The sequence below is a fragment of the Mustela nivalis genome (assembly GCF_964662115.1).
Source record: "Mustela nivalis genome assembly, chromosome: 14".
Classification (NCBI taxonomy): Eukaryota; Metazoa; Chordata; class Mammalia; order Carnivora; family Mustelidae; genus Mustela; species Mustela nivalis.
The window spans coordinates 31,154,111-31,226,199 of NC_139033.1; the positions used below are offsets into that span (position 1 = coordinate 31,154,111).

The 72,089-nt window shown below is 35.7% G+C and overlaps 1 long non-coding RNA gene across 1 annotated transcript; it reads right to left on the reverse strand.

Annotated features, from left to right (window-relative positions):
• Positions 1-14,425: 14,425 nt before the first annotated feature.
• LOC309847987 lies at positions 14,426-42,612 on the reverse strand. Its single transcript, XR_014302768.1, has 3 exons — positions 42,525-42,612; positions 14,712-14,758; positions 14,426-14,511 (listed from the first exon to the last, which is right to left on the reverse strand). It is a non-coding gene; the product is annotated as an uncharacterized lncRNA (long non-coding RNA).
• Positions 42,613-72,089: the final 29,477 nt, after the last annotated feature.

A 72,089-nucleotide genomic window follows, 5' to 3' on the forward strand; every position in this document is an offset into this window, starting at 1 on the left:
TCTCAAAAACATATGATGCACTACACTCACATATTTTAGTTTTTTAATTACTTGCCTCCAATTGTCCCATTAGAATAAAGCCTGTTACTAAATTTGAAGGATTCCCTAATTTTTCCATGAATCCCAAGGGCTTTATTAATTCAAAACGTGACACAATCCAAATACTGAGGAAATGAGGGGTATAGATTCTAATCAATCCTGTTTCCCTCTGCCACACAGTGTCACCAATGAAGACCAGAGCTGCAAGGACAAATAAACACTCTCCTACTATCTGTCGATGTTCTTATAGACAGAACCTTTGATGGTTCCATATTATTCTCAAGACCATGTTTCCCAAACCTACCTTTGCAAGTGGCAGGGGTCAAAGCAAATTCTAGGGCATGTGCTTTCTGAGTTTCCCCTATGTGGGCCCATGCATCAAGCCTGAGTCACCAGTCCAGCTTACCAGGTTCTGTAAGACACTTAGACCAATACAGCAGATCATCTGTCTTTGAGTCTTAAAAACTAGTCATTAGATTTCATTCTCCAGTGACCAGTGTTGCATAAAGAGATCAAAACAGATTCATGGACTTTCTCTTTGATCTTCAACATCAAAATCACTTGGAAGTCATCACCTCCATTCTCACACCAAGAAAAAGTTACAGAAACTAAAAACAGTGTCTTTCCCTGGACATAGTAGAGAGCTAAGATCACAGGGCAAACTACCCTTGTTAAAGAGAGAGGCAAATCCAGAGTCACAGCAAAGATCTGTTTACCAGTAATTTATAAATTACTGGAGGCTGTGTGAAGACTAGCCTAAAACTGAAAAAGTCCTGGGGATGTGGACCCACACTTTCATGGAGTTGACCCTCCTGTAGCCATACAGGTTCTCACAGTGAAGAGCCAAAAAGATCCACGCAACTCTGGAAAGTGTAATTGAAGAGCAATCATGAAAAATACGCCTATAGAATTCTCCACAGTGAAAAATCTATTTTGCAAGGAAAAAGACTATACTAGTTTTAGCCATATGAAGCATGGGCATTCCTCCCTCTTTTCCTTCCTATTAATACAAAGAGGGGAGAAAGAGTGGGAGAAGGAGCAGGAGGAGGGGGAGGAGAGGAAAAAGAGGAAGAAGAAATGATTCTAATGGGGAAACACATGGAAGTTCATAGCCCAGAAAACAGACTCACTGAAAGTCTGTTAAAATCATAAGACTACAGAATGGTTCTCCCCTCCTATACCTTGCTATAACACCGAGACCCCAGTTGCAAGTTGCTGCTAAAAGACTTGTATGATGCAGAATAAATTGAAGAGGGAGTCCTTAGGGAAACCCAAGGTCAAGAAGAGAGACAGAAAAAGAAAAAGGGAAAAAAAAAAAAGTGAGATAGAAGATACGCAAGGAATTTAAGGCCTCTGACACATAAAATTTAAAAAAAATTGCAATTCCCTGCCAGATTAATATAAATTCTCATGTTAAAAAAGCATAAGAATGAAAACTAGAATCACTTCAAATACAGATGTTGGAATTATCAAGCAGGAAAATGGTGTGAAAAGACACCTCACTGAAGAAAATATACAAATGGAAAATTGACATGTGAAAATATGTTCATCATTTTAAATTATGTAATAGCAAAATAAAACAATAAGGTACTCCTACACAGCTAAAATTAAAAGAAACAACTGACTACCATTTAGAAAGCTGGTGAATACCAGGAAAGAATGCAGTCTTTGACAAGAGAATCGAACCATATTAAAATGTATTAAACAAATTCAGTTAAGGAAGCATGGGCAGGAAAATGCTAACCAAACAACTTCAAAAACTGAAGACTGTAAAATTGAAAGCAAAAAGAATGGTTTGTAAGTGCTGAATTCTAGTTGATAAACTCATTTCTCACGGGGTACTGGTTAACAATTTCGATAACACTATAAATCTGTATATTGGAACAAATCAATTAAAATAAAAGGATGGTGGATGATGGGAGCCAAATTTCTCTCTCTTGACATGGTAAAATACAGATAAGCCAGAGGAGGCCTGAGAAGAATCCATGTAGTTATGGATTAGAGTTGGACACCTTAGTATGCATTCATGATTTGTTTAATATAGATACAGATACTTATAAAAAGATATATATAGATAGATAGATAGATAGATAGATAAATTAGTATGTATGGATAAATATGCACACACAAACACACACGTATGTATCCACATTCTGCCAGCTAAGAAGGCTAGAAGCTATGACAGCTTAGTAAAATAAACAAAACTAGTGCATGAAACTTGGTTTCTGACTTCATTCTATAATAACATAAATGAATGTTTCATGGAGAAATAGCTGAATCTTGGACTGAGGCAGGAAATGTTCAAGCTGAGCCCAGAGCATCTTACCACAAAATAGAAAGCATTCAACAGTCCCCCCACTCCATAATATGGCCCACATTGATGGGGCTGTATTGATGGGACACAGGATCTAACTATGTTAATGTTCACAGTGATTAAAGCTGGAATAATATGAGCAACAAAATTAATGAAATGTCATTGGATTAAACCTCAAAAGTATTAAATAAATACCAAAGAAATGGGATAGTTGAGACAAATCTTCCATTCAAAAAAATTCCGCAGGATTTATATAGATACTCTGCCTTCAAGGAAATGGAACATAACTTCCCACTCTTTAAGTGTGAGCTGTGCAGAGCCACTTCCTTCCAAAGAGGGCAGTTTGGGGAAGGGGGATAAAAGAATACCTTTAAAGTGGAGAAACCTGACAAAAAGCACCTCAGTGAGGTGTTCACATTCAAAAGCAACAGTTACAAGTCTTGTTGATAGTATGTACATGATGAAAATGGCTCTTTTCCTCTATGTTCTTCCTCAGAAAAACCCATAATAACGGACTAACCATGTGAGAAAATATCAGAAAAATGCTAATTAAGGGCATTCTAATTACCTATCAGAATCCCAGAAACTGATCAAAAACAAGAACAGTTTGAGAAATTGTCACAGCCAAAAGGAGGCTTGCAAGACATGATGCCTAGATAATATGGTCTCCTAGATGGAATTCTAGATGGAAGACAGATAGTAGGTAAAAACTATAGATATGTGACGAGAGTATGGATTTAAATGAATGTTAATATATCGATATTGGTTTATAGTTGGAGCAAAAATACTATGCCATTTAAAAATGTTAACAATAATATTATGTATTGGGTATGGGATATATGAGAATTCTTTGTACTATGTTCACGTGGATTTTTCAGTAAATCTACAACTGTTCTAAAATTTTGAATAACTATATTGTATACCTGAAATTAATGTAACATTGTGTGTCAACTATACTCAAATTTAAAATAATTAAAAAAATAAAATTTTAAAGGGTTCTCTAAAAATAGATTTACATAAAGACAAAAAATTAAAAAAAAAAAATAATGCAGGTGATTTTTGCAGTCCAAACCTTTTTCTTTTCAATAGCTAGTGGGATTTTTCACAAGACTGGCAGCCAGCTTCTCTCAAACAACAGACAAACAAGTATCTGTACTCCTGCTATATTTGCAAATGGGAAATGTAAAATATCTACACTTGACACCTGAACAACCTGGAGATCAAGAGTGGTGACCCCACATAGTAAAAAAAAAAAAAAAAAAAAAAATCATGTATGACTTTTAACTCCCCCCAAACTTAACTACTAATAAATAGCCCTACTGTTGACCAAAGCCTTACCAATAGGCAGTCAATTAACAAATAATTTGTATAGGTATTACATACTAGATTCTTACAATAAAGGCAAGCTGGAGAAAAGAAAATGTATTAAGAAAATCATACATTTGCAGCAATGTATTGTATTTATTGCAAAGTGGCTGTGAATGTCTAGATCCGTGCCGTTCAAACCTGTGTTGTTCGAGGGCCAACTGTCTAAGCAAAGGAAGAGACCCGTTTGGACTTGCATCTGTATACACACATTACATGAAACTGGAAATGTTCTGTAGATTGTAAATTTTGTTTGTTGGACACAATTAGCTGAGTGCCCAGAATATATGGAAGGCCTGGAATCATTTATTCAATACTGAGGCCTTCTCTGCTCTTACTTAACTCTGGCATTAAATACATACCCTGCTGTTTTCCTGGTCATTTTGTCATATACATTCCCATCAGCAAAGCTTCATAAATTAAAAACTTTGTTTTCCTAACTACATACATAGCTTAGGAATAACTGCTCACAATTAGATACTTTGTAGATGCATTCTTAAAATAGTGTAAATAAATCCCAGAATATTCCTATTGTGATCTTTTAATTCAGAAGTCTAAGTATGTGCAATTTATTAATACCTATTCTGCATAGTGAAAGCATACTGCTTATGTTTGCATACCTTTTTTCATTGCTGATAATATATTTAGTTCAATATAACTAAAAGTTATGGCAACTATAATACTGGAAAAGAAATATTCCTTTATTACCAAAATTTGGCCCCAATTACTAGATTACTAGGATATTCAATTGAGTATATGTCTCAATTTCCTTGTACAAAGAGTAGAGTTTTAATAACTACATGTATTCCATCTAGATTGGTTATTCATATTAAATGAGGTAAAATTCATGAAAGTATATATTTTTGTGATAGCGCTCAGCAGTATTAGTAGGACAGCCAGCGGACTGACTGACTACTCTGAGCTCCCAACACCTTTAAAAATGTATTTTCAGCATCCATGTCCTTTCTGGATTTCTATCTCATCTGAATAAAGTATAAAGTACAAAATAATAGATGCTTTATTTTTTCTGCCAATATGAATCCATGCCAGTCCTAAAGGAAACACATTCAAAATGACACATGGTGACAGATTACAATAAAATCTGAAGGAGGCACAAAGTTATGCAAAGTCCAAACTTTGGCAGGTCTTCTGGTTTTACTGCCAGTTCCTTGCCAAAATCTTATTTGATAGATGAGAACAATTTGTCTTTTTGGACATTCATGAATGAGACACTGCAGACATTCAATTATACATACAGAGGTGAAATTCACTTTTCGTATTTGAATTTGGTGGATGAATATGCAAGTAGAATTAAATGTCCCAGATGTCTTGCCAATTTAAACTACAATAAATCTAAATGTTCAGACTAGTTCAACTAAATCACGATATCTTGTTCACAGAAGCATTCCATACATGTTTCTCATTGATACTGATGATACTAATGGCTTCTTTATAAATACATATTTAGAATATCTTATTTATTATTGAACACTTTTACTCTGAGAGATAAAGTTTATATTCCCCACTGTAAACAAGCTCATTCAATCTGCAAATTTTGAGGTGTCTCTGGGATATTAAGCATTGACAAATACAGATTAAAATCTTGGGGGTGATTATAAGTGACATAACTATATCCAATTTTGTATAAATGATAATGGAAGCAATAACAATTCTAAGATATTGTTCATGAAGCAAGACCAGGAAGGATTAGGAAGACCACTGTATCAGTAGGAGTAAACAAACATTTAAATAAATGTTCACAGCACAAGGTGTAAGTGCTTGACAGAAATTACATATAAAAGTCAGCAAAATCTTTCTAAGAGAAAATTTTATTTAATGTGCTTTCAAAAAGGAAGCTTTTAGGTGGATAAGTGATTGATCATTCCAAGCAAAGGAGACACATAGTGATGTCTACTAAAGCTCATTGTGGCTTATATATGAAAAGTGTCTGTGAAATGAAATATAGAACATTATTTTGTAAAAACAGAACAAAACGCCTTGAGTATATGACTTTGAGTTTGACTTTTGTTCTGTCTGGCATAAAGATTATTCAAAGGATTTTAATTAGAATAATGACAAGATTGGATTTGTGTTTCAGAAGTAAAATTCTAGTCACAATATTGTGAATCAACTAGGAGTAAAGAAGAGACTTGAAATTCCTGAAGTGAAAATTATAAGATATTGAACTAACCTAATAACAATGAAATGACTCAAGGAAATAGTTTGAGACCTATTTGAAAAGTAAAAATGACAGGAATTTGTGAACTATTAAATGTAGGGGATACATGAAAAATATGGAGAAATATTTGTTATAGGCACTTTCAATAAAAGTCTATAGAGCTTTTTAAATATTTTGAGCTTAGGTGTATCTACATACTATCATGCAAGAGAGAAAGCATATAGGACAATTGTAGATTTAAAAGAACAAGGATTGGGAGGGAGACAAACCATAAGTGACTCTTAATCTCACAAAACAAACTGAGGGTTGCTGGGGGGAGGGGGGTTGGGAGAAGGGGGTGGGATTATGGACATTGGGGAGGGTATGTGCTTTGGTGAGTGCTGTGAAGTGTGTAAACCTGGTGATTCACAGACCTGTACCCCTGGGGATAAAAATATATGTTTATAAAAAATAAAAAATTTAAAAAAATTTAAAAAAGTAAAAGAACAAGGAAAAGTTCAGTTTCTTACATGTGATTATTACATGTGGCAAATAAGGACTTAGCTTAGAAATTACAAATGTGTGTATACACACACATACACACACACGCACACACACACTTTGGGATTAATGGAAGTGAAGTTGAAGATATGGGCATTTATAGAATGCTGTGCATGGAGCACAGCCATACAGAAGTAAGGTGAGAAGAATTTTAGGGCGAGTTTTCAAGTTCTTAGAGAAAAATGCTATACAAGATTATCTGAGTGTATCGGTTTCTAGATGGAGTTACAAAATGAAATAGAGAAAAAAATGAAAGATGAGCTAGAGAAGTTATCTTTAATAAAGTTAGGCTTCATAGTCTCCTAGGGCTTTCTTTCTTCTTTTTAGATTGGACTCTGATAGTGAGGCTTACAATATTTGGAGGGTTGAAACAATGATTAACAGATAAAAAATGGCCTTTCTCCCTCTTTCTTCCCTCAAATCTGAATTTAGCAAAATGCAGCTTAAATGTCATTCTATAGCCTTTTTGTAAGAGCTTTTATATAGTGATAAGCTCAGCATTTCAAGATGAGTGAATTTAAACAATCTGCACATATTTTGTAATTTTCTAACTAGTCAAAAATATGTGTTCTTCAAATAACACTTTAAAATAAAATTTGCAATGATTTAAAGCAATTTACTGAGGTTTTGTATGAATGCAAAAACTGGTACAATAAGCATTTTTTAGTCTCCCGTTTAGGATAGCAAATGACATAATGAAACACAAATGTGGCATATCAAGAATTTTAAGCTTCCTAGGTATGTGATTTTTCTAATAATACAAGAAAATAAAAATTTTCTGTCAATATTTTAACACCACAAGCATACACACATTAGAGGTATGGGACTTTATATATATATATATATATATATATATATACACAAAATATGTAAAATTAGTGTAGAAATAATCATGTACATATGCAAAAATATATACACATATTGAGGTATAGTTATATACTAGACATTAAAAATACAAAAATCTAAATAAATGTGTAGGGCTAATACTTAATAGTTTTAAAGATAAAAACAATTTTGACAAATTTTTCAGAAAGCATAATGCAATATACATGTATACTATACTGTCCTACAAAATACTGTCTTAAGAGATAAAACTTATTCTCATTTTGCTGCAGTGGTTCAAAATCTCATGGGATCTCCTCTTTGGGAAACACTTTCAGAGACATTTTGCTGGTGAATTAAGAAAATCAATCTCAATTACTTTAAATTTATACCTAATTTTGAACTCCAAATGGATTTTCTCAATGTGTTTACTCACTTTAGATCCAAAGTGCTATTAAAAACACTTAAATTTACCCCCCAAAATATGAAATGTTGCTTTAAAGGCAAATATTTGACAGCAAGCCTTAAAATATCTGAAAGTAGTTCTAGAAGAGCTCAGGTGTTTCCAAGATTAATATGTATGTATTAACTGTATACCTTCAGATAACCACAAATTCTGGACTTTTTAATGTATTTATTAAGATACTAGCTTATTGCTGTTAAACTCTAGTCTATGATATTCTACCATAGTATAAAGAGCAATGCCTAAATATATCAGGTCATGGCTGTCAATTTAATGTTAAAAACATTCTGGCCATTATCACTGAATACACATTATGTTGCCTTAATACTAAAATATAGAAACAAAAGATATTAAATATAAGCATATTAAAAGGTAGCATGGTTATGTGTGTGTGTGTGTGTGCTCACCTTTAAGATGTTCTTTACATTTTGGATATTAACTCTATATCAGATATAGGGCTTGAAATTATTTTCTCCTATTCTGTGCAATGTCTTTTTAATTAGTTGATTTATTTTTTCTGTGCAGAAGCTTTTTGGTTTAATGTGGTCTCACTTGTCTATGTTTGCTTCTGTTGCCTGTGATTTCAGGGTCATATCCAGGAAATTATTGCCAAGACCAATGTCCAGAAGAAATCCTCTCTGACTTCTTCTAGGAATTTTAGTTTCAAGTCTTCCATTTCAGTCTTTAATTATTTTTTTCTTTTTCTTTTCTTTCCTTCTTTCTTTCTTTCTTTTTTTTTCTTTTTTTTTTTTTTTTTGTTAATGTTTGTGAATGCTGTAAGAAAGTGGTCCAATTTCATTCTTCTGCATGCTGCTGTCAGTTTTCCCAACACCACTGTTTAAGACATTATCTTTGCTCCATTGGGTATTTTTAAAACATTTGTTGAAGATCAATTGATTACATATACACATGTATACTTAGGGGGTTTATTTTGAGCTCTCTGTTCTGTTCCATTGGTCATTATGTCTGCCCATATGCTAGTACCATATTTTTAAATTACTATATCTTTGCAATATATTTTGAAATCAGGAAGTGTGATGCTTCCAGCTTCTCAAGATTCCTATGGCTATTTGGGGTCTTTTTGGTTCCAAATGAATTTAAGATTATTTTTTCTATCTCTGTAAAAAATGCCATTGGGACTGTGATGAGAATATAATTAAATCTACAGATGCTTGGACAGTGTGGGCATTTTAACAATAGTAACCTTTCCAATCCAAGGACATGGGATATCTTTCCACCTATCTGTCTTCTTTAATATCTATCATCCATGTCTTGTAGTTCTCAGTGTACAAGTTTTTCATCTTTTTGGTTAAGTTTATTTATAATTTTTTTCTTTTTGATATTATTATAAATGGGATCACTTTCTTAATTTTCTTTCCAGATAGTTCATTGGTAGTGTATACAACTGATTTTTAATGGCTATTTTATATTCTGCAACTTGACTGAATTTGATTAAATGTGGGCAAAAGACTTAAATAGACATTTCTCCAATGAAATGCAAATGACCTACAGGTATACAAAAAGGTGCTCAACACCATTAGTCATCAGGAAAATGCAGATCAAAACCACAATGAGATAATCATCTCACACTTGTTAATGTATCCATTATAAAAACAAAATGGAAAGAAGGAAAAAAAGAAAGGAAAAAAGGAAGGAAGGAAGGAAGGGAAGAAGGCAGGAAGGAAGGAAGACAAAGAAAGAGGAAAGAAAGAAATAAAGGAAGGAAGGAAGGCAGACAGACAGACAGCAAGTGTTGAAGAGGATGTGGAGAAAGTAGAACCCTGTACACCATTGGTGGTAAGGTAAAGCTGCAGCAATGAGGGAAAACAATATGGAGATTCCCCCCAAAATTGAATCTACCATGTGATCCAACAATCCCACGTCTGGATCTTGAAGAGCTATCTATGCTTCCTTGTTCACTGTACCATTATTCACAAGAGCCAAGAGAGAAAAAACCTAAATGTACATTGATAGATGAAGTGGTAAAATACAATATGTACATACAATCCAACATTATGTAGCCTTAAAATAGAAAGATATGCTGCCATACATGGTAACATAAATGAACCTGGAAAATATTATGCTAAGTGAAATAAGCCAGTTCACAGAAGGACAAATACTGCACAATTCCACTTACATGCAGTATCTAAAATAATCAAGCTCATAGAAGCAGAGATAGTGTGAGAACAGTTGCCAGGTACTGGGCGAAGGAAAAATGGGAAGTTGTTTAGTGGGTATATTGTTTCAGTTATACAAGATGAATAAGTTCGAGAGATCTGCTGTACAACAGAGTGACTGTGTTGTACATATGTTGTTAATAATACACCATTGCACAGTTATAGATTTGTTGAGGGTAGATATCATTTTGAATATTCTCGCTAAAATTTTTTTAAATGCTGAATTAACAATAAACAAATAGCATGATATGGAAAAACAAAATGGAGAAATTTTTCATAATCATGTTTAAATCCACTGCCTTGAGTGGTAGGTTTCATGGCAGTATTTCCCAAATATCATATATAAAATATACAAAGAAATGGAAAAAAATATGTAGGAGCATTGGAAAACAGGAAAAAGAGTGTTATCAGTAAGGCAAAATAATTTTTGCCAGATGCACATAGGGCTAGAATACCAATTGTCCTGCAAAAGTTAATGAGTCTAGGGTGCCTGGGTGGCTCAGTTGGTTAAGTGTCTGCCTTCGACTCAGGTCATGATTCAGGGTCCTGGGATAGAGTCCTGCTCAGGCTCCCTGCTCTGTGGGGAGTCTGCTTCTTCCTCTGCCTGCGGCTCCCCCTGCTTGTATTCTCTCTCCTTGTGTCAAATAAATAAATAAAATGTTTTCAAAATGTTAATGAGCCTAACCCCCCAAGGAAGCAAGTAGATAGGAAACACAATGAGGCGGTAGATAACTCCAACTGCATCGGTAGGTTGTAGTTGTGAAATCTGGACATCACAGTGTTGGTAAGATTAAATCAAGTGACCTAGAACAACATCTGTGTTCCATAGATGCCCATAGTGGCTTGGTATAACATTCTCTGTCAACTTTAGTTCAATGTATTTGAACAATTTAAGAAATCAGTCTTTTTAAAAGAAAACCTCAATTACTCTAAGTGCTTCAAAAGTACTTGAGAAGTCTAAACAGGATGAAAGGAAATCATTGAGATAAAAGGTCAAAGTGACACGCCTTCAAAGGTACCAGGTCTAACAATTCCATTACTGGCCATGATGGAGTAACAGAGACTGAGTTTATCCTCCTGCTTTAAATAAATCAAAAACTAGACAAAATATTTAAAACATGGTGTACCAGACATTGAACAGCAGTGGAGAACAGTGATCCTTAAGCAGAGGGAAAATAATCAGGTGATCTCTAAAACTGCAAAACTTCCTCCTAAAGAGATTTTCCTGGCTGTAGTGCAGGGGGCAGAAACCAAACAGAGACCACTAGTTTTCTTGCATTGAGACATGAAGATCATATCTCAGTTGAGGTAGATAGAGTTTGTAGAGCAGTGTCAGTCAAATGACAGAGCTCCGGGGATCCACAGAGGGTTTGTTTGAAGTCTTCAGCTGAGTAATAACATCTATTAGAAAAGACTACCAAGAAAAGGGAAGGTACTGCTCAAAAGAAGCCAGTGGAATAGTCCCTCACTATCACACTGTACCAGAAATAGTTTTACCACTAACCAGAGGTGGAAAAACTTTTAAAATGTGCATAAAAAAATGATTCTGGTCCTCTGTGAGCCCTGGACTAAAGGCTGCTTTTGTCCTGCTTTCACCAAAAGTAAACCTTCACAAGCTCAAAACTGTTTCAAGTAAAACAACTGCATCTCAGAACATAGCTTACCTATAATTCAATTTAAAAATAAATCCAACACCCAACAAAAGGTTCACAAGATCAAGCTTCCAATTAAAATTATCAGGCATGCAGATAAGCAGAAAGATGTCATTCATAATGATGAGCAAAATAATTCAATAAAATATATGTATGATGAAAGCTATAAAATGCAGATGAAAGAATACCAGCTGATCTAACTAAGGGGAGAGACATACCATGCTAATGGATTGGAAGACTTAACAAACTAAAAATGTCAATTCTCCTCAAATTAATCAATGATTCAATACAACTACAAACTTCCTTACGCCAGAATCCAGCAAATCTTTAAAGAGATCTACTCTAGGTGCCAGAGTAAGAAGGGTGAAAACAACAGAGCTGCTATCTATCAAAGCTCTACATTTTAAAATCCAATAGTTAAAATCATGTGGATGGGGAACTGATAGAAAAATAAAACCTCATTAGTGATTACCAGTGGCAAAAGGAAGACCACATTCTTTGGATACCAGAAAATATGCAGGCACATGCATACACACACGTGCACGCACACACACACACACACCAGCAAAAATACATATACTGTATAAATGAACTGATAAAATCTAATAGCGGAGGGAGGCAAGATGGAGGCTGAAGTACATAATCAAAATGAATGCCAAACAGATGAGCTGAATGCTAAAATAGAGATTAAATTTTAGAAAAATTCCATAAATGATAAAGGAAATCATGGAGGACTGGGAGCCAATGTCTTATTTGTCTCAAAAAGAGACATTCAAAATATTCCTACACTTGCTACCAACTGGTGCTTGGACGTTACTTTGTTTCTTTGTAACTGGACTGTAGTAGCTCTTTATTTCTCAGCATACATAGTCGATACAGATGCTCTGGGTACAGAAATGTATTGGCACTCTGGTAAGTTCATTGTCATTACTGGTCTCTTCTATCAGAGTCAGCTAAGTGTATCTTTACTTTAAAACTTGCCAAAAAGGGGCCATTGGGAAGGAAAGTTATGTGATACTCTATAAGCTATTGCTGTGTAACAAATTATCACACAATTAGTGACTCAAATCAACACGTATTCCTTATCTTACATTTTCTGTGGGTCAGAAGTCAAAATATGGCTAAGATACCTCTCTAATTAACATTCTCCCATAGGCTGCAATCAAGGTATTAGGGCTATAGTCTCATGTGAAGGCATTGCTGGAGAAGGATTTATTTCCAAGCTCTTATGACTTCTGTAGAGTTATTTTTTATATGATGTTGGACATAGGCTGTCCTCAGGTACTCATGATGTGGGTCTCTCCAGAGGAACAGGTCCCAGTTATGGCAGTTTATTCCATCAAAGTCAGCAAAGGGAGAGTTTACAAGATAGAGGTGATTGTCTTATGTATTCCACTGTATAGAAACAAATCACAGGTCCCACCCACTGTGACCTTTAGAGATCCCCAATATTTAATGATTTTTCTGAGGTAGACAGTGGTAAATTACATTATGTGAGTGTTCTGTATCCTACAGTGAAATGTGCTAACATCTGAGAGATCTTCATAACTCAGTGAATGATTATTTTCAAATGTCCAATGCAGACACAGCAGACTTCTGTGTATATGTCATCCATCACCCAAGTAGTGAAAGATAATGAAGCTTCTCAGTTTTTCAGCTGGCAAGGGTACCCCGCAGAACAAAATTGGAATTTGGTCACTAATGAAGGATAGGTAAGTAGGGGAATCTAGCAAGATGCTTTATTGTGCCTCAAAAAGTCTTGCTTAGGAGAGTATCATGCACTTGTGATAAATTGTCATACTGATCTCATATCTGTGAGTCAAAGGCTGGAAGACATGGTCAACCATTTATATGATGCAGCAGCATTAATCTGGGCACAAGAAATCAATGGATTCAAAACCTTACCTCGATCTCAGCTTTCAAAAGGAGAGATATTTTTAATGCTTTAATAGCTATAATTGTCTGAATGCCCATTAATCAGACATTATGCACAACCACATTGATTTAATTCTCACACTAACCTGTGAGATGAATATTAATTCTTTTTAACATATGATTAACCTGATAATTCAAGAAAATATATATGTCTGTGCCATTGGGATGTGAGATGAATATTTATTCTTTTTAACAGATGATGTGTAGCCAATAATTCAGGAAAATATGTCTTTTCATATCATTGTATCAGCATATTAATGACTTAACCTCTGAATTTCTGATGTAATATGGTTAAATAAATGAAGTATCTCCTAGTCTTTACCTAAACTTGTAGAAATTTGTAAAAGCAATGTCAACCAACATTTTTTTGAATGATTCTGAACATAAAGTCCCCAACAAATTTTAAAACCATCTCCAGTGAACACGAATTTAAGTTTTTCTGTAAGTCCTGTCTTATATAAGGTGTTCGTGTGTGTGCTGTCTATGCACATTGCTGGGTTGTATAAAAACAGAAAAGTGAAATAATTCTATAATTGTTCTCCATGAGCTCCTTTATATTATAGGACTTACTGCATGCTAATCCATCTCTTTCAATCTTTTAGTTCTGAGATATTTTTCAAAATGGATAATTAGTAGCATATACTATATTGCCTATAGTATCTCAATAAATAAAACTATTAATAAATCTTATCCTTAATAAACCTTAATAAAGGAAATGATGTAGAGTTCCTAATATTGTATTTAAACTACAATTTACTTTAAAAGGTCATTAAATGAACTTTCAGTATATATAAGATATTTTCTTTTTTACTAAAATATATTGAAAAATTAATATTGAGAGCTTCCTTTGACATTGACCAAAGTGAGATCCAAGACCTTTTGGAGTCAAAAGAGCCTTTTATTTCTTTTCACTGAAAATATACTTGAAGACTGTTCCAAAAGTCATTTCCAGGTACCATATAACAGAAATCACTTTCTTTGCGGGAGTTGTAATCTATATTGAAATATCTTCAAACATGAAAACCCTGGTGGGGAAGGAGTTAATGTAGCCTTATAAATAGAGTACAATTCTAAAGATTCAGATACGTTTTAATACCAAACTATGAGCAATTTCACGGAATTGCTTTGTGAGGGTTTAGTACTGAATTTAGCAAATAAAGAGCTGAGGAAAAAATCCTGACTCAAATATCTCAAATCTGCCACGCAAATGTAGGAATTAACTCACCATTTATGAAGCACAGTAGTAATTGGCTGAAAAGATGTTCCTTTGTTCTGAAATATAATAAAAGACAATATTTTCTTTTTAAAATCAATTTGGGTAAATGACTAAGAATATTATTATTCCAAAAGCATAGTTCATATAGAGAAATACCAGATTGTCTCTAAATTATATTCTTCCCCAACACTTAAATTGTCGCTACTGTATTCATTTGATATTTCCATGCCATATTGGAAGAATATGGGAGTAGTATAGGATGGATGGAAGAATCACCCAAGAAAACATAAAAGATATCTTGATCACTGCAGCGGACTTTACTGTTAGTGTTAGACTTGGCAGGTATTCAAGGTCTTTGTGGAAGCTAGAATTACTCACATGTGCTCCTCCTTTTTGCATAAAAAAGAAAAACATGTGCTTATATTTGTCTAGGTATATGCACATTTTAGGAACTTTTCTGCGACCCATCTGGCAACTGAGAATGGTACCATAGGTTCATTCCATTAATACTTAAGGGTGGGCTCAAATTTTGCTTAAAGAATTAACAGTATTTTGTGGGTTGCCTGGGTGGCTTAGTGGGTTAAAGCCTCTGCCTTTGGTTTAGGTCATGATCTCAGGGTCCTGGGATACAGCCCCCTGCAGCAGGCTCTCTGCTCAGCCAGGAACCTGCTTCCCCCCTCTCTCTCTGCCTGCCTCTGCCTACTTGTGATCTCTGTCAAATAAAATCTTAAAAAAAAAAAAAAAGAATTAACAGTATTTTAAGATGCAACACAAGGTAAAAACCTTGGGCTCAAGGGAGTTGGGGGAAATTGGAAGGGGAGGTGAATCATGAGACACTATGGACTCTGAAAAACAATCTGAGGGGTTTGAAGTGGCGGGGGGGTGGGAGGTTGGGGAACCAGGTGGTGGGTATTATAGAGGGCACGGATTGGTGCAAAAATAATGAATACTGTTATGCTGAAAATAAAAAAAAAAAAATTAAAAAAAAAAAAAACACCTTGGGCTCCAGTATGGCAGAAAAAAACGTTTCCTAATCTCATATTTGCTATACACTCTTATATTATTTAAACATTCTGAATTTAAGTTTCCTTATCCTCATAATGGAGACTACTGACCAGTTGTCATAAGGTTATTATGAGAATCACTTGGCAAAAAATAGATGATCAATGATGCTAATGGTTTGTGACATTTTCAAAATACCACTAAAGAAAAATCTTTTAGGTTTGCATGTGTGCTGTTTTATCAATCACTCCGTAGAGATTATTTTGTATAGCCATTCAGCAACTCAACTTAGGAAGCATTTTTAAAAATGCACGTTAATATTTGGAATGAAGAATGTAAGTGTAATGTATTAATATTATTAGGGCCATGACTAATTTTAGGATTCATTATGCAATATTTTCTTTGTGAAATTCTACACAGGGGTCATAAAGTGAAAATCGTCTATTTTGTTTCAATTAGCCGTTTGGAAAAAGCAAGTCAAGAAGGAAAGAATCCTCACCTTGGAATCAGACAACAAACATCTTCATTCTGGTTGTAGCAGAAATAAATTTTTGTGTATTTGGAAGACTGCTTTATTTTTTAAACCTCAGTTTAAGTTAGTTTGGCCATCTATAAAATGAAGCTATTGGTATCACAGTGTTCTTGTAAGGATTAACATAAAATTTAAGGAAACATTCAACACAATGAACTTGGTCCTAACAGATACTGAACAAATATTATTTTCCATTCTTCAATCTAGTGGAAACAAGATAAATTTATATATTCTCCCATCTTTATATAATTTTCATGCCTGAGGCTTTTTGTTCTTATTTTGATTAATATCTATGGAAGAATTCTTGAAGAATAATATAAATCACATACCCATAACATTTATCAGACCAATGAAGCCCCACATTCTTCTTTAATGAAGGTACACAGATTATATTAGTGTTTTTCCATTTTATTTCTAAAGTATATTTCAAATACTAGATTATTATATAGGACATTTCTAAATATTGAATAATTTAAAAGAATAATATATAAATAAACACAAATACAACATGATCATAACTAAAATCTTGCCTTGTCTATAAAATATTCATGATTATTATTAATTACTCATTTTTTTGAGTATTTGAGTAAATCTATTTACTCCCCTGGTTATATTCTCATAGGTTGACAAGGCACAATTCATCTATATTCTGGTGATGGTGTTCTTTCTTAGACGTGTCTTAATACCATTTTTTTCACAGAAGGGAGTACCTCATTATAGTTTAAAACTGTGCTGTTTTCTTTTAAAGGTCCTGCCATAATAATTCTTACACTCCCCTGTTACAGAACTGAATTTTACATATTGATGAAAGTTCAGTGAAGTTTTTTGGGAGAGTGCAGGGCACTCCATGTGCTAAAATTGAAAAGAAAATAAAGATTTTATTATTTTATCATATGTTATTTATAATTATGACAGTATAGTAACATTTTAATTTTTATTCAGTAAATATTTAAGGAGCAACTACCATGTGTGTTTTCTTGTTTGTATTTAAAAAAAAAAGCAGTGGGTATGATCCTTTTCATTGTGATAAAGAGATGGTGGAGGCAGACATCATACACAAATAAATGTATACACCATCAGTGCAAGTTATAGCAAGTTCTATGAAAAATAGACTATTTTGGGGCACCTGGGTAGCTCAGTCATTAAGTATCTGCCTTCAACTCAGGTCCTGGTCCCAAGGTCTTGGGATCAAGTCCCATGTCAAGCTTCTTGCTCAGTGGGAAGCCTGCTTCTCCCTCTCCTGCTCCCCCTGCTGGTGTTCCCTCTCTCACTGTATCTCTGTCAAATAAATAAATAATTTTTTTTTTTTTAAATAGACTATTTTGAAAGAAGAGAAGAAGATAATTGAATTTGTGGGCTTAAGGAGAATCTCTCTGAGATAGTGACATTGAGCTTTGAACATCCCTGAGCACATAAGACAATGAAAGTGGCTAGAGCAGTGACCACAGAGAAGGCAGCATGGTGATGATAGTGGGGTAGGAGTGTATGGCAGATTATATCATGTGAGCACTGTTTAGGAAATAAACTTTCATTCTAAGGGTAATGGGGAAATTAAAGTATTTTAAGCAGGTGAGACACTTATCAATTTAAGATTTATTCATAACAAATGTATCTCTCACATAAAATAGATACATTTTATCCATTTTGAGATAAAGAGGCTTTCTGAAAGTTGACATTCATTTTTCACTGATAATTCTTCATAAAACAAGACATTTTCCTAAGAAGAGTTAATAGAGTGATTAAGTTTATTTGGCATCAGGCATTTTAATACAGGCTTGATTCCATTGTATATTGTTTTTTCTTCTCCATTACATTCAAATTTTTTAAATAATCAGATTCTTCACTTTTGGTCTTTCTACAGAAAACAAAATATTGCACTGATACTCCATAACTCAAAATTTGCTAGACACGAAGCATATTTTGTTTTTCATCTCACAATATATAACATCATCTACTTGTAAATACTCACTCCAGAAAGTGACCTACAAAAAAAAAAAAAAAATCCTCCCACATCAAAATAAAGGGAGCATTGTCTCATTTGAAATTATACTGGAAAAATATGTAACTAAAATTATATGTAACAAATTTATGGAAATGAAGAATAATTATTTGAATACACTTTGTCAGCAGCTGATAATACCAAAAAGTACAAGTGGGAAATATCTTTTGCACTATAAATGATATATATTTTGCTTAATTCAGAATTGCATTAGCCAGTTGAATTCACAATTAATGTAGTACATAAAAAGTCTATGTATTTTTGCTCTGTTGATACCCACAAATACATAAATATATAGATTGCGATGTATAAATAAAATATGATCACCTCTTGGGGAGTAAATCTAGAAGTGGAGGTAAATTTCTAAATAATGCAAACATTTCTGGAATCTGATATATCTATGTTCAACTCAATGCCTTCCTGAAAAGAGACCAGCCCTTACCATTATACAATTACCCTACACAAAGATGAGTTACTATCCAAACCAAAAATTAATTTGCACTTCAAGGAATGTACGTGAAGAAAGAGTTCCCTATCTGCCAGGTAAGAAATTGCTTTAAAATAGGATAAAAGTGTTAGCTTTCCTTAAAATTGAATTTACACCTTGCTTCAGTGGGATGGAGGATAGGTAATGAGTTCACTCTATTATGTGATTTATGGTGTCTGCACAATTTTTCTATATTTTCCCAGAAGATTCCATCTCCTAGTTTTATGGAAATATAGACAGACACCTGTAGGCGGAGTCAAATCCAGCACGAAAATAGCTATTTAGGAGCCCGAAAGGCAATTCAATCACTTTATCTGCTCTGTGCTGGATGTTTCTCAACCAATTGCCAATAAGTGAAACAATTAGAGAGCAATTTCTAAGTACTATCTTATAAGTGTTACCAAAAGATCACAATTTATTGCTCTCATAATTTGCTGCTGGGTTCGAACTGGCATGTTAGATCCAAACTGTCTAAAACCGCTTTTCTGTAACTATTATTCTTTCCTATGTTTTTTTTTTAATATTTTATTTATTTATTTGACAGAGAGATCACAAGTGGGCAGAGAGGCAGGCGGGGGGAGGGTAGCACGCTCCCCACTGAGCAGAGAGCCTGATGTGGGACTCAATCCCAGGACCCTGAGATCATGACCTGAGCTGAAGGCAGAGGCTTAACCCCTGAGCCACCCAGGTGCCCTACTCTGTCCTATGGTTTTGACAAGGGGCCTAATTATGTGCTGACTTAAAGCAAAATATTCAGTAGTTCGTAGGCAGATTGCCAGCTGTTCAGGACAAAATATATTGGAATGTTCTAGAAACAGTAAATATGAATTTTGGAGGCACTGGAGAAGCCACTGGGGGGCAATTAGAATACTCAGATGCACAAACCTACTTTATCCACAAACTGGGAGTATTCTCTGCATTGAGAACTAGCACTATCTGTACCCATTTCTTTCCCTTGCCTGGAAATTTCTAAGATTCTACTTGCCTTGATGTATCAGGTGTGCTCATTTAATCAAGATATATTTGCACCTGTTCTATGTTTTTTGACACTGATCAAGGTGTCAATAGAGAAATAGTGACAATTTTTTTAATTAAATTCAGAGTTTAGAGCAACAGAAAAGTTTAAAATGGGGATCTAAATATTATAACTTTTAAACAAGTAAATCAATATTATTATTTTTCATTATGTCATATTGGGGCTTTGGAAGGAAGGAACGTAAGAAGGAAGGAAAAACTGCATTTGTTATCATCATCACACTATTATAAAGTAAAAAACATTTTAACAATAACAAAAATGTTTAGGAAGACTTAGGATAAGAACAAATGATATGAATTCTATCTCAAATGTAGCTTAACAGAAACCTCCTTAGGTTGCCTTTATTTTTGCAATTATCTTTAGAAAAATAACTTTTTTTTTAAAGATTTTATTTATTTATTTGACAGACAGAGATCACAAGTAGGCAGAGAGGCAGGCAGAGAGAGAGAGGGAAGCAGGCTCCCGACTGAGCAGAGAGCCCAATGCAGGGCTTGACCCGAGGACCCTGGGATCATGACCTTAGCCAAAGGCAGAGGCTTTAACCCACTGAGCCACTCAGGCGCCCCTAGAAAAATAACTTCAACATAGTTTCTTACCAGTATGTAGACGGATGTCTACAATGATCAAGAACAGACTCAGAAAATGGTGACAAACAATGTTGTGAGAGAGTGGTTTGGGATCACCCTGGCCAAATGATGACATGGTCCAGAAAGTGATTAGCAGCTTTGACTTGAAGTCTGAATGTGAGTCAAAATTAAATGGTAGCTTGTAACTTTAAACAGAATATAAAAAGCAAAGTGCACACGAAGAGGCACACGCAACCAGGATGTATTTGGGGAACTGTAGATAGTCCTATTGTAAGTAAGTTACAGGTTGCATGTCTGGGACAGTTGAAGGAAATGGGTGATTTGGTGATAAATAAGGATGGCAACTCATAGTACTGAAGATGTAGAATGACATGGAGATTCTATACTAAAAGGTGCAGGGAGTCAGTGAAGGCTTTTAAATAAGGGAAAGTTATATCAGGGAGTATGTGATCAAGAAGACAAGAATACAAAAATGTAAAGGAGAGTTTATCATTCTTTTGTGTTCTCTCAGGACACAATTTAACAAATGGATGAGAAACACAAGGGATTGTGTAAGCACAGCACAGGATAATTCCTAAAGTGTGGAAAATGATAGCTCACACTAACTGATACAGAAATTCAAAAGTCGTCCTGACAGGTTGTGAGCAATAAGGTTGGCTGAGAGAAGTGGGTATATTAAAACAAATAAAGAACATAAGGCCAAGGAACACCAAAGAGTCACCAAATACATAAAGAGTGTGCTGCGTAAAGGTTAGGTCTGCTCTGTTAGCTAGGACTGGTGATAGGGAATGTTGTTTACAGGTGATACAGTGGGAGTCCCCCAGGCAGTAGAGGTCAGGTATGACACTTGAACATCAGGAGCTCCTTAGACAAGTTACCTAATGTGTGGTCACGTAAGGAGTTGTCAGGGGTTTCTCACCCAAAGACTGTTGTGGAGGTGACAATAGGACATAGTATCTTTTGGGACAATATAGATGGACAGCCAAATGGGTACTATTCAATCTGTATGACCAGAAAAAATTGAGGATGGTTGGTCAGATAGATGAGAGCAGTTGGCCCAATAAAGCAATGCAATACCCCACCCCTCACCCCCCCACACCCTGTTTCCAGACCTGACCCAATTTTCAGAGAACTGCGGGCTAAAGAACAAAGTAGGTCCAGGAAGAGAAAACCTGTAACACTACATCAAATGTACATGGTAGTGATTTCTCCAGATCTTCAAACAGATCTTTGGACATCTTCTTAATTAACTGTACACTGGGTAAATAAAAACACTCAAGGGATCTGAGGACTCTTGAAGAGGATCAGAGTTGACCTTGGGACTGGGAAGCAAGGATAGAAGGAGAAGTCTAATTTATCATCACTTACAGTGAGGTGAGTAGAGATTTTGGACTTCCTCGCACCCCAACTCTATGTTCTGTGGGAAAAAATGATCATTTCTAAAAAGAAAATACCTCCATTATGAAACACATCAAGGATCAAGACTCCCATAGACTTGTAACAGCTCCCTAACCACTTCAGGATCTTGGTGGCTAGGGGACCACGAGTAAGAAGAGGGATCACTACACTGGCAGAGGAAATTGACTCCGATCTTCATTCAGAAGGAAGTAGAGATGCTGGTAAAACTAGGGGGAAAGGAAGAATATGTTTTGCAAAAAGGAATTCATTTGGGTACCTACTGGCTACCAGTTCTTTGCCCAATTTTGGTAATTAAGGGAAAGCTCTGACCTGAGAGAGACATGATGGCCAAGGACCCAGAACTCTGTAGGATGACAATATGGGTCACATTTCCAAGTAAGCAAAAAGAGATCAGCAGAAGTGGCAGTGATGAATGGAGAGTATCTAGAATTGACAGAAAAAAGAGCAAGATGATAAATACCAGTCATGTGCCCACACAAGGGTAGCAGTAAGAGCATTAGTTAGTCCCACTAACTTTTTAAAATCACCTCCAGAAAGAAAGACTCATCAGATCCCGAAAAGTTGCTCTTAGAACCTGTACAAAAAGTGGCCTGTGTGGCCCCAGGGATGAACCCTGAGGGATGCTGAAATGAGCTCCCCAAATGTCATCTTGGGAATGAATACATATTTGTCAGCCGTGATGCAGGCAGATGGCTCTTAGCTTTCAACCTCCTCTGGGATGGGCTGAGCTGAGGACATTCTTCCCATCTACATCACACAGACTGATCTTGGTGTAAAAGCCTGGACATCTCACCTGAAATGAGGTGATCTCCGAAGTGCTAACCCATCTTCAAATCTCCCCACTGGATGTGCTGAGGCTTCTTTCAAGACTTTGCCAAGCTTGGCATCTCTCTCTGCCCAGTCTTTCTTTATTTTCCTTTCCTGTTCACCCAAATCCTCACCTAAGCTTTTGCTTTCTGGGGAACCTAACCTGCAACAGTATGAGGAAGTAAAAGACCTGTGCGGAGAAGGGCTGCACGGTATGGGGTATTCAAGGAAAGACACAACCTGATTTCAGTGAATGCAGAATTAAACTTGTTTAAGTCAAACATAAAACAACTGAACTACAAAAGTATAGACGAAATCTAGGGACATTTTAGAATAGGTTTTATTACCTTTGGATAGAAAAAGCTAAGTATTATAGAAAATCCAAAAGCCATAAAACACTGATAAAATCAATTGCATAAAAAGTGTAAAATAAATAGTCATAGGAAAAAAACTTTGTGAATTGAATAAAATTCAGATTAAAAAATAGAAATAATAAAACTCAAATAAAAAATAAAACTAAAATAAAAACGTTCCCCTATATCAAAGAGAAATATCTTCAGTTTATCTGGAGATATTTCTGACAAGTTAATAAAATAAAATAAAGATGACTGATTTGAGACATTCTTAGGATTTTGTCTTGGTAATCTTGTTAGAAGAAAGAAAAATGGAAAGGCTAAAATGAGTCTATGACTCTTGGGGAACCTGGGCGTCTCAGTGTGTTAAGCTTCTGCCTTCAGCTCAGGTCATGATCCCAGGGTCTTGGAATCGAGAGCCACATAAGGCTCTCTGCTTAGCAGGGAGCCCCCTTTAGCCCCCTCTTTATGCCTGCCTCTCTGCCTACTTGTGATCTCTCTCTCTCAAATAAGTAAATAAGTAAATAATCTAAAAAAAAAAAAAAAAAAAAGAATGAGTCTATGACTCTCCTGCACTAATTAACAACTAAGGAAGGAAAAATTGTGTTTGCATTTTTTTTGGTAGGGAGAAGGGGGAGAGGATATCGACAAGTTCCTTTAGTTAGATACTGGAGAGTAGATTTTCTAATAAACAGTTAAATATACTGATTTGGAGCTCAAGAAAGAAGCATGGCTTTGACGGAAAGATCAATTCCATGGCAAAGATCATAAATTTAGTTCCTGAAGTCATATCCTGGCACCAAAAATCCATAATGCAATTTATGTAACCTCTCTGTGATTCAGAGTCATCACACTTAATATGGGGATAATATGAATGATCAGTTCATAGTGTTAGGACAATTAAATGATTTAAGAGATGTAAAGCACTTAAAATAGAACCTAGCACATAGTTAGTTTGGTACACACATTAACTATTACTAGTATTGTTGATATAGATAGATACATATCAGAACAGAGAGTCATTTGATTATTGATGGTACTGTTAAGAATAAGGGATAATGGGGCGCCTGGGTGGCTCAGTGGGTTAAAGCCTCTGCCTTCCGCTCAGGTCATGATCCCAGGGTCCTGGGATCCAGCCTCACACTAGGCTTTCTGCACAGTGGGGAGCCTGCTTCCTCTTCTCTCTGCCTGCCTCTCTGCCTACTTGTGATCTCTGTCTGTCCAGTGAATAAATAAAATCTTTAAAAAGAAATAAGGGATAATGAAAAAAGAACAATCCCAGGTATGGATACTTCAAGCAATTTATGAAATATTTGACACTTTCGAGAGAGACTGAGAAAAAATATGGCAAAGAACATGTTTAGAAAAGGAGCAAATATTCAAGTATCAAAAGCCTCAGGTTCTCATGAAAGGTAAGTACTGAAGTGCATTTGTAGGATTGAACAGCTATATTTATTCTCAGTTTTAGAACTACACATAATCTCCCATAGGAATTTGGATCACTTTTAATAATACCACAGAGCAGGATATCCTTCAGATAGTTGAGTCTCTGAATTATGCTTCATATCCAAATCATAGTCATATTCACATTCCTCAAAACAGTGTATGAAGATTAGTAGAAATGGCAAATTTAAGTATAAGGATATCTCCTAGAGATATTAAGGAATTATGTTAACCACTTTTCAATTCTGAAAGAAAAGAATTCACCTACAAAGATAAGTGAACTATTTTCCTTAATCCAATTGCAAGATATTAAGAATCATTTACTAGCTGTCTTTGTGAAAGGTCAGTACTTAAGACTCCAGATATAGCACCTACACTCATTTTAGATAATAAAGTATAGTGATTATATTGCATCAGTGAAATGCATATGCATATCCACTGCTTTATTCTCTTCAGAATCTAGTTTAAAGTAAAAATGTTGTGTCAAAATTGTAAATATAATTACATGGAAATTTCCAGTAAAAGGATCAATTATGTCTTGTGAATAAGCTGTGTGAAATCTCTTTAAAGATATCCTCACTAATTGGTCATTTCTAATTTAAGAGAAAAAGAACATTTAAAAATTTTGTTTAAGTTTTTATTTAAATTCCAGTTAGTTAACATACAGTGTAGTAAAAGTTTCTGTTATACAATATAGCAATTCAAAACTTTGTTACAATACCCGGAGCTCATCACAAGTGCCCTCCTTTTTTTTTTTTTTTAAATAAATTAATTTATTTATTTTCAGAAAAACAGTATTCATTATTTTTTCACCACATCCAGTGCTCCATGCAATCCGTGCCCTCCATAATACCCACCACCTGGTACCCCAACCTCCCACCCCTTTAAACCCCTCAGATTGTTTTTTGGAGTCCATAGCCTCTCATGGTTCACCTCCCCTTCCAATTTCTCCCAACTCCATTCTCCTCTCTAACACCCCTTGTCCTCCATGCTACTTGTTATGCTCCATAAATAAGTGAGACCATATGATAATTGACTCTCTCTGCTTGACTTATTTCACTCAGCATAATATCTTCCAGTCCCGTCCATGTTGCTACAAAAGTTGGGTATTCGTCCTTTCTGATGGAGGCATAATACTCCTTAGTGTATATGGACCACATCTTCCTTATCCATTCGTCCGTTGAAGGGCATCTTGGTTCTTTCCATAGTTTGGCGACCGTGGACATTGCTGCTATAAACATTGGGGTACAAGTGCTCTCCTTTATCCCCATCACCTATTTAATCAATTTCCCCACCGACATCCCTTGTGATGACCACCAGTTCTCTACATCACCAATCTGTTTCTTGGTTTGCCTGTTGTTGTTGTTTTCCTTTGTTCATTTGTTTTGAATCTTAAATTCCACATGAGTAAAATCATACAGTATTTGTCTTTCTTTGACTTTTTTCACTTAGCATAATACTCTCAGCTTCTCCCTCTGCCTGCCACGCTCCCTGCTTGTGCTCTCTTTCTCTCTCTCCCTCTCTCTCTGACAAATAAATAAATAAAATATTTTTTTAAAAAGAAATGCAAAATCCAAGCATCAGCAGGGTTGGTTCCTATGGAGGAACTGAGGGAGATTCTGTCTCACGGCTCTTTTCTAGTTTATGGTGATTGCTGGAATTGCTTAGTGCTCCTTCGCTTATAGAAGCATCACTTCAGTCTCTGTCTCCACCCACACATGGCATTGCCCTTCCTGCATGTCAGTGCCTCTTCTCCTCTACTTATAACCGTCAGATTGGATTAGAGATCAACCCAATCCAATACGACTGCATCTTAACCTGATAACATCTGCAAAGACCCTACTTCCAAATAATGTCACAGTCACATGAACTGGGGACGAGGACTTGAGCATACCTTTGGGGAGGGACACAGTTTATCCACAACACTCAGTTTGTCATATACTAACCATTCCATGATTTGATGCTGGAGGGCATACTGAACGTGAATGTGTAAGCCCTATGTTGACAGAGATGGAACAAGAAGTTTGTGTTACCATATGCTATGTTATTTTGTTATATCTCGCTATGTTTACATAGTACTATATTATATTTTTATATTACATTTTATTTTAAATTTTCCCCACTATCCCTCTTGAAGCAGCTGGCTTTACAGAACAATAGAATGGACTTTTGAAGACTCAGTTAAGGTGCCCATTAGGTGACAATACCTTGCAAGCCTGGGGCATTATTCTCCATCAAGCTAGGGATGCCTTGTGTTGGCACCCAACACATGTGATTTCTATGATAGCCAAGCTTCACAGGTCCAAGAATCAAGAAGTAGAAATGGAAGCAGTACCACTCAATTTTATCACTAGTAAAAAAATTTTCGTTCCCATACTTAGCTCTGCTGGCCTAGATGCCTTAGTTCCAGAGGGAATAAATTTGTAGCAGGAGGCACAATGATTCCACTGAATCATTAAGACTGCCATTAAGACATATAAGACTGCCACCTAACCACTTTGGCCTTCTTCTGTCTCTGAATCAACAGGCTAAAAGGGGCGTTCTTTGGGCTGGGTGATTGATTTTGACTACCGAGGAGCAATGGACTGTTGCTTCTCAATGGAGGGAAGGTAGAATCTATGTGGAATACAGAAGAGTCTTTAGGGTGTCTCTTAGTATTACTGCAACCTGTGATAAAGGTTAATGAAAAACTAAAACTGACCAATCCAAGCTGAGGAGCTTGTTGAAACCTAAGGGAATTGGAATAGAAGCTGAAGAAGTCATTATAAATACCAGCTATGACCATGTGACCAGTTACAGAAACAAAAACTGTAATTGTCATGAGTATTTCCGCCACGTTTTTTCTCCTTATTTTGCAATAAATACACCTGTGTATGTGTTTATCTATCTATATCTTCATTTCCTTTCCTCTATTTCCTCATTATTTAATATAAGATGTATTACTTTTATATCACAGTATTTCAGTATCGTTACTTTTACAACAGGGCACTTAAGTAATGGGGTATTAAGGAGAAGAATAAACATCACTTGGGAACTTTACTTCTGGGGAAAGGATTATGCATTTTTGGTTGTACACAGGATAGTTGTATCATGTTATCATGAATTATGGCTTTGTTATAGCTTTTTTGAGGACTCAGTATTGCTTAGAGGTATATGGATGCATGTTGACAAAGGGTGGACTTGTAATAGTTAATTTTATGTGTCAACTTGATTGGCCATGAGTTGTCCAGATAAAGCATTATTTCTGGGTGTGTAAGTGTAAGTGTTTCTGGATGAGACTAGCTTTTGAATTGGTGAATTCAGTAAAGTAGATTGTCTTTACCCATGTGTGTGGGCATCATCTAATCTTTTAGGGCCTGAATTTAAAAAAAAAAAAAAAATGTGGAGAGCTAGGACATCCCACTTCACCTTCTCCTTCCTTTGGACTGGGATTTACACTACTGGCTCCCTGGTCCCTCGGGCCTTTGGACTCAGACTGAATTATACTGAATTTCTTGGGTTCCCAGCTTCCAAATGACAGATTGTAGGGCTTCACGGTGTTCATAACTATGTGAGCCAATTCCTTATCTCAGGATGTGTTTCCAGGGGAATGCAAATTAAAATAGAATACAATAAAGGAGATGGTCAATGCTATCTTTGGGGAGTTAGGACCAGCTTAAAGTTCAGGAATCACATATCTTAAAGATAAGCCACAGCTCCTGCTGGGCATTCTAGTGGGTTCTCACTATTCATATTTCAGGAGTCATTCAGAAAGAGATGACTGTAGAGGATTCGGATGATAGTAAAAAAGCTTCGAAAGGCATCCTGGTGTCATCAGATGGAATATTCAGATGGAAAAGGCGAGCCATAGGAGCTTGGTGAACAGTCCTGATTCTTGTACTCAAATATAGCTCATAATAGAGAAATATAAGAAAGTGTAGAGTTGACAACTCATAGTCAACTAACAAATAGAAAATCCAATCTAATTTCTCTGACCAGCACTATGAAGTAAGATATTTAAGTCAAGGATGAATTATGCACAATAACACCCTAACATAAATAAAATTGGTCATTTTTCCTATTCTTGTTTCGGCACATTTAAGGACTGCCTAAATTCCCCTAGCCAGCCATTATCAGATAAAAAAATCTATTAGAAATTGAACACCGTTCCTAATAAAGTTCAAATTCCTAATTTTTTAAAGAAATATATTTTTAAAGAAAACTATTTAAGTCATACCAATTTTGAAATATTCATAATATATTTGTTTTAACTTCCATCATGGTATCCATACTTCATACTGATCTAGATAGTGTATATTGAAATTGTATGAAGATGAAACTTCACACAAGAGAGGAAAAAAGAACATTTTTAATAAAATACATGAAATCAAAGAAGTTAGATATTGAAAAGAATTTATGAGCATTGTTGATATATCTTCTTAAGGTTATAGAACAAACTATAAAGCCTCAAAAACATAATAAATTTTATTTCATGTAAATAATTATGAAAAGCAACTTCATGACTTGAAACTAGAGCTACCCTACGACCCAGCAATTGCACTACTCAGTATTTACCCTAAAGATACAAATATAGTGATCCAAAGGGGCACTTGCACCCAAATGTTTATAGCAGCAATGTCCACAATAGCCAAACTATGGAAAGAATCTAGATGTCCATCAACAGACGAATGGATAAAGAATATGTGATATATATATATATACACACACACACATACACATACATTAGAATACTATACAGCCATCAAAAGAAACAAAATCTTGCCATTTGCAACGACATGGATGGAGCTAAAGAGTATTATGGTAAATGAAATAAGTCAATCAGAGAAAGACAATTATCATATGATATCTTTGATATGAGGAATTTGAGAGGCAGGGTAGGGGGATATGGGAGTAGGGAGGGAAAAAATGAAACAAGATTTGATCAGGAGGGAGACAAATCATAAGAGATTCTTAATCTCAGAAAACAAACTGAGGGTTGCTGTGGTTGGGGGTAAGGGATAGGATGGCTGTTATGGACATTGGGGAGGGTATGTGCTATGGGGAGTGCTGTAAGCCTGATGATTCACAGACCTGTACCCCCGGGGCAAATAATATATTATATGTTAATAAAATTAAAAAATATATATTTTTGGTAGAATTTAAGAGATAAGAAAGCTCAGAACATGATTTAAGTATAATGTAGCAATATTTACATTTAGAGCTTCTATTGGAAAGACATTTCCAGACACAGATTAAGAGTATAATGAGGTTGTCCAAGGCAAACTGTGTGCGATTTATTAGCATACAAAGCAAATTATTCTACATAGATAATTTCAATAAAATGTTTTATTCCTCAAATGCTATTTTTCATATGCAGAACATTTTATCTCCAAAAAACTTAAGAACTTCATCGTTGCTAGAAAATGTAGGTGTAAGAATATTATAGCAGGATTAACATGCTTTCCAGCTTGTATTTCACTGTTTAAATCATATTAAAATATTATTTATCAGCTAATATAAGATGAAGGGGAGAATTAGTATAAGTATAATAATATTTTAAAGACAAGATGTAGGAAAACAAGAGCTTAGTGGATATAACAAACTTAAGAATTCATCATATAGTTTTGAAAGTTAAATAAGATACAAATAGTAATTAACTATAATTACATTAGGGTTGTATTTTCGTTTCATTTTGTGGTGTTTTGTTTTTGCTTGCAAATGGAAGTTATCAAACATTTTATTCCAGGGATATAATATGTAATGTTCTCGGTAATGGCATTAGACTATAAACACTGTGTGCTCACTTTCTTTGTCCTAATCTAAGCCTCAGGGAAACAACCTTTCCTTGAAACAAAGGCTGTTTCTGATAGAGTCACAAAGACATTGTCTCTGTGTTAAAGAAAAGAAACATATGCCTAGGTACAAGAAAAGAATACAAAGCTAGAGGCTTAGCATCAAAGAATATGATAAACAGCATTACATCAAGTTGAAGGGACACGCAGAGCAGAGCCACGGGTTTGGATTTGAGTCAACAGGCAACAGATTATAGGAGCGCAAAAGAGGCAGCCTTAGACTTCAAAACGAGGTTGCCCATAGACAATAACAAAGTATTTTGGATACAAAGGTCTTTAAAAATACAAAATGTGTACAAAGCTTAAATTGCTTAAAAGTATGATTGTAAACCAAAGATTTTGAAAATTCCAATAGCTTCCCAAGTACTATACTGAATAAATCAGAAATGCATGGGGGACTGTAAGATTATTATAGTTATTTAAACAGGGGAAGGAAAAAATAACAGGGAGTGTTAATGTTTCTACTTCTGCTTCTATGATTTAGTGAGTTCTCTTTCACTATGATTCTCCCACTCAAAAAAAAAAAAAAAATATATATATATATATATAAACATACTTACCTTGAAGTTAGGTTAACTTATTTGATTTCTTCCCAAATCATACAACTTGGGAAGATCAAAATTTTAGTTAAATACTCTGTTTTTGTGAACAAGTAGTCAGGGAAACCTTCAAATTGTCTTATAGTTTGTCCTTTGCCCTGGGTAAAGGCTGATTAATTACACGAGAGAGATAGGATTTACAGCTAGGATATTTCAAAAGTGGTATAAGTGATTCTATGAGCGTCTCTTTGCAGAGAGGGGACTCTCTACATGGATACAGCTGCTCACAACCTTGAACAAGTTCTTTTTGAGAGGAAAACCCTTTATAGACAGTGAAGTACTAATGAGAACTCTTTCCCTTTTATTCACCACCTTATGGTATTATAGAATTGCCTGGCACCTTCAACAATTATATGTTATTGCTTTTGTTGTTCAATGAAAAACATCACATGTGCAAGAAGAAGTTCATCCATTCACTGGAAAAACATTTAGCGTGTTTTTATTATGTATTATATTCCACGGTGGTCCCAAATATATACCAAATCTCTACATGAAACATAACTGTCCAGTATCCAAATTTTGATAAATTCTAATTACCACTCCTGTTTTTCAGCAAAATACATTTTTGGTCTGGAATTAATCAAGTGTTTTGAAAATGCCAAAGAGTACATTTTGACAAAGCGTTAAATAACAATGTCTCCATTTGATTTAGACAACACATAGCAAATCTGTGAGATAGACACAACAGGGTTTAAAACAGTCATGGCATCATCAGAAAAGTTAGAGTTGTTCTGAGTCCTTCCCTCTACTCACAAGCATGAGGTTCCTTGATATTGTGCTCTGATGCACTTTAGAATAAGGATGGAAATGGCATGTAGAAAAGGCAAAATCACAGATATAGTTCTAAATAACCGGTAATCACATTTATGGGAATTGGATAAATATGCCAATAAAAGGCAGATATTGAAAAAATTGATAAAATAATATGATCCAACTTTGTACTAACAGCAATATGTAGTATTTTTAAAAGATTTTATTTATTTACTTGTCACAGAGAGAGAGAGAGAGAGAGAGAGAAAGAAAGAGAGTGGGAGGGAGAGAGCACAAGCACGGGGAGCAGCAAGCAGAGAGAGAAGCAGGCTCCCTCCTGAATAAGAAGCCCAATGTGGGACTTGATCCCAGGACTCTGGGATCATGACCTGAGCCAAAGGCAGATGCTTAACCCACCAAGCCACCTAGGTGTCCCCAAAATGTAGTAATTTTAATACCATATTGTAGATATGAAAGTTGTTAAGAGAGTCGCTCTTAAAAGTTCTCATCATAAGGAACAAAATTTGAAACTATGTGAGGTGATGGGTACTAACTAAACTTAGCACGGTGATCATTTCACAATATTTATATGTATCAAATAATTATGCTGTACACTTTAAACTTACACAATGTTAAATATCAATTAAATCAAAATAAAATTGGTGGGGGAAAATCTACTAATTAGAAATTAATTAATGAATTAAAGTGGGATGGAAACTTTGCACAAAGAAAAATCCAGAACCAGATAGCTTCACTTGTAAATTCTACCAAATATATAAGTATCATAAATCTTCCATAAACTCTTCTGAATAGTAGAAGGGTTAACATTTTCTAACTCATTCTATGAGGTTAATTTTACCAAATACCAAAATAAGACAAACACATGAGAAAAAAAGAAAGCTATAGACCAAAATCTCTTATGAATACATACATGAAAATCCTCAAGATGCCAACAGACAGAATCCTGCAACATATAAAAAGATTACATACCATGACCAAATAGTATTTATTCCAGGAATGCAAGGCTCACTCCACGTACAAAATCAATCAATATAATAATAAAAAACGAAACACATGAACATCTCACTAAATACATAAGAAACACTTCACAGAATCTAAACTTTTCATGACAAAACCACTCAACAAACTTAAGACTAGACGGGCACTCTCTCAACCTATGAAAAACAAACAACCTTTCAAAATCATCAAACTTAATGGTGAAAGATTGAAAACTATCCTTCTAAAATCAGGGAGATATCAGACAAATATATCTACTCTAACCACTTCTATTTATTTTGTACATTGTATCTAGAGATTCCAGTTGGAGAAAGTAAGCAAGAAAAAGAAGAGTATCCAGATTGGAAAGAAGTAAAACTATATTGATTGTACTCCTATCAACTAATAACAAACAAGCCAAAAATGAAATTAGGGAGACAAGTGTATTAATAATAACTTCAAAAAAGTACTTAGGAATAAATCTCACAAAAAAATGCAAGATTTTATGCTTGACAAACATAAAACATTACTAAAATAGTTTTTAAAATACTCAACAAATGCATAAACATTCTATATTAGTGGTTGGAAATTTACTATTCCTAAAATGGTAATACTTCCAACACTGATGTACAGATTCAATTTAATCCCTATAAAAATTCAAGCTTGCTTATTTTGCAGAAATTGAAAAACTGATCCAAAATTCATAGGGAAATGCAAGGCTTCTAGGTTAACCAAAATGTATTCTACTTAGCTATGGAGGAAAATGAATAAGGAGGACAGGAACCTGGAAGTAAAGCAGAACCAGGGCAGAATCAAAGAACTTTCCTAGCTCCAAGTCAGGACATCATTGCAATGTCTGTCCAGGGGATGTGAGCCAGCTGTGGACCTGTGACTGTTTTTGCTGTTTTTTCTTTTTCTTTTTCCTTTCTCACCTTTTTCATTCTTCTTTTATTCCAAATGGAAAATTGGTGGCACCATATATATAGTGTTTATATCATGATTCAAATACAAGAGAACTATGGCTGGATATGATGGGAAGGAGTGTGTATTACTTGGAAACCCTGAATTTAAACCTAGATGGTGTGACTATCTACACTCGACTTCGGGAAGTATCCCTTTTAATGACTGAGTGTGTTCTGTGTGAGAAAGAAGGAAACCACTGTCCAACTACTAAAAAGGCAGATATTTGCACGATAAATGTTAGGCTTATCAACCCCATATTCTCTTTTTTTCTGGGCCCATATGCTATCTCTCCCACACTGCCTTGCAGCTAAGACCACGTGACCGTGTTCTGGTCAATGGGATGTGGGTGGAGTATGAATGACACTTCCATAGTCCAACATAAAACCTGAAAAATCCTCCATAGCTCGTCCCCTTTCTTTACCTTCTGGCTGGATTCAAAGGAAATGGGAAGGTTCTGAGTCCATAGGCTTTGGAGAATCCAGAATGGAAGGAGCCTAGATAAGAGCATGGTGTAGAACATTCCTACCCTTCTATATTGCACTGTGACAGACAAGAGAAATAAGCCTGTAATGTCCTAAGTAACTAATGGGATTCCAGGGTTTCACTATAGTCAACCAGACGGTATGCAGTGGTCTGGCTCTATCCCTTCCATTTTCTTCCTCCAATGCATGATTCCCATTATCCTTTTCCTGACCATTGACCTGTTTGAATTAACCCTCTTCACCATTCATTGGTGCTTAGAGGGAGATGTGAAATTCCTGCAGAAATATTTCCACATAAGAAGACTGAGAACTTCCATCTGTGTTGTTACTGGGCTCTAGATCCTTGTGTTAGAATCGACCTAAGACTAAATAGCTGTGGGAATTAAAAGTATAAAAACTAAGGAATAAACAGGGCTTGTGGATTTTTTGGGCAAGGGGATGGTAGTAGGAAAGGGAACATACAGGCAGCTGGGGGAAAATGCCAGAACTCAGATCATTTTGTTTTCCAGTTGACAAGAAAGGGAAGAGGCTTTGAGCCAGGCAAGGGCACACAGATATAGCTTTCATTTCACACTACCAGTGGAGGAGAGTAGGAATGACTTTCTGGACTTCTTGTGCCACCCTGGAAATTCTGGCTGCTCCACGTCCTCTCAGAGTCTGAGAACACTCCTTCTGTTTTCCACCTTTTGATGAAAATGATAGTGATCTGTAGAAAAAGGCCTATGCTTCACAGCACCTCTGCCCCATTCCCTCACAGGCTAAGCTGTCAAGAGCACCATGGAATCCCCACCCATCTGGGAGGGTGAGTCCACTTCTCAGAACTCTTATCCTTTCCCAAGGACTCACTCTTTCTTTCTTTCTTTCTTTCTCTCTCTCTTTCTCTCTCTTTCTTTCTTTTTCTTTTTTTCAAGATTTCATTTATTTGACAGAGAAATAGCGAGAGAGGGCACACAAGCAGGGGGAGTGGAAGAAGGAGAAGCAGGCTTCCCACTGGGCAGGGAGCCCAATATGGGGCTGGATCCCAGAACCCTGGGACCATGACCTGAGCTGAAGGCAGTCGCTTAACCAACTGAGCCACCCAGGCACCTCTTTTCACAGGATCCTTAACTCTACTTCCCCCATGGCATTTTTGGTCCATTATTATAAGCCTCTGATCCACAAATTTGTTAAAAGGAAAGATTATTGATAACTTTCCTAGGAGCTGGGGATGCAGAATAAAACAAATGAAAAAAAATCATGCCCTTGTAGTGCTTAACGTCTACTGGGCAGGATCTGCTATTACTTGCCCAAGAAATTGGACCCTGGACCTTCAGATTAAACATATTAACCCTCATTTGGACAAAGCATTCTGTGTATAATTGAACATACACTTTAATTCTCTCCTGAAGGGGAAAAAAAGGTTTAATTGGAGAAAAAATGTACTGACTTATATATATGACTGTGTGTGTATATATATATATATATATATATATATAGTCTAATATATATATATATATATTAGGCTATACACACACACACACACACATATATGTAAAAATATATTTAATGAGACCCATAAATCATGCAAAACAGGGAGAAAATAATTATGCCTGGAATTCAAACTTACAAGTGAAAAGTGACAATGGACAGTTTGGACCTATGCTAGAGTAATATGAAGGAAAATGATCATATTGGAGAAATAATAAGTTGAGAAGAAATAATGCATAATTTTCTAAGAGAAAGCAGATTTCAAAAATAGTCATATCTGCTCAACTTGACATTTTTATATAACCCATCTGTGGAAACTGCCATGTGTTGTCATATCCAAGGGCGATTTCCTGCTAACGGAGCTGCTTCGTGCTCAGGCATCCAGATAGATGATCAACGAAGCCCCCCAGTTTCTTATCCACTTCTTGTATATCCAGCCAGATGCAAGTCCTTTCTGAGTGACGGGAGAGTTCCTGGGCACCTTCACTATCCTACAGACTTTGCCTCTGCTTTCTCAAGGCAGTCTTCCTCCCTGACTACCTGATTCCCATCTCATCGTCACTTGTGACCTTACTTCCCCCAGAACATACTCAGTTACCCTTTACACTGAGTTTAACTTGTGCCTGTAGTGCAAAAGCAATAAGAGATGAATCTCTCTGTTTTGAATCAATCACTTCTCAAATAATTCATGTTTTATTTATAAATGACATTTCATATTGTATTATTAACTATAAAAGCAATTGATTGAAATCACTTAGAAAAAGTGTCCATTTTAATTTGTTTAAGAATTTTAATAGGTATTTTAATTTAGAGAATAGAAGAATACAGAATGAGGCAAAATCCACACGGAAAAAAAATGTGTATGTGAAAGTAGGCGGAACATTTTGGTCCTTTCCAATTTGGTGCTGTTATGAATAAAGCTAAAAGGTGCAGGGTGCAGTGAATATTAGTGTTTTTTTGTTTGTTTTGTTTTTTGTTTTTGTTTTTTTGTTTGTTTAGTAAATATAGGCACCCATTTTAGCTGGAATAGAAAGGATCATGGCATATTTCATGTTAAATTAAATTTAGTAATGGGATGTGTCACAGAACGTTTGCATGTTAGATTAAATTTAGTAATTCTTTTTATTTTTTAATTTTTTTAAAAAACTTTAAAAATTTTATTTGATAGACAGAGATCACAAGTAGGCAGAGAGGCAGGCAGAGAGAGAGAGAGGAAGGGAAGCAGGCTCCCCGCCGAACAGAGAGCCCTATGCGGGGCTCGATCCCAGAACCCTGGAATCATGACCCGAGTCGAAGTCAGAGGCTTCCCACTGAGCCACCCAGGCGCCCCAAATTTAGTAATTCTACTAAGAGTTTTTCCAAAGTGGATGTATATTATTAGCATTATTGATAGTCTCTTATCAACTGAAATTCGGTTCCCTTCAGACAAACTGGGGCTTGTGCAGGGTGGTAAGGCAGTAGACTTGTTCCCTTCAGATGACCACACACTCAAGTGTGTGCCTCTCAATTACAAACTGAAATCACAACTTTCTGCTCCTTAGAGATGAGAAAAAGAGGTGGCAATATAATTTCTTCTCTCCGTCGAAGAATGCTTCAAGATCAGGAAACATGCTTTCTTCACCTCTCCTTGTCTAGCACGATGGGTGTCACACTGGGAAGTTATCAGGAAATAACTTTTAAATGGTTGAGTTTTGATCTCTAGTTTTACTGCCAGATTCTGCAAGTCCTCTTCCTTCCACCAGACAGTCTTGAGGCTAAAACACCACACCTAAGATTTAAGTACTAAGCTCATGGATTGACTACTTACTCCCATTATGATTAGCACATATGATTTAATCACTGCTTCACAATAAAATATTTGTCATTAGCAGATACAAATGCTTCTCAAATGCTTCTCAAGATACAAATGCTTCTCAAAAACATCGATGGCATCTGTGTCTTGGACCTCACCATCATTAAAAGCATTGCCATATGGAAGATTTAAAATTAAGAAGGTCTTCTTCTGCTACATGTCTTCCTGATCTTCCACCTCCTTAAATTGCCTTAGTCTCTTCTTTGCAGTCATCTTGAACTCTGGTTGATGTACTTCAAACTCTCAGTTCTTCAGCCTCTCTAGAACTTTTGCTTCATCTCTCTCTCTCTCTCTCTCTCGTCACCAGTCACTAAGCCAGGAAGCCTTAACTCTGCATCTCAGTGATGCCATGCTTTTTAGTCTTCACACTCTTCTGCTTCCACTCCCAGACAGCAGAGTACTTTGGAAAAAGACCCAAAGCCACATGCTCTGTGTTAATAAATTCATAGCCACCTAAACTTGACTGTCATTCAGAATCTGTCATCATCTTGTTCCTTTCTTGCTGCATCCCTGTGGCATTCTGCACAGGGAACCCTACCTTCCTTCCTCAGGCCTCATATCCAAAACACTGGCTCCTTGAGTCTCTGAGAACCCTTCTTTGCCAATATTCCTCAAAAAGTGACCTGTGTGTATCAGTACACAGAAACTCTCAGCACACAGATCTTTTGCTCCCCAAACTCAAACCCTTCTGTCATTTGTGAACTATTTATTGACTACCTATGACAAGCAAGGAGTCATGAAATTTACTGCAGATGATATGTAAATGGAACAGATGAAAATTCTCCCTCAATGAATTTAGAGTCTGGAGTTTCTAACACCCTTTTCAAGAGTCTCTCCTGCTTCAAATACAGTTAAACTTTGCTATCCTGAACTTCTCCATGTCTTTATGATTTTTTTTCTCATTCGTTTGTTTCTTTCATTTGCATGTTATTTTTTGTTTGTTTGCTTGATAAGCATATGTCAGACACTTATTAAGCTAGTCTATGGGTTTCTTTTTCATGTCTCTAAATTAAAAAAAAAAAAAAAAGAGCAAGGAAAATACCTTACATTTAAGGTGTTACTTTAGTACCTGTCGGGAACTATTTTAAGCTTATTGATTATGTTAACCCATTTATTCTTTTATCTTCTCAAGTACTTTGCAAGGTAGGAAAATGTTTGTCCACTTTACAGAAGTAAAAACTGAGATTTAGAGTAAATGCATGGTCCGACGTCTGAGAGCTAAGGGGCAGGCGGCAATTTGAAACCAGCAAGTCTGGCTCTGAAATCCCACCCGTTTTAAATTCCCAGGTTTGTTTTTATATCCTTATCCACTGGAATATTTAAGTAATACCCACGCAGTAGTTTTCTCTTGGTGGTATAACAGATTACTACAAAGTTAGCAGCTTCACACGACACACGCGTATTACCTCAGTGTCTGTAGGTCGGGAGCACAGGTGGGCTCGGCTGCATCTCTTAGAAGCAGGAATCGAGGTGTCAGTCAGCCTGGACTAGTACTAGCAAGCACTGGGGAGATACTTTGCCCCAAGCTGATTTAGGTGTTGGCAGAATTCAGTCTCTCATGTTTGTAGGGCTGATACATCTAGAAGCTTCTCCTCAACTAAAGACGACTTGGGATCCTCAAAACCCTGCACCTCTACCTCCTACCCGGCAATAGCACATCAAGTCCTCCTTATACTTCAAAACTCTGTCACTTTTCCTGCTGCTGCATCTCTTCTGTTTCCAGCTGGAGAAAGTTTTCTGCTCTTTAGGGCCCCATTGATTTGATTGAGCTTACCTGACAACATAGTGAACTCTCTCTGTTTTAAGGTGTGAAATCTTAATGACATCTACAAAAATCCCTTCATAGTCCCTTTTCCAGATGACATAACATAGTCACAGGTCATCGGGAGTCAGATGGGACCGTAGCAATCATTCCACATGCACATACTAATCATTCCGAACGTTTTATTCCTGGGGCAGCTTTTGTTCTCTCTATTGTCTTCATTGTCCCTTATTGTCCACTTACTCAACCCCAGCATTGCTGTTTGCTCAGAATTCCAAAGTGAGAAGCCGTCATCCTCAGTGGCCCCTGGTACAATGGAAAAAAGGAAGATAGTCCTAGATTGATAAGTAAGTTTTAGGACATAAATACGTACCAGGTTCTATTTGGGACCCGAAGGAGATTTTCCTACAAAAGGCCAATGGAATGTTTTCAACTCTAACATTCCACTGGAATAAAAATAAACATCAAGACTTTGAAAAATGAACTTAGAACATAGGCCGTATCTTGAACGAGTCTCATTCCCTCTGCTAACCTTATTGCTTCCATTGAATTTGGCTACTATTTACCCTTTAAGTCGGCTGTAGAATTTGGGGGGCTTCCTCAACCCTTCCTGTATTCGTTTCCTAGGGCTACCATAGCAAAGTATCAGAAACTGGATGACTTAAAACAGCGGAAATGTATTCTCCCATGGTTTGGGAGACCAGAAGTCCAAAATCAAAGAGTTGCCAGGTTTAGCTCTTTCTTGAGTAGTTGGGGGGAGCAGTCTGTCTCATGCCTCCTCCCTAGCTTCTGGTGGTTACAGGCAAGGCTCAGTATCTGTTGGATGGCGGCTACAGGACTCCAAAGGCTGTCTCCAGAGTCACACGCTATCTTCTCTCTGTTTGTTTTGGGGTCTCTTCTTTTCCTACAAGGATGCCTGTCCTATTGGGTTGAAGGACCACCTAATCCCGGCATGACCTCATTAACTTGATTATATCTGCAAAGACCCTATTTCAAAATAAGGCCTCAGGTTCTAGGGGTTAGGACAAGTCCTAACCTTGTCTTTTGAGGGGATGCAGTTCAACCCATAACAGCTCCCTTGTTCTTTTTCTTTCTAAACGTCAAATCTCTTGAAAATCCTAATTTACATCTTTCCTGCCATTCCTACTACTAGTACTTGAATCTAGCTTTAGGTATTCATTTCCCCTTTAGATATTATCACTGGTATTTCTCTCACTCAATGTATTAACTACTTTCAGAAAGAAGCAGTAAAGTGTGTGTATGTTCATTTAATAATCAAAGTCATTTTCCTAGAATCATATTTATGAGGACCAAATATAAATTAATGCATGTATGAGGTAAAAGGCATTTAAAATACTAAGAGAAACTTTCTGATTTTTAATGTATCAATTATTAGAAATAGAAAATAATTTCATTGAAAACGATATGTTTTCCATATATTCTTACTATAGAACTGATCTAAGCACCAAGAGTGTATCATTTGAGATTTCTGTACCAGATTTAATAATAATGGATTAAGCCTTTTTCTTCATCATATGAAGGAGAGAGGTGAGGGGTGCCTGGGTGGCTCAGATGGTTAAGTGTCTGCCTTCAGCTCAGGTCACGATCCCAAGATCCTGGGATCAAGTCCCACATCGGGCTCCCAGCTCAGCAGGGAGCCTGCTTCTCCCTCTGCCTCTCCCCCTGCTGTGCCTTCCCTGTCTCTCTCTCTCTAAGAAAGAAAGAAAGAAAGAAAGAAAGAAAGAAAGAAAGAAAGAGAGACAGAAAGAGAGACAGAGGTGAAAGAAATTTAGACTGACTCTTCAAATTATTATAAGCATATACTCTTTATTTGTGTTCATGACCATAATCTCTGATCCTTGAATTTCCCAAACAAATACTGCAGGAAAAAATTCATATAATAAAATCTTCACTATTTGTCATAGATTACAACTCTAAAGTAAAAACCTGGAATTACAATTCCTAATACGCTTTCTTTTTCTGCTTTGCTCTATCCCTGATGATACTCTTGCACTACATGTCTGTTTTGCAAATAAATTACTTTTTTTCTATATCCACAGCCTGTGTTAACATTGATATATTTAATTACAGATACACAATGCCAACATGTGATGGGGCACTAACCTGTGAGCAGGTGACATTTTACATCAGGTTGATAAACTGAAATTCCGACTTGGCATTTTATGGATGTAGCATGAGGGAACACAGAGAAGGTCTACAGGCTATGAGCAACTATGCTCATCCTGGGCCAGATTTACATTATTTAGCAATATACAGGAACTTAGAATATATATGAAAATATAAGATTCTCTCCTAACTTTTAGGAGGAGGAAATAGGTAAAAGAGTTGTGAGTCAGTGTTTTAATTACTATCTTTGAAACCTTTAACAAACTTAGAGTTCTTTAAAAGTGATATGTATTCTGTAGTGTATATGGTAAAATGAAATTATTTGAAATAAGATAAATTATTTAAAACCGATTTTTAATTAAAAGTTTAAATGATACTTTGGTGGTTAAAATTCTTTTTTTCTTTTTCTTTCTTTTCTTTTTTTTTTTTAAAAGAAAGAGATTGAGAGCAGAGGCAGGGGACGGGGCAGAGGGAGAGAGAGAATCTTAAGCAGACTCCAACCCCCCCCAGGGCAGAGCCCAAGCAGGACTTGATCTCACAACCCTGAGATCATGACCTGAGCCAATATCAAGAGTCAGATGCTTAATCAACTGAGCCACCCAGGAGCCCCCAAATTGTTAAAATAGTTCTTAAACTCATTTTAGAAAGAAATATTTGTATATATATATATTTATATATAAATTAATTTTCTCTTGGTACTTCTATCTCAAGGAACAGGTTTTCCTGGCATATGAAAGGTCTTAGTGTTTTTGTTGCACAGTGAGTTTGAAACATTTTCATATTGATGTATTTATCATGTCAGCAACTGAATCAAGATTCTGGTGGCACATAAAGGGTTACTCCCGATGAAGTTAAAGATGGTCATGCTTCCTTGAACTTTTGCCTTTTCTTTACCCTATACTTCATGCGACCATAGAAACTATTCATTTCTTTAGCTGCATACAAATACCTTTTTAAAATTCCTACCCAATAACTAGATTTTCCATTCAAGCGCCACAATAAAATTTTAGAAATAATTTATCCAGCCTGGGTGGTTAACACCGAATTCTTTGTTCAATACAACAGAAGCATTGCATTGTTTTCAAGTGCTGGCCACTTTCCTGCAACAACCGTCACGCCACAGATGGGTTTCTGGTTCTGCCCTCTAAAATTTAGTAGCCTGTGCTGAAATGCATCTGACTCTTATTGAATCTGGTCATATTTCCCCACCATTAGTATCCCATTCATCATCAGCCCCTGCTGCGTCCACGCCACCTGTTTGTTCCATCTGTGCTCTCTCCATCTCGGTTGCGTGCACCCTTTCTCTGCTTACTTTTACATCTACTTACTCATTAGCTGCAAATGAAGCTTGTTGCTTCCCGTCTGCCAAAAGTGTACTGGGAAATCCCACTTCATTTTTTCTTTTCATCATCTTGCTTTACCTAGAAGTGAATGAAATCTTTAGTCTTTTCATACAGTTGTAATGCCTACTGACAGCGTTATAACTTCAATATTTAGAGGAATACAGCTGGTTCAAAGTGGGTGCAGATCAGGACATACTACTCTGCCTTAAGCAAGAGATGGATATTTTGAAATTCCTGCAGTGGATAATTAAGAGACCTCCACTGGCATAAATGCTTTAATAAATTATTGCAAGTGCTACTGAGATAAAGAACACATGTATGCACCCTTCTATATTAATTAGCTATTTCTCAAAAAACCCCAACTTATCTTTGAGGCCTAATCACTGCTCTTTTTCTGGAGAAAAGTGGTAAAAAGAAAGAGAGAGAGTGACCTTAGTTTAGATAATTTTTCAAATATAGATATATTTTACTGAGTCATCAGAAAAGAAGCTACAATTGCTTCACTATATCATTTATTTATACACTTATTTGTTCACTTAATTTATTTAATAATTATTTATGAAGTTTGCACAATGTTGAGTGTATTGCTTTGGGTGCCTGCTATCAGAGAACTCAGAATTGAATGGAAGACGGAGCAGCATAGTTGTTAAGAGAGAACAGAAGATCTGCTCTGACAGAGGGATCACCAGAGAGCAGAGGGTTCTCCCAAGCAGTGGGCTCTGACCTTCACCTGGAGGAGGGCCACATGTGGATTGTGTAATGAGGGAACCTTTGTGCAAGAGTTCTAGAATGCTGGTTCAATTGGCTTAGTGAGGCACTGCCTATCACTGAAGTATAGGGGGTGGGGAATCTGTGTCTCCTTTAATGGACTCTTTATAATTACCTTTTCCCCTCCAGGTGTGATTCACCTGTTGGCAACTTGGCCAGGTTTCAAAATGTTTCAGTTACCTACAATTATTCTCATAATTTCATTTCAGTATTTAATCCTTAGTCTTACTTATTCTCCTTTTATTTCATTCTATTTAATACTCTTTCATTAAACTACTTGGATGTTTAATAAATGTGCACAAAGAATACATATGAAAGTGTGAACATAATGTGCATCCTCTTGTAATCACCACATAGCTTAAGTACCTTAAATTATGCTAGCTTCTGAGGTTCTCCCATGCCTCCGGTCTCCTCCCCCTAAAATCCTACTCCTCGGAAGAAAGTCATTTTGTGTCTAGAAGCCCTTCATTCATTTCACTAGATTTGCCACCAGGCATGCATCCCCGAACAGTATATTTACCTTCCCAGGCTTTAGGATTTTATATAAATAGTATCACAATTTTTTTCTTTTTTTGTTTTCAAGATTTTATTTATTTATTTGATAGAGAGAGAGACAGTGAGAAAGGCAGCACAAGCAGAGGAAGCAAGAAAGGGAGAAGCAGGCCTCCCACAGAACAGTGAGCTGGATGTGGGGCTCAAACCCAGGACGCTGGGATCATGACTCGAGCCAAAGGCAGATGCCTAAACAGTGAGCCACCCAGGCATCCCAACACAATTTTTTTTTTTCACTTGGTGTCATATTTGTGAGGTCACCCAGTGTGTGTAACTGTAGCTTCATCATTGTCCCAGTCATGTTGTACTTCATCCTTTCTCCTGGGTTGCAACTTTCCAACTTTCTGACCTCTACATTCAGGTAAAGCAAACCATTTACATATTCCTTCATAATAGTAAGTGGTCTCTAAGATGATGTTCTGAGATCATGTGAATTTTCTGTTACACTTTAACCCTGGTAATGCTTTCATTTTATTGTTAATATTTTTGTGCTCTTATTTCTTAGTTTACTATCACTATAACAAACATAGATGAATTCTTTTTTAAAGCTATCAAGACTTTTTCTTTTTAGTAAGATATTTATTCCGAGGTTTACTATATATTTAGATTTATTTCTACCAACACCCTTTGAGCTTCATTTGTGCGGTTTTTCTTCTGTAATAATTCATACTTTTTCTTTCAGTTTTCCTTTTTCCTTTACATTTTTGAAGTTAGTTTTTCTATCTTCAGATGTTTTTCCAGCTATTTTAATACTCACATTTAAAGTCTACAGTTAGTATGTTTTATCTTTCTTAACATATTAATACAAGGACCATAGAATGCTTAACGATGATTAACTTTCCCAATTTACATGATATTTTGTCCAAAGTTTTTATCCTAAACCCACATATACACTATCTTTGTTGTTCCCTGTTGACTGAATGTTTATTTGGGTTTACTCATGTATTTTATTTTTCAGAATCGTTGATTATCATTCCATGTCACAACTCATATATTCTTATGATCATTTTGTTTATTTGCAAAGACATTCTTTTATAAATTTTGATTGTGCCGTGTGTGATAAAACCTCTAAGGATTTGTTTGTGTGAAAAATTATTTCACACATTTTCTTGAAATGCAAGTCTTCATTTGTACCTTGAAATGCAACGTACAAAATTCTAGGTTGTTATTTTTCATGAAATTCTGAAGGTATTATCTTAACGGCCAAAAGCTTTCAGTTGAATGAGTTCTTATGCAGCAGGTAAGTGCTCCTTTCTTTCTAGATCCCTTTTTTAAATATCAACTTCCTTTATTCAATATTTATTTATTTTTGTTTGTTTGTTTGTTTTTTTGTGAGTTAAAGAGGTCCTGATAGGAAGAGCTTGGGAACTGGTGACTTAGGAACTGAGTGCAACATGATGAAAGCCTTTTTATTTTCTTTTTCTTTTTTTTAATGAAAGAGAGAGAGAGAGAGAGATAGCATGAGAAGCAGAGGAAGAGGGAGAGAAAAACTCTTAAGCAGGCTCCACACCCAGCATGGAGCCCGAGATGAGGTTTGATCTTAAGACCCTGAGATCATGACCTGAGCCAAAATCAAGAGTGGGATGCTTAACCAACTCAGCTACCCAGGCACCCCTTAAATTTCTTATTTTAGAATAATTCTAGGTTAACACATAGTTGTAAGAAATAAAACAGAGATCTTGTGCACCCTTTACTCACTTTCCCAGTGGTAACTACTTGAAAATGTATAGTATCAAACCACAACCAGGAAAGGGTATCGACATCATCATTGAGCATCTTGTTCAGGTTTCCTCAGTTTTACAGGTACTTGTGTACACATCTATATGTTTGTGTGTGTGCATATGTTTGCTTAGTTCTATGTATTTTTATACTTAGAGGTGTAGATTGGTGTATCCAACATCACAGCCCTGCCACCGTGAAGACCCTCGTGTTACCCTTTTGTAAACACAACCATAACCTTCCTACCTCCTCCTAACTATGACCTCCCCATGTTGATTCACTGACTGCCACTAATTTGTTCTCAATATCTATCATTTTCCAATTAAAAAAAAAGGGAATCATTTATAAGGAATAGACAGCACCTAAGTCCTTAGGAGTGGCTTTTATCACTCAGCATAGTTCATCTTAGATTCATGGAAGTTGTTGTATGATTCGATTATTTGTATCTTTATATTTTTTAGTAAGCTGTGGTATGGATGTAGCAGGTTGTTGTTTGTCTTCTTCTTGTTTTGTTTTGTTTTTCACTAGTCAACTACTGAAGGATACATTGCTATTAAGAATTAAGTTGTCGGGCGCCTGGGTGGCTCAGTGGGTTAAGCCGCTGCCTTCGGCTCAGGTCATGATCTCAGGGTCCTGGGATCGAGTCCCGCATCGGGCTCTCTGCTCAGCAGGGAGCCTGCTTCCTCCTCTCTCTCTGCCTGCCTCTCTGCCTACTTGTAATCTCTCTCTGTCAAATAAATAAATAAATCTTTAAAAAAAAAAAATACTCTAAAAAAAAAAAAAAAAAGAATTAAGTTGTCATGAATATTTGTGTATATGTAAATATGTATTTTCATTTCTCTGGCATAAATGCCCAGTAGTGGAATTGTTGAGTTGTATGGTAATGGCATGTTTTAGTTTTATAAAAAACAAAACAAAAGAAAGCAAAAAATTGGTTTGAGCTGCTGCATTATTTTATTTTTCCAATGGTAACATATGAGTAACCCAGCTACTCTGAATCCTTGCCAGATTTAATGTTGCCACTATTTTTTAAACTTAATTTTAGCCATTTAAATAGGTATGTAGTGATACCTCATTGCCCTTGTAATTTACATGTCCCTAAAAGCTAATGATGTTGAACATATTTTCATGTACTTGCTTTCCGTCCATATATCCTCTTTGTTGAAATGTTCCTTAGGCCTTTTGTCCATTTTCTAAGTTGATCACTTTCTTAAAGATCTATTTATTTATTTGAGAGAGAAAGAGAGAGAGAGAGAGAGAGTGCGCTTGTGCACGGAGTGGGGGAGGGGCAGAGGGAGAGAGAGAACCCCAAGCAGACTCTGCACTGAGCATGGAACCTGTTGGCTCAATTCCAGGACCCTGAGATCATGACCTGAGCTAATATCAAGAGCTGGCTGCTCAGCTAACTGACTGAGTCATCCAGATGCCCCAATCATTTGTTGTAGTTGTTGTTTTTAAATTGCTGATTCAGAGAGGATGTTACATATACTAGATACTAGTCCTTTATAAGATACATGGTTAGCAATTATTTTCTCCCAAGCTCTAGTTTGGTTTTCCTGCTCTTAAGAGAGTTTGGGGGGGGGGGCACCTGGGGAGCTCAGTGGGTTAAAGCCTCTGCCTTTGGCTCAGGTCATGATCCCAGGGTCCTGGGATCAAGCCCCACATTGGGCTCTCTGCTTGGCAGGAAGTCTGCTTCTCTTCCTTTCTCACTGCCTGCCTCTCTGCCTACTTGTGATCTCTGTCTGTCAAATAAATAAATAAAATCTTAAAAAAGAGAGAGAGAGAGAGAGAGAGAGTTTTTGGCAGAGCAGAATTTTTCATTTTGATGAGATCTGATTTATCAATTTTTCTTTATAAATTGCATTTTTATTGTCAAGTCTAAGACCTCTTCATTGAGCCCTTGGTTCTGAAGATTTTTTCCTAAAACTTTTGTAGTTGTATTGTACACTTAAATTTATGATCCAGGAACACCTGGGTGGCTTAGTTGGTTAAGCATCTGCCTTTAGCTCAGGTTGTGATCGCAGGGTCCTGGAATCAAGTCCCTCATGGAGCTCCCTGTTCAGTAGGGAGTCTCCTTGTCCCTCTCCCTCTTCCCCTCACCCCTGCTTGTGCTTTCTTTCCCTTTCTTACTCTGCCCTCTCAAATAAATAAATAAAATCTTAAAAGAAATAAAAAAAATAAGTTTATGATCAATTTTGAGTTAATCATTGTATAAAACATGAGGATTAGTTTGAGGTTTGTATTTTTTGCCTAAGCATGTCCATTTGCTATAACACTACTTGGGAATAGTGATGCCTACGACCATACCACCCTGAACGCGCTCGACCTCGTCTGATCTCGGAAGCTAAGCAGGGTCGGGCCTGGTTAGTACTTGGATGGGAATAATGAATTGTTACACACTTTTGTCAAAATTCAGTCTAACAAATTTGTGTGGGTCTATAAGTTTTGTGCCCTGTTCTATTCATCTGCGTACCTATTGCTCCTCTAATACCGCACTTAGAAAAACAATTCAGTCCATTCCTACTGCTAATTTCCCTAAAAACTAGTGATGTCTAGCTCTCTCTACTAATTCCCTGGGATCCATGGACACCAGTGTCATCTGGCTCAGCAGACAGAGCTGCAACGTGACACATGATATAGGAATTTCCTTAACTTCTATTACACCACGTTAGAGCCCCTTGACATCTTATTGGTCCACAGCACTCCAATATGTTTCCTGTTTTCATAAATCCCTGGACCAGAAATGCACACAGATATAGGTGTGCCTCCAAATGTTAAAGAAAACATGTCCCCCTCTCTACAGTACTGGAGGGAATAAACGGGCAATGCTGATAATCTGTAACACTTGCCTAAAAACATGCTCATTTCACTCTTCTGTGGAAGCTATGTTGTAATAGGGCTGTTTTCTCAAGCATGGTAAGTTACCAGTCAGGGTAGAGATGCCTCTGTCCTTAGAAACACCAATTTAAGAGTCATCTTCCTGTAGTTTCCCTTTCTAACCCCTTGATTTGTGAGAAGATAAAGTTTATTCTTGTGAAATTCCCAAATGACAATTAAGCCAGGTGCCTGGGCCAGAGACTGAGCATGAGCTTAGTGGTTATTGGTGGTTTCCTGTTCTAAACCATTTCCTGTCAACAAGCGCAAGCTGTGCTGGCAGTGGGGGGTGGGGGAAAGGGGGTGAGTCTACAAATGCTAGAGGTGATCTTTAGTTTGTGGAGACCTGTAACATCTTCTGTTTTCAGAAAATGAAAGAACTCAAAAAAAAAATCAATTTACTGTTCAAATTTAGGAGAAAATATAAAACCCATCATACTTGCAGGGGATGCTCAGTTGTTTTTAAAAACATTTTTAAAAACTGGTAACATTTGAATTTTTTTTTTCCCAGCAAATATCTGAGTAAACAGTCAGCATTTCATATATTTAAATAACTGCTTAGAAAAAAATACAAATAAAAATATAGAGAGACCTATAAAAGTATTCATTTATATATTTATAAATATATAAGATACGTATTTTATATATTTTTAATATATAAAAGACAAATAAATAAGAATTTAGCTCAGTAACTACTGTAAGGTACATATCTATATTTATCATTTCTTTTTTTCTCTTATCAAATAGAATTCAGTGGAAAATAAAGAACTAAAACAGTTTTATCCCAAAGAGGCTTCCCAATAAATCTCATAAGCCATCATATGTTAAGATTTTGAGAAAAGCATTCATTGTGAAATTTCACTATATCATGAAAAATGTAACCCTTACAAAAGAAGATTATCAGATGATAAATTATTGGTCTGGCCAGAATCAAACAGGAGTAATCCTGAGGCAAAGCTCTTGACAAATATCAGTGATTCCTTCTCAAACATGTGTATTTGGCAGGTCTCTGTGTAGCATACCTTGTGGAAATAATCAATCTTGTAGACACGAGTATCTATCTATCAGAAGGTTAAGAGACACAGCCAAGTACTGAGTATCATTTTGAACCATCTTAGAGAAACTGAAAAGTCAACACTGTTTTATGAGAGTATGTCCACCAATAAGAAATGATTATTAAATAAATAAACTATGAACACATAGTAATCATGAAGCCTTTAACTAAATGAATTTTTAATGGTAATATGGGAAGTCTTCAAAAAACTATTATCAAATTATAAAATAAAGGTGGAGGACACTGTAAATTGTGATCCTTCTGTGTTTAAAATGATTCTTATGTGAAAGCAAGAAGGGAGAGATATACAAATATAATTAATACACACCATTGTATACGCAAGGAAATATGAAAAACAGAAAACCCGTTTAACAGATGTCAACTTTGAGAATGACTAGGGTGGAGAAGAAGGCTTTAACATTTTAGATTATAGCTTTCTTTAATCTCTGTTTTTTTAACTATGTGCAATTACATACAATTTAATGTGAATACGTGGTAGGAATATTGGTCATTTTCATTTTCCTCTTTAGGCAACAGATAAACACATTGATGCACAGAAGACATTAAGGAATACAATATTTATGAATCTCCCTGAAAAAATTCCTTAACAATGAAATCTAGTCAAATGAGACTAAATAGATTTTTTAATCAGTGAGTAGAAATAGATGAAAAATGAATTATCTATTTGAATACAGAACTTCTATTAAATTATCATCAGAAATACAGCTTAAGTGTACTTATTACAGAAACTTAGGTAAATATTATAAACCTTGACTATGTAAAAATAGTACTTAGGAAGCAAAATCAAAAATTGAGAGTGGGCAAGTAGAAAAAAGTGTGGGAGAAAATCTTTCTCCTTTTTTCATACCTTGCAGTCCACAAAATCTAAAATCAAAACATTAATTTTAAAATAACAAGTTCTGGATTGTTTGGTAAACTTTTCTTTTTAATCAGGAAGAATTTAGAGGAATTAGTATCTTTATTTTGTGAAGAACTATTTATTGTAATTTTTAGAAATTTGTATGATTCCATTTTTATTTCTTTGTGCTCATTAATAGAAAATTAATAATTACTGTTAAAGGTTAGCAAACTCTTATTTATGCATATATGCATGTGTCTATAATCTAAAATCTTATTTATGCATATATGCATGTGTCTATAATCTATCCTTATCTGTATCCTATTTTTTCCATTACATATGTATAGAAACATATCTATAATATTCTCTTAATGTTAACTTGGTCATTACTTCTAAATAATTGGGCTTTAGATGCCTTAAAGGCTCTAGTAATTAATTTTATTTTTTCCAATTTCTTTTGCTGAGGTATAATTTACATAAAACAGTAATTTTATTGTTTTAAAGAATATCCATCTTCCAGAATACAGCACTATATTATGACTGTCAAATTTATGCCAAGATACATGTTCAGATTCTGAACATGCCTGATATCATCTAATCTCAGAAGCAAAGCAGGGTTGGGCCTGGTTAGTACTTGGATGGGAGAAGGCAGACTTTCCTTCCACTAGGAGTGTCAGAATAACACTCATATAAGAGGAAGGGAGTAATACTCCAGATCTTAAAGAGTACATAAATCAGTGGTAGAAAATAAAGTATCACAGGCAAATGGTCAAGTCTAAGAGATCACATACACACACACACACACTCACACACACACACAAACACACACACACACACACACACACACACACACACACACACACACACACAATGTGTGTTGCAGAATGTATAGCAAATAAAAAAATCAAACTCACCAGCAGCTTCATTTAAAGAACTACAGGCTGATTAGGTAGAAAAATTGGATTGGAACAAGTTTGGCCATGACTTCTATAGGCACACAAACAAAAACAAAAACAAAAACCAAGGCATCAAGAATTCAAGTCCTGGGTGTCTGGGTGGCTCAGTGGGTTAAAGCCTCTGCCTTCAGCTCAGGTCATGATTCCAGGGTCCTGGGATAGAGCCCCATGTCAGACTCTCTACTCAGCAGGGAGCCTGCTTCTCCCTCTCTCTCTGCCTGCTTCTCTGCCTACTTGTGATCTCTGTCTGTCAAATAAATAAATAAAATCTTTAAAAAAAAAAAAAAAGAATTCAAGTCCCTTCCTTAAGATTGTATTTTCAATAGCTGGTGGAGACACTAGCAATCAATTCATTATGTATCAATTACAGGAACCGCCCAGTATTCTTCAGGAATTAAGAAGAGATTGAATAACTAAATGGGAAAACCAACCAGCAATGGAGGCCCTTTGGTAGGCACCCTGTGCCAGACTAGGGCACAGATAAAAAGAAAGAGCGGGGGCACCACGTGTGGGGGGGCATAGTCAAAACTAATGTGCATAGAAGGGACAAGGAAGGAGAAAACGCTGCAGCTCTGGCTGATTCTGAATTGACCTATTCACAGATTTTTTACCTGATATATTCCCTCTCACAAATTTAAGTCAATTTCAGTTTCTGACACATCATTAAATCCTTAAATGGACTAAGACCCGAGTCTCTAATAGCCATCTTATATTCTACTTAGAGGTGGCATGCAGTTTTTGATATATCCCAGGACTTAATATGCAAAGTGGCTGAAGGGCATAAGAAAAAGTTTGAGTTTGAAATTTAAATGCTAAGTTTAACTTACTCTGAATACCGAGGTATTCCAGCTTAAGAAAGCCTGTCAGTTATCCAAACAAGAGCAGCATTTCCTCATATGTATTGTGGATGTGTGTGTGGATGGATGTGTATGTGTAATTGAATAAATCATCTATTTTCCAACTCCATTTTGCTACTGGAGAAAACGATATGAAGAAGTCACAAGAGATTTTTACCAATTAGACCATTATACCCTAGTGCCCTAATGTTTTGGTACCTAGCTTGGAAGCAATATCCCCTTGTGCTTTCCTCCAGAGCAAGATGAGAGAAGAAACAGCGGACAAAGAGGTGGGGATAGGGAGAGAGAGAGGAGTAGAGGGAGGGATAGAAATAAAGATAGAGGTGTGTGTGTGTGTGTGTGTGTGTGTGAGAGAGAGAGAGAGAGAGAGAGAGAGGTGGGGGTAGAATTTCTAATTACTTCTGAGTTTAGTGCATTTGAAATCACCCTCAAGCCTCTTTTCTGACTCACTTTCCTTCTAATAATCAGACTACTTGGAAATGAGATGCACCAATAGAGTTAAACATGTGTCTGAAAAGGATTCGCAGCACCTGCAGGAAATGGTAATGAATCAGACCTTAATGCCTCACCCAAACTCCATATAATCCAAATGTAAATGGTGTGAAATGAAGATAGACATGATGCTACTTTGGGTAGTTTGTTAAATGGAAGAAAAAGTCAGTGAGTCCGAAATAAGTATCTCCATGTTTTATCTTATGATTTTAAAGTAAAAATGACGATTGGCATGGCTGTTGGAGCTAGTCTGAAAGTTAGGTAACCTTATAAATCACAATTATTTAATGACTACAAGTAGATGCTTCTTAATTTAATATTACTGAATGAGCCTTTCTTCAACTTAAATGTTTTGTTCCTGCAGGTTGGTAATCACCTTTAATTTGTTTTATTGAAAGAAGGCTGCCATGGCATTTCAGAAATTTCACTTTAGTGATCCCAAACCGTGAGGATTTCCCATCATATATTTATAGACACCCTAGAATGATTGTTTTAGACATTGATGGCCACAAAAAAATCCAGAGGGACAACATGGCATGGAGCAGTGCCGGTTGTCAGAACAAAACCCCCCAGGAGACAGTGTAGACTGCAGCCCTGGACTCACCCGGCCAGGGACCGCCCCCAGCCTTCCACTCCCTGGGCCTGCACTGGTCACATCTGCAAACACAAGACTATAAAGAGAGCAGCTGTTTAACACCCACTCGTTTAATGAATGTGTGGTGAGCATTATAGATTTTGTTTTCAGAATTCTCAGTATCAAATATTCACACATGACAAGTATTTCTAACTATAGCTTCTACTGCCGGCAGACAGTCCAAAACTGTGACAGGCCCAGTTAAAACATTAGCAAGTGTTAAAGGGATACATTAAAGACATATTAGTGTCTAAGTGAGATTTTTATCCTCATTTAGGAACCACTGCAGAAACGAGCTCATTGTAGGAAAAATGAGCCAGCAAACTGAATTATTGCAAACGTCTCTACCTGAAGAGGCATGTGAAACTTCCAATGAATAGTCAAGTGTTTTACTCTTCCTTAAAGGGCTGAAGGTGCCTGGTTGGTCACTATATGCTGAACACCCCTTCTGCATATGCCCTTGATTCTGTTCTCACCTCTGCACCCCTCCCACCATTGCTTTGGTTTATAATAGGCATTCTATCTTGGACCATTGCAAGCACAGTCTAAATTGTTTCCCTTTGCAGCATGACTCTCTTACTATTATAGTGCCTTTATCCTTGTCACTCAAAGTGTGCTCCCTGGACCAGCAGCGGAGTTAGCTCCTGGTGGCTTGCTAGAAATGTAAATTCTTAGTATTCACCCCAGACCTACTGAATGAACATCTTCACCTTAGCAAGACTCCCAAGTTGATTCTAAGGAACATCGAAGTTTGAAAAACATTCCTCATTATCACTGTGGTGACCTTTCTAAAACATAAACCTCTAACTGATGAAAATTGGAAAATGCCTCACCACCCCATCCCACATCACACCCAGCAGGAACCACCAATAAGACAGTCCGCACTGAATAGAAAGGGCCTCAGACCTTTAGAGTTCATCTCATAATCTCCACCCCAATCTACAACCTGCACCTGTGACTAAATCACCTCCATTCTACTCCCTCAGCACATCTAGTTTGCTTCTACTTCCAGCATTTTTCTACCAGTTTAAAAGCCTGCCTCCAGGCCAATACAATACAATGCAATCGACTGCCAAACCATACATCAGAAACATCTTGGAAACCAGAAATTAATATTTACCAACCCAACTGTCCCCAACCCAAGTCCGAGACTATTAAACCTATAATGTGTTCATTCTCTGTTTGCTCCCAGACCCCTTACTTCCTCTCTCTACCTTCTTCCCAGTACCTCTAGGTTGGCAAAGTCTTGGCTTGACTTTTCCAAATCATGACCTCCAGCCTGATGTTTTACTTACTAGTCACTCCTGCACATGGCCCTAACTATCCACCTGGTTATTTTCTTGCCTTGGGATTCAGATCCCTTCTCTCTGGTCCAACAGGCAGAGCTGGCAGGCAGAGGCCATCATCCTGCTGCATTCTGTTCCTTGTATCCTCCAATGCTAGATCTCAGACATAGTATCATATGCCTGCTCATGAATAAGAAAGACAGAAGAGTTTACAATAGCATGGGCACACCTCTGTTTTATAACTTAAGCCTTACAAGGGTTATCAAACACCTGTTAAGGAGGTATCAGTGAGCACATAGGTATAGAGGCCTACACTCATTATCCAAAAAAAATATTATCCTTGCTACTATAAACACAGCTCTGCCATGGGAGGTTTCAATTAGTCATACAGGTTTTTTCCTACACTTAGAAAATTTTATAGATGCCCAAATATCTCAATTATGAGGCAAAGCAGACTGTATTCTTTTTGCAAAGACTGGGAGTGGTTTTTGGATGAGCACCACTAGATTTATTGAAGTTTGAATTGAAAAAGGATGGAAACCAAGATACCTGCAAATGAGAAAGATATATTCCATTAGGCATGGCATGGATGATTCTTGGGATGCATTTTGGAATTTGGCTAGTCATGATAATTTCCTACATTTAGCAGAGCTGTTGCTAGACCATACAGCACCATAGTGTAAATTAGGAAAAAATATGAACTTAGTTACTCAAGATGCTGTATTTCCATGTGTTAGAAAATTGACATAAATCACTGTATTAGTCTCTCATTGCTCTAAAAAATTACCACACACTCAGCAATTTAAAAACTTAAATGTATAATTTCACATTCTGCTGTTCACAAGGCCATGTGCAGGGGGGGTTGGCAGGTCTCTCTGTTCCAGGTTTAATAGGGCTGATAACAAGGAGCTGGCCAGTAGAGCTCTTCTCTGGAGGCTCTGGAAAGAATCTATTTCCAAACTCGTTGAAGTTGTTGCCAAATCAAATTTTTTACACTTGTAGAACTGAGGTCCACATTTTCATGATGGCTATCAGCTGGGAGAGCCCTTATCTCCTAGGGGTGTGTCCTGGTCCCTGCATATGGACTGGTCCATCTCAGAGCCAGCAACAGCACTTTGAATCCTTCTCATGTTTGAAAGCTGACTTACTCTGCTGTTGTGTCTCTCTTGCCTGTCTCTTTTAACACATTTCTCTGACTAGAATCAGAGAAAAACTCTGATTCTAAGGGTTCCTGTGACTACACTGGATTGTCCACCAGGATAATCCAAGAAATCTCCCAGTCTTAAGGTTTGTAGTCTTGATTACATCTGTAAAGTCCCTTTGCCATGTAACATAACATGTTTACATTTTCCAGGAATTAGGGCATGGGTATCTTCAGAAGGCCATTCTCCATCTCATGTATTTCTTGTCATCTTTAAACAAGAAGGCCTGAGGGCATCTAAGAGAAAATTTTGGAATAAACAATTACATAGTAGCCATAATGTAGAAGATGTCTTCTTAGACATGGTGCCCTGATATACTTCTCAACCATAGACAGCAGCTCTCATCTACAAGCAGTTCAACAAAGTACTGGACATATATTTGAAGCTAGTGGTTTTGATTAAGGCCAGGTTCATACAATTACTATCCACATAGGTGCCAGTTCCCAACTTTTTTTTGCCGAATTACACAACCAAAATGGCAGAGCCAATATTTGAATCCAGGTAGCTCTCTTTTCACTCCATCAAACCATCTTACTCTTACCTATGCCATTAATAATGTTTCTTCCTTGCTTTTCTACGAAATACTGGTGAATAGTAAGGTAATAAGTTTAACTTTCCAAGCGCTCTTTGTACAAATGTGTAGTATTTATAGAAACAGAATAAATAAAATTGTTTTATGAAATTTCCACCAGGAAACTAATAATTAAGGCAGCAAGATCATTTGCCCAGAGCTTCCCAATTGATGATTTTAGTTCTCATAGAATGACATGTTTGGGTTCCACAATGAGACATTTAGTGTAGAATACTGAACTATTAGGTAAGCAACTACAACAAAATGAGATAATCATAAAGCTGGAATGCATAAATACATTCAGGATGGCACAAACTCATTAACACAGATACATTCATGCCAACCCACAAATTTATTTATTTCACACTTTCACAATATACAAATTATAGGCCATTTATTCTTCACTACAATCAAGTTGTCCTTATAATTTGTATAAGTTCTGATTGCTGGATAAGAGGAATTCTAATTTCCTTTTATGCATATTCAGAACAATTTTTCCTTTTTATGTAGAATAAGTCCGACCAAATGAAAGAATGTAAGAACGGATGTTGTCTATTTCTTCACTTATTATGGGATATGTTCTTCACCTTCTTCAAGGTGAGAAAAAATAAAATAAAAACATGGTAAATTATAATCACCAGTGAGCAATTAATAATTTGCATTTTTCCCTTTTCCACGTAGCTACAAGCTGCTCATTTGTGTCAGGCAGTAACCCCCAATTTTGAACTCTTCAGAATTTTACTCTTTAATAAGCCATATTAATGCAAAATATGGGGAAAACAATTTTACAAACTACTGAGCCATCATTGTTTCCTTTATTGGGAAATTAGTTTTTTGAGAATGCCTATGGTACATCTACATCTTAGGAGACCCAGATTAATAGAACAGATGTGTGTTTGCCTATTGAAATCCAGATAAAAGGCCACATTCTCCATGGAATCTACTTTGAACACCTGCCTTCTCCCACACCTATGTTACCCCAGACATAAAATAACTCCTATGCTTCCAAATGCCATAATTTTATATCCACTGCTCTGAAGTCATAGTAAATAATAAAGAGAGAATAGATGAGATATAGGAAGAACGAAAAGAGGGAGGGAGGGAAGGAGAAAGAAAGAGGAGAAAATCTAACCTTGTATCCTCTCCTGTTAGGTTTTGAAATCATCTTTTCCTGAGACCTGTTTCACGTCTTAACTAATTCATATAAAGCCTAACACACAGCACATCACAGGGCTCAATAAGGACATGGTGAATATTTGAGTGCTTCTGGTTATCTATTACAGAGAAGCAAAATGCCTTGACTACAGTAACTTGTAAGAAAATACTTTGAGTAGATGAACACCAGTCATCATCATTCACCCTGAAGACTCACAGATGACTATAATGGATAAGGAATCGTCATTCTTCAAAACTACAGATGAACATATGGAGACCAGAGTGACTCAGAGAATTCTCTACGGCTTTCTCAATGGATCCACAGGAGTCAGAATTCAGGTCTTTGTGTATTAATGAGTTATCAGGCATTCAACAATACCATCCTGTCTTTTCACTAAAAGTAGAGAATATATAAGATGTATTTTCAAAAAAATTGTGGCCAGAAGATGAGCTTAGACGTTTTAGTAATTTTAATTAACTTCTAATATTTTTCTTTTTCTTTTTCTTAAAATTGACATCTGTATAGACCCTAGAGACGAGAGACTCTAGTGTGATATCTCTAGGAAATACCATCCCAAAACATCTCAGATGCAGCTTCATCTGTTAGTGCATATGTTTCTAAAAGTTGATGTGGAGTTTCATCAATTCCACAATGCTCCAAGGGTTGAGAGCATGAGAAAAAGGAAACTCGGAGATGTTTTACATCGTTATATGTTGGTTGTCAACTTTTTCAAATCACAAACACCTTTTAAAACTTTGGAGGAGAATCATAGGCACTTTGGATGTCATAAAAATCAAGTCGATTTGTATTCTTACTGCAAGGAATCTTTAGGGCCCTTGGGTACTGAAAATCATAGCATAACTACATGTTCCTATAGCTCAGTTAAGAATAAATTCTGCCATCGATTAGTTCAATCATCACAAGATATTTTAAATTCAGTTTTTGCTGTTCAGACAGTACTCTTAGAAAAAAAAAAGTCTCTCTTCATTAATCATCATTTTAAAATGTGAATCTGTTAAAATTTGTCTATCATTAAAATGTGACATGTTTTTTGATGCATTAATTAACAATACTCTGGAACATTATTTATTTATTAAAGTGAATATTTGTAGGAAATACTGCATTGAACAAACTCTCATTTCCCTTGAATCTTGATTATTTAATGAATAAGTCAAGAATTTGTAGATTGAGAACTCAAAAATTTCATAGAAGTATGTGTTTGAGATATATTTCACTATTTAATACATTTAACAAATATTTAATGAATTTCTTTTATATCCTTGCCATTTGAAGTGTTAGCAATACCAAGATAAGACAGAAAGACACAATCCCTTAGAAAGTTTATATTTTAGGAATGCCTGAGTGGCTCAGTTGGTTGTGTCTGCCTTCAGCTGAGGTCATGATCTCAGAGTCCTGGGATCGATTCCTACTTCTACCTCTTAGCAGGATGCCTGCTTCTCCCTCTCCCTTTGCCTGCTACTCACCCTGCTTATTCTCAATCTCTCTGACTCTCTGTCAAATAAATACATAAATAAAATCTCAAAAAAAAAAAAAAGAAAGCTTATATTCTATGTAGTGGAAAGAGACAGTCAACAAGCAAATAAGCAGAAAAACTATTGCAAGATTGGAAAGAGAGTAAATAAGGTGAAATTATATAGAACATCTGGGAGGAAAGATGGCTTAGGCAAACTCAGAAAGGATGATCAAGATAGACTTTTCTCTGAGAAGGTGACATTTGATATAGGAAATGGAGAATAAGAAGAAGCCAGTAATAAAGGGAACTTGAGAAAAAAGTATCTTAATTAGATAAAAAAAGAACAGAGGATAAATTACAAAAGTGAATTATATTTCTGAGTATTTATCACCACTTCCTCAAGAATATTCTGTGAAATTCTATAAAGTCTGCATACACAGCACCATAATTGGAGATACTATCAAAGCTTGGAAAATACAGAGATTCATATGCTTAGCATAGTAAAAGATCTAAGAAATTTTGCAGGACAAAACCTGATTATTTTTGCTAATGTTTTCAAAGTTTCGTGAATCCTTCTTTATCTTCCTCAATGTTTTTGTTAGTTATTACATTGTCAGTTTTCATAAAACTAGAAAAAAAATCTGGTATAAGTGAATCATCAACATCATCTTCATGCCAAGAATATAGAAGTATCTATATATGGTGGATTTCAGGTAGGGGTGAATTTCAATAAAATATGAGAGTATAAAGTCCATCTCTATTCAAGTGTCATTATTCCATCAAGATATGCAGATTTTCTCTCCAAAAATTTTAACATATATTTCCCCACCAGTTAAGTCCTAGTTCATTCATTTTGCTTTTCTTGCTTGGAGTTCTTCAACAGTCTGCTAAATGGAATCTTACTTCCACTATTTTTCTCAAATTTATCACCTACCGTTTTCTAGACTGAACTCTTTAAAAAGGCTCTTCTGTCCTCTCCTCTCTCTCCCTCTTCTCTTTTGTCTCTTTTGTCTCTCTCCCCTCTGTCTCCATATATATATATAAAATATATATATAATATTTATATATAAATAATATATTTATTATATACATTCTATACAGAATATATATTAAATTATATATTTAGAATATATTATATAATTGTGTGTGTATATATTTTATTTATAAATAAATATTTATTTATAAATAAAATATATATATATATATATAAACTTCCTCTGTGACTCACAGTAAACCTCAACTCCTCAACATTTCCATAAGAGCTTATATGAGCTTGTGGTATATGCCTCTCCCACAGGACCATTCCACCCTCCAGGGATGCTTGACACATACCACTTTTAGGTAAATGCCTCTGCTCCTATCTGCCTCTGCTATTATTCTCCTGTTAGGAAAACACTTCACTATCTCTGTCCCCACCCATTTCCTTGATAGAATTAGTCCCTACTCATCTATCATCATCATCATCATCATCATCACCACCATCAATAATATATACCTTAGTTATGTGACAAGTTCTAAAGATGGAGTGATTCGATTTAAAAGCAGGCTCTAGATTCAGACTTTCTTTTGCTCTAAATGCAAATCTACCTTACATAAATTGCTTTTATTTCTTTTTTCTTAGTATGTATTCCTAAATTTAATGCCAATCTTTTAAGGCAATAGATGGATAACGTACTTGTTCTTTTCTTTTTAATAGAGAAGCTTTGGTTTTATAGCAAAATTGACAGTGAAGTACAAAGATTTGCCATTTACACCCTTGCCCGCATAGATACATGACCTCCCCCACTGTCAACACCCTCCAACAGAGTGGTATATTTGTTACAATTGACAAACCTACAATGACACATCTTAATCACCGAATGTTTACCCTAGGCTAACCTTAGGGTAATATCTATAGTTTACCTTAGGGTTCACTTTTCATGTTGTACATTCTATAGGTTCAGACAACCAATATAATGACAGGGACCCAACATTATAGTATCATAAAAGTATATTCACTGCATTAAGAACCCTCTGCTCCAACTTTTCATCTTCCTCCCAAACCCCAATCACTGAGAAGCATCTTTTACTATCCCCATAGTTTTTGTGTTTTGTTTTGCTTTTTGCAGAAGTTACATACTTAGAAACATTCAGTATGTAGCTTTCCCAAGTTGGTTTCTTTCATTTAGTAATGCATTTAATATTCCTTCATGTATTGTCATGGCTTGATACTTCACTTATTTTTAGCACTGAATAATATTTCATTGTTTGGAAGTACCACAGTTTACCCATTTGCCTACTGAAGGACATCTTGGTTGCTTCCAAGTTTTGGCAATTATGAACAGAGCTGCTATCAATATCTATTTGCAGATTTTTGTATGAATACAAGTTTTTAACCCTTTTGGGTAAATAATGAGGAGCATGATTGCTGGATCATATGGCAAGAGTATATTTATTTTTATAAGAAAGTGCAAAAGTCCTCCAGAGTGCGGTGCCATTTTGTATTCTCAAAAGCAATGCAATGAGAGTTCCTGTTGCTTCACACCCTTGCCAGCATTTGGTGTTGTCACTGTTCCAGATTTTAGCCATTTTAGTAGGCGCATAGTGATATGTCATTGTTGCTTTAATTTGATTTCCCTGATGACTATCAGGTGGAATATCTTTTTATATGCTTATTTGCCATCTAAATATCTTCTTTAGTACCTCTATCTTTAGTACCTACTTCTTTAGTACCTCTACCTTCTTGATTTGTCATATGAGACTAATTACACCTCCTATTTTTAGAAGTGTGGAATGAATTATTTAAATTAACTATATAACAAGCTTAGAAGGGTACATGACCATCTTAAGTAGCTACCAATTTTTTTTTTTAACTAAGTGCTTTGCATGCTTTATCCATTTTGATCCTCACTCTAGATATGTGATCTGTCAACCTTTGCAGAAGAAGAAATGGAAGTTTAGGATTTTGAAGAAGGTATTATAGGGACTACATCATAGAGCCAGGTTATGAACTCAGATTCTAACACCAAAACCTGTACCTTTTATTGTAATGGTGTTGTTCTGTGACAGATGGGAGTTACACGGTGGCAAGCCTAGCCTAATGTATAGAGTTGTTGAATCACTATATTGTAAGCCTGAAATTAATGTAACACTGTGTGTCAGCTATACTTCAATGAGAACAAAATCCAAATAGAAAAAAAAAAAATGTATAAAAACTTGTACTTTTAACCTCTCTACTATCCCTCTACCTATCACTCAGCTTTAGGATATTGCTTTTAGAAAACTCTTTCTGATGTGCTGTGTTCTTGAATCCTGAAACCTTTGTCCATAACCCTATTATAGGACTGCATCATTAGAAACTGAACTATAATTATCTGATTATGAACTATCTTTTTTGAATGACAATTTGGAGTCTTGAGAGTAAGAGAAACATGTATTTTCCCTTTTTGGATCCTTAGCACATAATAGAGTGACTTCCATGTAGTAAGTAGTCAATCTACTTTTTAAATTGATAAGTAAGTGACTAGTTGGATGAAGTTAACAGAAATTAGCCCTCAGGATAAGTGATGAGTTTAACGTGTGTAAGGGTGGGGTGTGTAATTTGAATTTCTTAACAGAGATACCTTTCTGTGACAAAATGCTATTTTTCAAGTTTATGATGAAATGTTCATTATTATAGAAAGTATTATTTCTTTCACTAGTTTGTATTTAACTTCCTTATATTTAACTTCCTTACAAATATAAAGAAATTACCCTTTCTATTCCCTAAGGGTGTACCCTGGATACATTTTCCAGTACAGCAAATGATAATTTCCTGAACAAGTTTACTTAAAAAAAAAAAAAAAAAAGACTAATTAATCATCTCTTTTTTAGCTATTTCAACTGATCCAAATAATAATCTTTTATAACCTTGACAAAACTGTAAATGTTAATGAGTTTAAGAGAGGGACAAGGAAAAGGAAACCTTAATTGAATAATGGAAAGCCTAATGATTTTGTAAATAAGAAACACTTTTTAGCATGGCTCCTCTAATTAGCTCTATTTCCTATGGATTGAGATGCCCCCAAAATATAAGAGTTACACTTCATAAGCTTGGTTGCACTGTGTTTTTGCCTGTGGACACTACTATTAGCAGCAGCTCCATTTCTTTACTATGCCTAGTTGCGTACATGCACAATGCTCACCCCTCCCCCACCTCCTTACCATGAGTGCATACTACCTATTAGGAATCTTAACTTCTTAATTCCTTCCAGAGTGAAAATGAAATTGAAATATTTCAGTGTCAGTTCACTTCCTTTTTTTATGACCTTCATAATATAGTAAGGAAGGCATAATTTCAGATTGGTCAGTTATAGATAAATTTGTGCTGCTCAATTAATACCACCATTCAGAAATACCATGGAACAATGCAAGTCCACAGAAAAATCACATTAATTCACTTACTAAAGAAGTAAAACATCTTTTCTAATCAATATTTCATGTAAGGTGAGGACTATCTGGAATAGATGTAAAACCCTAAGAGAGCTATCAGGGGCCTCAGATAAATCTGAGACTTCCCTAATTAGTGTAAATAAGGTATGGCATGTGTCCTGACTTTTTTCAGATATTTCTTCCCATGATAATAACATTGTAATATTAATCAGAACAATAATATTGGAGAATGGTTGCCTAACCCAATACAAAAAGTATTTTTAGCTTAGCATACAAGAAATATATTATTTATATATTTGTAGACAATACAAAGACACATGAGTGAGTCAATTTTCCTGACAAAGACATGACTTTTCATTGAACAAATCAATATGCCGGTTTTAACACTCCATTTATCTTTGTATATCATGCAAATCATCACTAAAAATACACACTAAAATGTTTAAAATGTTTATACAGACAAAAGCTGGAAGTAAGAAAATATATCCCAATAGTAGACAGTAGCATACTACACAAAGAATTAATGATTTAGCATCAACACAACAACATAGATCCATTTCAAACAATAAGCAAGAAAATCCAACCACAATGATTAAAAACTGCATGATTCTACTTACATATATTTTAAAAACAGACAAACCTAATTTTTAGTGTTAGAGGTAAGCATAGTGTCTATCTTTCCCTTTCACTGGGTAGTGACTTTAATGCAGTAGGAAACATGGATCATTGAAATGGTGTTTTCCTTGACCTGACTGAAGTTAATGGGTGTGTTCACTTGGCAAAAGTTTATACAAGCATACATTTCTGATCTCTAAACTTCAAAGCATATATTCTATATTTTAGAAATGTATTTCAAAGCATAACACAAAGTGGAAGCTTTTAAACTTTCAATAATGTTGACAAGATACAGAAAATAAGAACAGAAGTGATGCACATTTATCTATCATTAAGCTCCTCTCCATCTTTTGCCTTTTAGAAACTTGTGGTTTGTTAAAAAACAAATAAAGGAAGGGCTCCTGGGTGGTTCAGTGGGTTAAAGCCTCTGCCTTCTGCTCAGTTCAGGATCCCAGGACCCTGGGATCCAGCCCTGCATCAGGCTCTCTGCTCAGCGGGGAGCCTGCTTCCTCCTCTCTCTCTGCCTGCCTCTCTGCCTACTTGTGATCTCTGCCTGTCAAATAAATAAATAAACTCTAAAAAGAAAAAAAAAAAAACAAATAAAGGAAATAATACTAACAAAAGTAATGTTAATTCAATGGTATTGTTTAGATAAGAAAAAAGATTTCTTATTATTAATATAAGATACAATCATCTGATTATATATATGGAATCAAATGGGTAGAAATTAAGAATTGTTTAAGTATTTTGTTTCATTGATTCTAAATAAGAAAACGAAAATTATTTGTTTTTGTATACATGTGTGTCGAACCATGAGATATGTTTTTCTCATGTTCCACTCAACTGATTTGTGAGAGAGTAAATTGATCTAATTTTAATTAGAAAACAAATATTTGGGGCACCTGGGTGGCTCAGTGGGCTCAGTGGGGCACAGTGGCAAAGTGGGTTAGACACGAAGCCTCTGCCTTTGGCTTAGGTCATGATCTCTGGTCCTGGGATCGAGCCCCGCATCAGGCTCTCTGCTTAGCAGGGAGCTTGCTTCCCCCTCTTTCTCTGCCTACTTGTGATCTCTCTCTCTCAGTCAAATATGTAAGTAAAATATTTTAAAAAAAATAAAAAAAACAAATATTTTCAAGGTGCATTGATTTTAATATTTTGTTAATTTGTATATTATTTCTCATTCATTACTAATAACCTCATTGATCTTTTTCCTGGCATGATGTATGTTTTATTATTTTAATGAGTAGTATTTTTATAAAGTATAATTTTTAAAAGTAATATTTTATTGAGTTTACTTGGCAAGATTTTTGTAAAGTTTTCTTGAATTTTATTGAAATAATCCTTTCTTGGGTATCTTATAGATTTTTGGTTAAATTTATTTTACATTCAAATATTGGGTTCAATAAGTAGCCTGAATAAAACCTCTCTTCCTATAGAATGAAGAAAATGGACATACAATACAAACATGTATATGCATACATTGTATATACACATATCTATTGTATTGTGCATATAACATACACACAGATAAACCAAGTTAAAAGAAAAGTATCAGGACAGTATTATCAAAAGTGTGATGCCTGTGGCTCAAATGCCAGAATGTTCTAGGTTTCCAAATACCTATCTCTGCAGGAATATATAGTTCAGTCTCCAAATATACTCTCCACTTTAAGTAGGTAGTCAGTTGAGTGAATGTTGGTGAAAATTCTATTCCAAATTCTGTTGTTTTCATTATTTCAAAAGGATTTTTTTCACTTAATTAGCTTTAATGAGCTGTGCATTCTCTGTCTCTTCTTTTGATCCTGTTTCCACCCTCTTGTTTCCAATGTGACCCATTGTTCCAAAAATGTGGACTGGTAATAAATCATTTACCAAAATTTAGTTAAATATGAGAATAATTAAATTCTGAGAGAATTCAAATATTTTAGCTGAAAATATGTCTCTGTACATTTTGAAAAAAATGGCAGTGCTTTGTATAATATGGGGGCCTTTTCTTGGTAATATTAATGCTGATGGGGGTTCTAACTCAACTTTCCAGCATAAATCACCCATAATTCACCATCTATAGTTTCTAATTCAGGGTTCTTTAATGTGGTGTGTGTGTACACTTTTATGCTTTCATAGCTCTATAGCAAATTGGTTTAACAATTTTATATTCAGTGCCATGAATTATCAAGAATTCCAAAGGACTCCATATTTTTTATAGAAACATTTATTCTCCTTCTTTTTATTTGGTTCATGTAAGATTTAATTAAGTTATAGAATCGCAATAACCAGCAGCAGGCATTAACTGGTTTGGGAACAAATGTGACTAATGCTCAGTAAACACACAGCTCAACTGGTAAGAGCAGAGGCCACCAACACACCAGAGAGCCGTCTCTGAGCCGCGAGAACACAGCATGCCGAAAGCATCGTTCTTTTTTTTTTTTTTTTTTTTAAATTTCTAATTTTTTATTTTTTTTATAAACATATATTTTTATCCCAAGGGGTACAGGTCTGTGAATCACCAGGTTTACACACTTCACAGCACTCACCAAAGCACATACCCTCCCCAATGTCCATAATCCCACCCCCTTCTCCCAAACCCCCTCCCCCCAGCAACCCTCAGTTTGTTTTGTGAGATTAAGAGTCATTTATGGTTTGTTTCCGAAAGCATCATTCTATATGCTTCACAGAAGAATGGAGTGGATAGGTTGATCCAGTGAATTAGTTAAATTGAGGTCGGTTAGGACAAGTTTCAACTGTGCATGACTCCCATTTCCATTAAAATCAGAGCATACATTTTCTATTCTTTTTGATCACAAAATGTGACTGTCTTGCCTAAAATATACCTCATAGCCCTAAAAGAATAGAGAGGCCCCTGTAATGTCTGCCAAGCCTTGTGCATTAAGTGACCATGGAAAATTTAGAATGACTATGAGATCTAAAGTCATCACCACCCAAAGGGCAGATCTTCCGAGGGTGCTATTGATACTATCTTCATACTAAGCAGCATGAACACCAGGGCAATGCCATTGTAGTTCTAAGTAGGCAACACAATGAGGTCAACATGGTCTGGAAAATGCAATTCCTATGAAGTAAACCTCTGCTTCCTCTGCCCTTTTTGCTGCACATAATAATTTAGAAGAAATGCATCCATAAACACAGAGAGTTAATACTAAAGGGAAAACATTATACCAGTCAGTACTGCCTGAAAATCTTAAAAAAAATATTAAAACAAATAAACAACACAACAAAAACAGGACAAAATACTCTTTCAATATCTGAATCCTGGTGATCTAACTTGCCTGAGATCAGAGGGGTTGATACAAGTGATGATATCTGTGCATATTGATAGTCTAGAAATACAATCTTAGTAGACCTTAGATATTACACCCAGTTTGAAGCAGAGAAGCAAAATATCATTATTCCTTTCCTTCCACAGTAAATTCAAAGGTCCTTCCCTTTCACCACCTAGCAAGCAACTACTTGAGTTTGGAAATTCTGTCCTTTCTTTTGTGTTTCCAGTATCTAGTTTTATGTAAAATAAATGCTGGTTTTTAGAATAAATGAATTCATGCATATTTTTCAAGCAATTTCTGTAGGCAGGACTAGGAATACTGCTTCAAGAGCTAGATTTGTCTTAATAGTTAAGGATGAATTAAAAACGTAAATGTCTACAGATAAAGGACTGACAATAAATTATAATATTTTAGAGCTCTCTTAAAATCTGAAAAATTGATGGAAAACTTCATTGTCAAATTGAAAAAATTTGAATTATAATGTTACTTAAAATATCCTTGTATAAAAGCTGGCATTAGATATTCATGGCTTCAACTCTTATGCCATTATAAAACCAAAGTATTTAAAAAAATAAATATAACTAAAACTACAAAATCAATTAAATGTATTAATTTAATTCATATAATACCAAAATCATGATTTCAATTATTATTTAAATTATTTAATAAAATTAATTGGTTTAATAAGCCAATTGGTTTCAATAAAATAAACTTGCTTAATAAAACCATTCAAGACATTTATTCAATTAAAATAATTTAATGTAGTCAGTTTTACTATAATTAAATCACAAAGAACTAGTTGTGTCTTACGTATATGCATTTAAATTCTTTAATTTCACTTGCTTTTGACTTTTCAGCATGAAATTTATATGAACACTATAGTCATTGTATTTTTTTACAATGTCATGTTTAACCACTCAGCCATTTATTAATGTAATAGTGGTTCCCAAAATATAATACCAGAATATAAAATTTCTGATTAAAACCCTCATTTCATATTTATTAATAATTTTAGGTAAGTAAAGTGGCATATACAAATGAATCATGAAACTCTTTAGCATAGATGTCACATTTCGTATTCATACATATTGTGAGAAGGTAGGCGTTACCTTGCCCATTTTACAGCTGAAAAACTAGAGTCTCAAGAAAGTAACTACAATAACAAGTACAGGAGGCAAGATTCAAAAATCAAATTCTTTGACTCAGGATCGGATCTCTACACTGAACATTAATTGAGCTTCCCAATATCACACTGCCAATTAAAAGTAAAGTTGGAATAAGGAACTTTGTCTCTTGGCTTTTACATCAAAACAGTTTTTCATATATCGTCTTCTGATCTAATTTATTTTATTGTGCTTTTATGGCAGTTGAGTTATGAATATGCCTTTTTTATTTGGTCTACTTGTTCTCATAGAACAGGAATTGTTTGCTAACTTTATCTAAAATGCCATTTGCAAACAGAATACTTGAGAAAGTGCTAAGAGAATGAAAAATCTGCTTTTGGTGGTAATGAAAAATATACTTAAGTTACAGAATATGTTTCATTATGAAATGTTAAAGTAAAATATCACAGCACACCAAAAATTCTTTGTATTTGATTTAGTATTACTGTCATTGGTGGTAGGCATGACTTATTAAGGTAGTAAAATAAATGTGTAAAACTTGATATGGGACATTATGTAGCATTTATTATGCTAAGCCTGTTTCTATGATGGAAACCATTATAGACGCACCGTCAAATAGTAGGAAAGACTATAAACACTGGATAATTATTACCATCTTATTAAAATGAATTAAAATCTGCAAAAGGAAAAGTTTTGAGGGGAAAATTCATTTCTGAATGAGGTCAAAAACATTACAGTTAAGTTTATGTAGATGGATGAATCAAGTAAACTTGCAGTGGAGGTTTAAGGATAAATAAATTCCTAAGTACCGATGCTATACAATATTCTGAAGAAGAAAAAAATCAGAGTTATTTCTAGTTCCTATTGCAGAAGAAGTCTCAAGAAGAAGATGAGAAAGTGAGACAAGTAGGAAGCAGAGAGTGGAATGAAAAGAAACAATTAGGCATCCAAAACACTAGGTAAGATGCTTTGTTTACATTACCTTACTTAAGGGACGTAATTAATCGAAGCGATTTAGATTTTTGTTATGCAGATTCATCTCACTGAAGACATTTACTTGTGGCTTCTGAGGGTTTTTTTAGTTTATAAAGTATTTTCATGTGCCTGCTTCATTTAATTATTGTAAGTCTTAAGAGGTAATAGTACAGATTATTTACTGAATAGAAACTAGTGCTTCATGAGTCCAGTGGAGGACGCCAGGTTTCCGAAGGCAGATTTTGCCTCTCAAAGAACTTTGTGATAAGGCAAACCTTCCTCACTAAAGCACCTCAGATGCTGGCAGGATAGTGAGATTGAGGATGGAAACTAAATCAGATGCAACCAAAGCAAGAGGGAAAACCCAGAAAGTAAAGCGAGGATAGCAGGTAATTGTGGATCAAACAATAGAGTTAGCTTCATTTACTAACTTTACTTATTATTTTTACAATAATATTGATTTTGTCTTATTATTTACATCATTTTTTTCTTCAATAAATCATGCAACAAATATGCATTGAGTATTCATGGTGCACTGGCCCCTTCCTCGGCACTTATTGTGTCCTAAGTACTCTACTAAACATTTGTAATTTATAATTTAATTTTCCCAACAGGCATGGTCTTTTTTTTATAAACCTCTCTAGTTTGTTCAAATTTCTTTTTATCCCTAAAATTTATGAACCATCTCTTTTCCCGCAGTTATTTCCACACACCACGTACTTTACCCACAGCTGACTGCATGCGCCTACCTTTATGATGATGATTTTAAGATTTATCCACAGTTCTTTACTATGCTTTCCTCTAGAAGGTGGAGTTTAATTTCCCTTATGCCCTTCCTGAAATGAAGGCTGAATTCACTCCTCACAGAGTATGGAAAGTGAAAAACTGTCACTAGACAGCGGGATCCTACTTAACCCAGGGGTCACAGTTAACCTGCCTTGTGAGAAGCCTAGCTGGCACCATGACCTGCTGGTGTGACACCATGAGGGCATTTCAAGCTATGTAGTACTCTCCCCCACATTAGCCATCCTACTTTAATCATGACCATAACATCAGAAACCCAAATTAAGGGACCTTCTACAAAATACTTAACCATACTCTTCAAAGAGTCAAGGTTATGAAAGAATTAAAAGTGAGAAACTGCTGTTATTTGGAAGAGACTAAAAGGACATACCAATTAAATGGCTAGATTGGATCCTGAGACAGAAAAATACATATTAGTGGAATAATTGATAAAACCTGAATTATGTCTATACTGTAGTTTAGTTAATGGGTTTGTGCCAAACTTAATTCTTAATTTTGGTCACTGTGTCATGATTAGATAAGGTATTAACATTATAGAAATATCTGTCAAGGAACTATGGTAACTATCTGTATTATCTTTGCAACTTCCATAAAATCTAAAATTATTTTAAAAATTAGATAGATAGAAAAACTCCCTCATGATTCTAGAAGTTGTCCAAGGTTGAAATCCATTGCATTAAGATGAGGTGTAAGCAATTAAGATTAAGCAATACAAGCACACTTAATACATTTTTCTTATTAAAAATAATTATTTTATTTAATTATCATCACCCTCATCTTCCTCATCACCATTATTGCCCAGATTAAAATATAGTATGAACTATCTAATATAGACCATCCTTAATGAATTGTCATATATACTCTGTTTAATATTTGTAAGCTGCTTGGAAGAATGCCCAGCACGTATTAAGTATCGATCTACATATATTACTATTGAAAATGCCTGCAAGAAGTTTCCTTAAATGTCTTAGCAGTAGCTGTGGGATTTATTTACATATGTGTACTATTTTTGCTACTACATCAAAGTAAATCCTGCCATGAATAACAATTTTATAAATACCCTGATACTCCTAGAGTGAAAACTGAAAGCAAATATTCATGAGGATTCTTATTCTCTATTCCTCTTATCACAGTCTACCTTCTTGAGTTCCATAAGTTATTCACAAAGGAGACACAGGTCCAAGCTATAGAAGAGATTCTCTCTAAAACCAGGTCAAAGAAAAATTTATCTTCTCAGTCTGTAGAACTACTGATTCTATTCAGCTTTCCATCTCCTTGGAAAGGTTTGAAACTATTCCTGTTTTGTGGGTTATACATGCAGTCCATTGATACGGCAGACTCTATTCTGTTTTCTAAATATTTTATATGAGTCATCTCTATTCAGAAACTAGGAAGTAAAGGGATATCTTATGTAATCCTAGCCTACTTAAGTCCACTCAATAACTTGGCTTTGAGTGATTTGATAGAAGTAGGATTAAGTAGGTTTAACTGAACATGCCACTTGGCATACTGGATTAGGCATCATGGTCCAATATGAGTGCTGTCAAATATGACTAATGTTTTCCTTCTAAGGAGTTGCAGTAAGGGAGCTAACACCGAAGCCAAGAAAACTCAAACTCAAACTCTGACTTAATATCTTGCTTGCCAACATTGTGAATATTTTAAATGAAGAATGGCATTTATAAACATAACAGAATTAATCAGAGTGCTGAGAGAAGTATATTTTAATAGAACTAAAATATAGGAGTCACAGCAAAAACAATGGAAGAAAGTGAATTAGATATTTTACTAAGAGAGATGTGTTTAGTGATGCATGATAAATGTAGGTTCAGTATTCATTTCTATGTGAAAGATTGCTCCCCGCCTTGACTTCACTACTTAGTCCCA